General features: G+C 35.1%; 2 protein-coding genes, 1 long non-coding RNA gene and 1 pseudogene across 3 annotated transcripts in view; 2 read left to right on the forward strand and 2 right to left on the reverse strand.

Annotated features, from left to right (window-relative positions):
• The window catches only part of LOC126693176 (uncharacterized), a 60,084-nt gene extending 57,860 nt beyond the window's left edge, over positions 1 to 2,224 (reverse strand). The window contains exon 1 of the long non-coding RNA XR_007645226.1: positions 2,019 to 2,224. This is a non-coding gene — a long non-coding RNA (uncharacterized LOC126693176). The remainder of the gene's footprint in view (positions 1 to 2,018) is intronic.
• A 29,676-nt stretch (positions 2,225 to 31,900) lies between these two features.
• LOC126693178 (borneol dehydrogenase, mitochondrial-like) lies at positions 31,901 to 33,418 on the forward strand. Its single transcript, XM_050389068.1, has 2 exons — positions 31,901 to 32,032; positions 32,268 to 33,418. The coding sequence occupies exons 1-2, from the start codon at positions 31,995 to 31,997 to the stop codon at positions 33,040 to 33,042; spliced, it is 813 nt and encodes a 270-aa protein (XP_050245025.1). The 5' UTR covers positions 31,901 to 31,994; the 3' UTR covers positions 33,043 to 33,418.
• Positions 33,419 to 33,799: 381 nt separating this feature from the next.
• On the forward strand, positions 33,800 to 37,232 carry LOC126691284 (receptor-like protein 46; annotated as a pseudogene).
• Positions 37,233 to 51,906: 14,674 nt separating this feature from the next.
• LOC126693179 (V-type proton ATPase subunit c''2-like) lies at positions 51,907 to 56,674 on the reverse strand. Its single transcript, XM_050389069.1, has 4 exons — positions 56,417 to 56,674; positions 56,233 to 56,310; positions 52,465 to 52,635; positions 51,907 to 52,348 (listed from the first exon to the last, which is right to left on the reverse strand). The coding sequence occupies exons 1-4, from the start codon at positions 56,536 to 56,538 to the stop codon at positions 52,180 to 52,182; spliced, it is 540 nt and encodes a 179-aa protein (XP_050245026.1). The 5' UTR covers positions 56,539 to 56,674; the 3' UTR covers positions 51,907 to 52,179.
• Positions 56,675 to 63,116: the final 6,442 nt, after the last annotated feature.

Raw genomic sequence — 63,116 nt, forward strand, 5'->3', positions numbered from 1 at the left:
GAAACAAACAACCCACGTAAAACAACACACTTGGTAAATGGCTAATAACCTGGTAAATGGTTAAGGAAATGGTCAAACTCTACCTACATGTCCTAAATAATAGGATTTATTAATTGAATGAACTTTTGACAACTTCAACTATACCTCTAACAACCCCAACAAAATGAGATACTTTTCAGTAGGAGGCCAATTTTTCAATTTAAAATAAAAAGAATTTTCTCTAAAATTTTTAAATTTAAAAGAATTTATTAGTTTTGGGGGATATGCAAATCACCTATTAAGTAAGGGGGATATTGCTCAACTTTAAATTCTAGGAAGGAGAGTGAAGTGAAATGAATAATAATTAAGGGGAAAATGTGTAATCAACCCAAGAACTTATTAAGTTTATTCTCACCAAGTTCTAGTATGAATGGGCTCTTTAAGAAGAAAAATTAAATTAGAAAATAGGAAAAAGTTTATTTTAATAAAAATTATTGTTGTTGGTATTTGTATTGTTATTGTTATTGTTATTTTTTTTGTTTGTGGTATTGGTATTGGTATTGGCATTATTATTTATAGCCCCATTAAGAGGATACCACACTTTGTTGTCCACTTTTTGGATGTTTAAAAATAACCTTACTTACTAGTGATGGCTGCATGTGACCACCCTGACTTACAAAAAAAATGTGTGTGTGTGTGTGTGTAAACTTGTAAAAAAAATTATATACTAAACTATCCTATTGTGACCATCTTAAAAAAATGTTGAACACATTGGCTTGAGAATCACAATAATTTTTTATCCACAAAATAAGAGAAATGCAACTACATTTACAACATATTTACAATAATATCACCCAAAAAAAACTTGGTGTAAGTTGGCCTAATACTAACATCAATTTTGTATCCACTATTAATAGCTCGTAGCAAAGAATTTGGTGTAAGTTGTGACATGTGAAAATGTTGTGGTAATAGCATTTCTCCTAAAATAATTATGTCCCCCTAATATATTATTCTTAACCCCTCAAACAAACCTAATAAAAAAATAAATAAAAAAACCCTCAAACAAACAAAAAAAAAATGCTAAAATAACAATAATAAAAATTAACCCAAATAACAACAAAGTTAACTCAAACAAAAATAAGACTAGACCAAACAACAACAAGTGTTAAATATAATACATAGAAGTATTAGGCCAAACACAAGCCCCTTTAATATTAAAATAGAAAAAATATCTAAGCAGCCTTCTTCTGCTTTTCTTTTCACTTTTCTCTTTTTTTTCCCCCACATATGTTGGTAGCATCATCTTGAATTATTAATCACGTAATTCCCTTTATCTATTTATTTTTATTTTCGATAAACATGTAATTTCCTCTTTCGTAGAGATATTGCACGCTTGGGGATATTTACTATCGTTTATGGGCCCCTACGAGTATCAATATTTGTCATGAAATGAATAACCACATTAAAAATGATCAATTATGTAGTAGAAGATGGGAGTTACACACATGATACATCTAAAGGAATAATTACATTAAAATTCAATAAACAAAGAAAAAATTATTGCACATAAACATAGTGTGTAGATACACACCGTATTTTATAACTGAAATCATGATTTGAAACCACAATTTTCAATTTGAAAATGTGAATTCAAGTCATAGTTTTAGTTATAAAGAAAAGTGTGATATACACACTATGTGCAACCAACACGGCCAAAAAAAAACAATGTAGCTAAGCTTTTCAAACCCTCCACTTTTAATTTGAGTTATTTGCTTTAACCTAAGGGGCGGAGGTACTCCCCTTGGGCATAGAGGAAGACGGAGGACTCTTCTTCATGGACCCTAGAAAAGGAGGAGCAGTATTGTGACTTGTTTTAGGAGGAATATGGGTGCGTGAATTAGGCCTAGATGGAGTGACAACACCCATGCCTAGCAATCGGCGTAGCAAAGGAGAGACATCAATAGTGTGATGTCTATGCCCAAATAAGGCCTTTTGTCTCATCATTGAACTCGGATTGAGCACATATGGAGGGGCTTGACCTTGCTGTATTGCCCCAATCAACTTGTCCTTGCAATTGTTCATCATGTTTTGGTTTTGGTTTTGGTTCTGTCCATGAGAAATTGTCCTGCCTCATGTGCCGATATGATTGTAAGAAAAAGCACCGGTACCACTATGATTATAACAATCACATTTAGAACCTTCATTCTTTTTTGAATGTAGAGACTACACGAGAAACTAATGAAGAATGTCGTCAGTCTTAAGTTAACATAGTTATTTATAATACACATTGGATATAGAGAAAGCCCAGGAACTTTTGCCGCATTACCCTGGAAATTACTTTGAAATAGAGGAGAGCCCAGGAACTTTCGACGCATTACCATGGAAATTACTATGAAACAGCACTAGCTTTACGTGCCCATATACAATTTGATTGATGATGCATGCCTGCATTTTTCTATGAGGTGACCAGGATGCGTAGACCAAGTTTCTTTGTTAAGAAGCCTTAAATGACAAATTTTATGTATATGTTTAGAGCGTTCGCATTAGCTTATGCAAAAAATTCTATCTGTTTTAGTATAAAAACCTATTTTTTCTACTCTACATACTCATTTTTTAAGACACTCGGCATCAAATTATCTATTTTATACTCTATTAATTTCATTAAAATATTAATTTTTTTATTAAAAAAAATTGTTTTTATTTCTTCATACATAACAACCGTTAATTCTCTTCCTTCATCCTTAAGACACATAAAGAAAGAATAAAAAAAAACTAAATGCAAAATGAATATTGCCAATATAAATTTACACGGTTATTATAACAACCATATTTTTTTTTCATAACTTTGCATAGTCTGATGTTAGTAAATTTTGGACTTTACGGATTAAAATGTGGTATTTTTCTATTTGGCACGATACTAAAAGCTAAATAAGAGTAAAAGAATAAAATGAAAGAAGATTAAAGATTTACTTAACTAATTATATAGACTCTTACTTCAATGAATTTTTCACTAATATAGTTATCAGCTTCTCTCCCCAAGTTCTTGCTACTCCTACAGGAATAAAAAATATCTATCCCATTTACTTTATATGTTTCACCAGTTACCAATCAAAATGGGATTGGAAATTTTTATTGGCTTCGTTAGTGTAAACATTGAGGTGTACCATAAATGAATCTATGCCCTATACATATAACCTTGATGCCATGAGATTTTTTTTTTTAATTTTCCTTTTTTGATGGATAGTACAGTGTCACTAAGCAAACTATATATTACCATAATGCAAGAACCATTAAAAAAAAAATCAATTAAATTTTACCCAAAAAAAAAACTACTAATATGGTATCATGGTCTATCTATCATCTAACACGCTAGTCAAAACCCTTTGTTTTTTTCTTCTTATTTATTTATTTATTTGTTATTATTATTTGTAGTGTGGCCAGTTCAAAGGCTAATATATTTCAACCTAATGATTGGTTTAAGATTGTGCTTTATTTGAATTAATTTGTTTTGAAGGAAATATTACTTATCTTTGTACCTTGTATTATAAGGCCAAAAATGCAAAAGGCATAACAAATGCCAGACGCAACACGGTCCTCTACTTCCTCTCTTCTTACCATCCTAATCTTTTTTTGTCTTTTATTACCTTTTTCAATATAAGTTGGAGAATGGAAGTTGGAAGCCATGTTTCTAATTTTCTTAATCACATAAGCCATTTGATCCTTGGAAGAAATTGCGTTGGAATATTTACGTCCATAAAGGATCTGCACGCGGTTTCAACGAAGATGATAAAGACTAATATGCATCTAGCCACCGCTACGGATTTGCCCATTCGCCGTGTCTAGTAGACAATAAAATACAATAAGACAATTAGTGTTCTTGCAAAGGTGCTTCTTAATTTCTTTTCTTTGTCCTTAAGAAATAAAAATTTAGTATGACACAACTTTGAAGATTGATCAATATGGTTAGAAAGGAAAGATTAAATTTAAACCCAATTCTCATAATTTATAAGTATCTAATTACAGCTGTAAAACCTTGATCTTGCTGTTAAATTAACAATTATTCCGAAAATTTAAATTATTAGAATATAATAAATTTAATTATTTAATCATATACTTCTAACATTTGCATGTAAGTTAAATATTAGTAGTTGCAAACAAGATACAGTGGAATTAATTCATAAATTTACCCTAATATTTAGAAGACATTTTTGGCCCCAAATTTTTTTTTTTTTTTTTGGGGTATTTTGCTTCGGAAAGCATATTAAAAATAATAATTTAATATCTCATAAAGGAATTTACAAACTTACACGGTTTAAAGTCAGGTTTTGTAGCTTTGGGGGTCTAAATTTTAATATACATATGAATTTGCTCCAGTTTTGGCGAAAAATATAATACTTTCTAAGAAAGCACTCAACTAATTAATACCAATAAAACAAAAGATGTTTACAAGTGTCCGATTAGAGATACCGAGAAACGTCATCAATTTGAAATCAATTTCTAGGGATATTGTATATAGGGAGGGATTGGCATGAACAAGAGTTGAAGCTCTTGCAAGTTGCAACTCGTTACACGTAGTCAATACTTTGAGGAAAAAACATACATACCGACATAATACTGTACGTACAAAGGTGCGAAGATGGTGGGAAGATCGTTATAATATCTTACTGATAATAGAATTCGATCGAAATTACATGGTAATGTTACTCTCCATTTTGCCAATAACATTTTATTTCTGTAATTTAAGAGTCCAAATATAGTATATGTTACATTATTTAAAATATTAAATAATATAATATGAATATATTTTTAATTTGTAATTATTTAATCTAAATGATGAAATGGATATATTTAAAAGGGACAAGAGCTTTTTATGATAAATTGTGACTAAAGTTAACAAACTTTGGGTTCTTAACAAACATATTCAAATGAAATTAACTTGAATAATTAATTAATTGATTTGCTAAAGGAGTCAATACATTTTTGGCCTATCAACCACTACGCAAACATGATCTTGTGAATTTTGGTGCAGCCCCAGGTTACACAGTTGAGGGAGTTTAAGCGATTAGTTGTTGCATGTTTCTCCTCCTTATGGTCAGTGCACGTAGGGTTATGTTATGGCAAAACTTGCATGTATTCAACGTGGTGATGGGTTTGGATTGTAGTTGATTCTCTTCCTTTCAATGAAAGTATGGTCCAATAAGATTGAATGTATTTTCCTCATTACCTCTTTAATGGAAATTTCTAACTTTCTACGTCTCTAAAAAAAAACACATTTTTGTTAGTGGCCAACATTCTAGTCAAATAATGTATTATAATATGGTTCAATTATTCATTAATTACCAAAAAAAGGTAGGGGTGGCAATTCGTGTTTGTGTGTTGTGTTAGGACATATGTGATTCACTTGTTAGGAACATATGTCACTATTTTATGTAATTGGCTAATCTTTTGACAAAACGCACTTTACTTGTATTTGGGTAAATCTATGATGTGTTAATGCTTCAAGAAACCTCGTTTCAAGTTCAAGTATTAAAACCATGCAAGTCTGTCCAAGATTCAAGTGCAGAAAGTGCTATTCATTAAAGCTCGACAGCTAGTCATCTATCGAGCCATGAAGAGCTGTTCTAGCCCGTGGCTCGACAGCATCTCAACAGATAGGCATCTATTGAGGTTTATGAAAAATAGATTTTCAAGTCTTTTTTGACTCCAATCCGTGATTGTATGTTTGGGCTTTCTTTTCTCACAACCCTAGACATATAAAAGGATTATTTTAAGGGTCGTCAAAGGTGGAGCAAGTTGCACAAGTATTGAGCAAAGTTTGTTTAAGCAAATTGTGACTGGAGACAGAATTTTCCCTAGTTCATCTTTCTTGTGAAGAAGCTGTTATGTTTGTGCACCGTAGGGTTTTGTAACCAAAGAGTTTCTTGATCTTCATCATGTGATGAACTGAAGAACTTTGCAGCCAACAACCTTCTCTAGTTGGTGATTGAAGTCGCGTACTGGGATCCACACAATTGGTTAGTCACATACTAGGAGCCGTGCATTACAAGGAAAGATTGTCACTACAGAACAAGTCCAATTAGGTATTGGGGTAAGGGTTCAACTGTATATTGGTATAAGGTACTAGGATTCCTTTACTTGTAATTACTTGTTTTGATAATAGTGGATTCTCAGGAGTGGTAACCTTAAAATCACCCGGTGGGGTTTTTGCCGTGTTAGTTTTCCTCATTCGTAAACAAATCACCGTGTCAATTTATTTTCCGCTGCATACTTAGTTTATTCGTGATTTGTTTGTGCTACCACACGTTTGCATGTTAATTTGATTAATTAATAAACTTGGCTAATTAATCAATTAATTTATCATAAGGGGTCAATTCGTTTTTGGCCTATCATGTTGGATTTGTATCGTGTCAACTCATGCGTATCCGACTATATAGGTCAACACTAACCTGACCTATGTATTAAATAGGTCAAGATTCTTCAACCCTAACACGACCCATTTATTAAACGGGTCAGTTGTGTTGACCTGATTATCTGATTTTATCAAAATGAAGAAAAAATTATGAAAAAACAAGCAAATAAATATTTTAAATATAAAATTCAGAACCAATGAGTAACTGCATCACAAATAATAATTCAAAACTAAAACATATCTCAATATCATAAATAATCAATCACAATATGTTCAAGAAAATAAACCACTACAACTAATAAGTTTATATACCTAGGGTTTAAATGGTATATTGGTAAAATTTCATTTAATTAAACGGGTCAGACGAGTCAAACGGATTTCATAAGTTGAACACTAACCCAACCTGTTTATCAAACGGGACCATTGTGTCAACCTGAATATAACACAAACCCATTAAGCCTCAACCCATAACCTGCTAATTTCATGTCGTATTAGGTTTGCAGGTCGTGTCCAATTTTGCCACCCCTAAAAACAGGGATAAGTTTCAATCGGTTGATCGTAATGATGATTAACGTAGTGTTTTCTTTTAGGGTTAAATAATTCATTCTAATCTATAGGCTAATATCTAGATAAATTATGCAGTTGTCTTCTTTATTTGGTATATGTATCCTATCCATTTTCTTTACATTACTAGCTAGGTATACTAAAGTTCTTCAGAGTTGAGACCTTATTAGTAAATAATTGAATAAAAAGTTCTTTTTATTTCTACACAATCTACACAGAAAAAAAAGAACTTTTCTATATATTAAAAGTGATAGGCCAAGAATGTATTGACCCCTTGTGATAAATTAACTAATTAATTAGCCAAGTTAATTAATTAAATTAATTAACATGCAACATGCGTAGTAAAAGAAAATAAAAGCAAATATAAAATTCATGCAAATTGTTCTCTCTCGTCATACCATTTCATTGTGGTTTTTATTCCTTTCTTTTTATTTTTTATTGTTTTTATTTTATTTTTTTGGCTAGAAGAAATATATAAAAAGCTCAATCATTGTGCAAATGTGTAGATTGTAATTATTGCTTTCATCACAACTTGTAAGAAAGAATGAGTAACTAGTTCTAGTAGGCTGCATCCGTAGCAGATGTTGCAAAAATTATGCCATTTTACCACACCAAAGGCCTACTTTATTATTTTATCACATCATGTAAGGTTGAATTTATTCAACCATCTAATTGGCTTTATTCCGTGCCAAATTTGCTTGTAATTCAGCATTTAGTAACCCTGTATTTAGGTGGGATTGTTGTAAGGGTAGTGAGTGAGATAGTGTGAAGATTGCTCAAGAGTGTGCAAGAAAACAGAGTGTCGCGGCTGGGACTCGCGGCTGGACTCGCGGCTTCAACCCGCCAGAAGATGCACACGTGCCAAGCATGCTGGAAGATGAACAGTCATGCTAGCTGGAGCACTACAGGACAAAACAGGACAACTGGCCATACGGTTAACTCGCGACTGGAACTCGCGACTTAGTCAAGCCGTGAGCCACCCCTGTTTTGGAAAAACCTGACGTTTCGCATTCCACTCCACTTCAGTATAAATACCCTTTTAACCCACGATTGAAAGAGAGCTTCCAGAGAGAATTTTGAGAGAGAAACCCTAAAGAAAAACCAGATTGTTTCACCCACAATCTCTACCTTAGAGTCTCATCAAAATCCCTCACTCTCTTCCTCTCCATTGTCAAATCCTTGAGAGGCTTTATACCAAACCTGGTTCTCACCATTATCATCCCTGTGAGACAGACGTTTGGAGTTCTGGGAAGCAGTTAGGAAGGAGCCAATATTCATTGGTTGATGCTACGGTGTAGTAGCGGAATCCGGAAAGCTAGAAAAGAAAAAGGTTCGGCGCAACCTCATTGGAGCAAGAAGCTTGGAGGGCTTAGGTGCATTGGGTAGATTAGGCTTGGAGGGTCTATTGCTGTCCTTGTATCCCAACTGTATTTTCTAGTGGATTGATTACCGCTTGGAGGGCGGCGGAGAGGTTTTTCGCCGAGGTCTTCGGTTTCCTCTTCGATAACATATCTGGTGTTATTGCTGTGTTTGCATCTTCTTTCCTCTCTATCTCTGCCTTTACATTATCTGCTGTGGTTTATTTTGTTGTGGCTTAGATAGTTGTTTAATCAATTCCATATTATAGCATATGTTAAGTTTCCGCACACTAGTTGTTTGACATATTGCTTGGGTTGGTTAAGTTTGTTTTTGGGGGTCTAAACGTTCAAAAGTGTTTTTGTACACGTTTTTGAACTTTCACATCATTTTACAACATCCCATTTATCAGATGTTTTATAATTCAATCCTATACATTAAAATAATATTTACTACATATTAAAATAATATATTATCCCATCCCCATTATCATCAACAACAACCCACAACAACCCAAACTGCCACAGCCCACAACCACCGGCCACCCCCACAGATCAACCACCGATCACCAATTTCAGCCACTACTACCCAAAAAAAAAAAAAAAAAAAAAAAAAACTCAAACAAACACTACAACCAATATCAGCCCCTACACCAAAAATTAAAACAAACAACCACCAAAAAAGAGAGAGAGATCGGCGAGATCGGAGCAGCGAGACAATCGATGATGACGATGGCGATAATCGGAGTGGCCTCACCCATGCCGCTTGTGCCAAAATACCCATGAACACCAACCAATCTTAACACCGATTCAGCCCAAGCCAAATACCCATCACCCGCAACCGATTCAACCCAAGCCCCAACCGATTCAAACCACGGCTCCACCACTGAAACACCAACTACCACCGAAACTAAAATCCAAACGATTGAAGAGGGAGAGACAACTAAAATCCAAAACCGATCGCAAATACAATCTCCACAGTGACCCATACCCAAAATCAATCTCCACCGTGACCCAAACCCGATAGCCCCATAGCCCACCACCACTACCATTGTCACCGCCTATAGCCCACAGCCCACCACCACCATCAAATCAACCCAAATTGCAGCCAAAAAAAAAAAAAAAAAAAAAACAACAACAACAACAACAACAACAACCACCACCACCGGCCATTAGCCCCACAGCCCACCACCACTGCCACTGTCACCGCCCATAGTCCACAGCCCACCACCACCACCATCAAATCAACCCAAATTGCAGCAAAAAAAAAAAAAAAAAAAAAAAAAAAAACCCATAACTAGAGAGCGTGGTGGAGTGCGTTGTCGTCATCGGAGCTGCCGGTGAACATCTCAGACTGGTCAGAGAGAGAAGGAACCGATACAGGGAGAAGAGAAAGGGAATCGAAGAGTGAGAGAGAAGAGAAAAGAAAAAATGAAGAGAGAGGAGAGAGAAAAGAGAATATAAAACAATAAAATTTTTGCAACATTTGTCCGTATTGTTGCAAATTTACAACAGTACTGTAGCCATGTTGTATAATTTTTGAGATTTGACACATCTCATAAAGCATCATTTTTGTGTTTGGTGTGGCAAATGTGCCAAACACCTGTTATGGATGCTCTTATAGGACTAACACACTACCATTTCATCTTCGAGAGAAGGGCTTTAAGCTGAAATATCAAATAGCCGGAGTCTCAAGACTGTGCTATATTATTCCACCACAGTTGTATTAAATAATGAGATTGTTGTCAAGTTGGAAGTCATCATAAGGCTTTTGATATCAGACCTAAAGGCCTCAAGCAGCGAATTAGGGAAGGAATCTAAGAAGATCCATCAAAACGACTGGGATTTTGATTCATTGAAGCCCATTAGGGATGTTCATGTGCAGACCCATTCATCGAAATAGATGGACTTTTTTTTTTCTTTTTTGGAGAAGAAAATAGATTGAATTTTAAATGTGCTTTGTGGTCTCACATTATCAATTATTTACCTTATTTTTTTAATAGATTCAATAGAATTTTAATTTATTCCGCCCGCTCACTTATGAATGTCCCCTACCATTTATCCCGCAGCCCACTCCTCCTCCTCCCAACTCAATTTTCATATTAAAGTTTTCTTTTTCTTTAGTTATTAAAGTTTGGGTTATTTTCATTTTAGTCTCTTATGTTATAAAATTTTCATTTCGGCCTTAAATGTTTGATTTTGTTTTCATATTGATCTTGTCATCAATGTATAGGACACTTAATAGTCAGATTACTAATAGAAATAGCCGATAGAGTTAGATGAAAACATAATCAAGCACGAAGGGTCAAATGAAAATTTTGAAATGTAAAAATAAAAAATGAAAACAACTTCAAACTTTAAGGGCAAAAAATATACTATAGTCTAATTTTTATAACCATCCAACAAAGAACAAAGAAACACAACAATGGAAAAACTCAAATCCATTCGTCCCAACTTAAAATGGATGAAATTGAAACGATGAGAAATATGTAAGGAATGACCAAAATTATAGTATGGTCATATAAATACTAAGTAGAATAAGTCCAGTGACACAACTTCTTTTACAACTTTTTGAATTGATAGGTTGTGAGTCGTGGAAGATAAAAGTGGTGTTTGTGATAGGCAAGAGCTGTCCAACACGTAGGCCACCTAGGCCTAAGCCTAAAAACCCCACTACAAAGGGAAAGGTTTTGCTACATAATGGGTTATGTGGCAGCAAAAATGACCCTTAAACACTTGTTACTTTCTTTTTGTTGTCACATAACCCATTATGTAGCAATTGTTGCATACAATACAAGTACGCAACAAAAACTTTCCCCACTACAAAATCCCTCACTCCCTTTATAAAAAAGATCCCATCCCATTATTAAAAGGCCCAAATTTAATGATAATAATTGTCTTTTTTAAATTAAAAAAAAATGATATGCTATTTTCCCACCTCTAACAAGGCCTCCAACGTATTAGATCAATAAAAACCTAAAACAATTGAACCCTATTTTTATTTATTTATTTATGTGTAGTAAATTTGTCAAATCATTAATGATCATTAATCTTTTCTAAAAATTTGAGAATTTAATTTTGGTAAACCAACCATTTTCCTTGCTTACATAGCAGATTGTCAACATTCCTTGCTTAATTGGCATTTTGGTTTTTCGAAAAAGGTTTTGTAAAAACAATATATATTTAACGTAGCATGTGAATATTTATTTCAAATAATTATTTACAAACAAAGCATGTGAAATATATATACATAGCATGTGAGAAGCATTTTACCACATTGCAAGAAATAATATATACAATAGCATGTGAATATTTATATACTATATATTTAGCATGTCAATATTTACAACATAAAAGAAAAAGATGGAAAGTAAAAAGATAGCACCTTGTTTTCCTTCACCATATTTTTCTCATTTTTCTTGCAACAACAAAATAGGATAAAACATTAGTGCCAAAAAGGGGGGAATCATGTTAGCTTGATTGGTGCCTATTGGTTAAATGAAATTGAACCATATGCACAAATCTCTAAAATATGCAATTCTAAGAAAAAGATTTAAAACAACAATGCTTTTTTTTTTTTTTTTTGAGAAACCAGATCGGAGACCTGGGGACTTTATTTCATCAACCCAAAACTAGTGCACATCATGCAAAACTAAAGGGACAATATCAGTTGGCAAATCATGCAGCCACACCTGAGCCCTAACGTTTGACTTAGCTTTCTTAGCGAGAGCATCAGCCACTGAATTACAATTACAACTAACGTGAACAAATTCCACGAACTGAAAAACAGATGAATGTAAACGAATATCGTCCAAAATGTTTCCAAAACTAGCCAGTTCACCCGCGCCGTGAAGAAAAGCAATGATGATGACTACATAATTTCCTTCAAACATAACTCGGGTGAGGCCAATTTCCAATGCAAATTGTACAGCCTTCAAGCATGCTAAGGCTTCTAAATCCGCCACGGATTGGGCCATTGGAATGGGCGAGGACAGAGCACCGACAGCTTCCCCATCATGATTACGGGCAATGACCCCAATGTCTGCCAAGTTTGAGTGACGAACCAACGCGGCATTGAAATTTACTTTGAAACACTGAGAGTCCGGAGGTCGCCACTGCTGCATGGGAGGAGGATGGGGAGGGTCAGGTGCATCGTTCTGAGCTTGAAGAAACTCCTGCAAATAACTACCCGCAAAACTGCAAATGCTAGCCACTGGAAGAGGAGGGTGACTAAACTAGACTACATTACACCTATTCCACAGTAACCACACCATGATCACAAAAATCTCTACCCTAACTCCTTTCTGTTGAATAGAAAACTAGAAAGTAGCTCAGTGAAGGAAGTGGGATGTGGCGATACAGTTTGGTGAAACCATTCCAATGTAGACCAGACACCTGAAATGGCTTCACAATACCAAACCTAATGAAGAGAGCCTTCAGGAAGAACATTACACAGAGCACAGCACGCACTAGGTACAATCTGACGCCGATGAAGGTTCACCATTATTGGCAGAGCATTGTTACAAATTCTCCACACAAAGTGCCTGATTTTGTTTGGGACCCGGAGCTGCCAAATGCCCTTCCAAAATTTTTCTGGGCTTCAAGATTAGAACCACCTGCACTAGAAGATGCATCGCATGAAATCAATAGTTTATAAGCACTACAAGTAGTGAACGTACCAGACAGCGTGTGCACCCAAATAATGCGATCAACGGGGCATAAAATGCTCAAAGGAATACCTAAAATAATTTCAACTTCATGAGGCAAAAACAGTTGCTGCACAGCCTCTGTTTTCCAAGCAACGGTGTCTTGATCTATCAAGGTACTAACTTTCACATCCGGATCCAAAGAAGGAAGGGGTGAAATGACTGAACAATTTGCACGTCCAGGCAGCCACCTATCCTCCTTAATTCGTAAAGCCTCTCCCGTCCCAATGCACCAAACCATCCCTTTGCATGTCACATCTCTTGCTCCAATAATACTCTTCCATGCATAGGACCTTGACTTGGACTGTTTGGCATCTAAAATGGAGCAATCCAGGAAAAACCGAGCCTTAAACACTCAATGACAAAGAGATACAAAATTATTAATCATTCTCCACACTTGTTTAGCCAATAAAGCATCACTAAATTTTTCGATTTCTTTGAACCCCCATGCCACCAACTTCTTTAGCTTCACATAATTGCTCCCATTTAACCCAATGAGTTTTCCGATGCTCTCTTCTATATCCCCACCAAAATTTGTGAATCATACCCTCTAGTTCTCTAACAAGCCCCTTAGGGAGTTTAAAGCAACTCATGGTATAGGTTGGTATCGCCTATATCACTGCCTTGATCAGCACTTCCCTACCTGCTTGAGACAGGAGTTTTTCTTTCCACCTTTGAAGCTTTTTCCACACCCTTTCTTTAATGTAGATGAAACTATGTTTTTTTGCTCTACCCACCAATGCCGGCAAACCCAAATACTTTTCAAAGTGGCGAATAGCAGGGGCACCCAAAACCTGTTGAATCCAGACCTGAACCTCATAAGGGGTGTTAGAGCTAAAAAATATATTAGTCTTCTCACGATTAATTTTCTGGCCTGAACCCCTCTCATAGATTGCTAGGATATCAAGAATCTTTTGGCACTCTTCTTCTTTAGCACTGCAGAATAACACACTATCATCTATAAAAAATAAATGTGAGACTTTTGGTCCATTTCTATAGATAGCCACTCCCCGGATGTGCCCCTCCATTTTTGCTTTATTTAAAAAACTTTGTAATCCCATGGCACACGTAAGGAAAAGGTAAGGTGACAGAGGATCACCTTGGCGAAGACCACGACTAGGTTTGATATTACCAACAAGTTGCCCATTAAGAAGAACAGAATAGGAAACCAAACTAATGCAAGACATAATAAGCCCTACCATTCGTTCTCCAAGCCCAAGATACCTAATTGCTCGTTCCAAAAACTCCCATTCAACCTTGTCATAGGCCTTACTCATATCAAGCTTGAGCGCCATTTGACCCACCTTCCCATTTGTTTTCCTTTTAAGATAATGCAGAGTTTCAAAGGCCACAAGTACATTATCTGAAATAAGCCTACCCGATAAAAATGCACTTTGAGATTCCGAAATAGCACTGGCTAGAAACTTTTTCAATCGGTTCACCAAAACCTTAGAGATCAACTTATAGACCACATTACACAAACTAATGGGGCAAAAATCAGCAACTCTTTTTGGGTGTTTAACTTTTGGAATTAGAGCAATAAAAGTGGTATTTAGTGACTTTGGGACCACACCAGAATTAAGAGCATTAAGCACCACTGACGTTACATCTCCACCCACAATATGCCAAAAAGACTTATAAAAAATTGGGGATATACCATCAGGTCCAGGGGCAGTAAGAGGAGCCATCTAATCAAGAGCCAACCTAACTTCATTGGCATGGAAGTCACGACCAATCAACCCAGCATCCTCCTCTGATATAGCCAGGTGAATGCCATTCAAGATCTCATCAAAACCTGAAGGATTAGATGTGGTGTAGATGTCTCTAAAATAATTCTCAATGATGCTACCCATTTGGCCTTCATCTTCCCTCCACACCCCATCATCATCCTCCAAACTAGCAATGAAATTACAGCGATTCCTTCGGTTTGCCCCACAATGGAAAAACCGAGAGTTACTATCTCCTTCCTTAAGCCAAGTATTCCAGGAACGCTGCTTCCACATGCATTCTTCCCTATTTTTCAACCTTTGGATCTCTTCCCTCAGCATATTGATTCTCCTCCGGTTAGTTCTATAACTACCACCTTCTTCAGCTTCCTGCAACTCTTTAAGCTTCCTGTTTAAGGAATTATGAACATGCCCGAAACAATTTTTATTCCACACCTTCAAATTAAGCTGACAAGCCACAATCTTCTGTTGAAAGCCCCACATCGATTCAAACACAACTTGTTCACCCCAAGAATCTTTAATCATTGCTTCACAAGAATCGGAATGGTTTGCCTCTCCTGTAAAACCGCTTGAATTCAGAGTCTGAATAGAGCAGTAGCAGTTTATGATCAGAGTGAAAGGCATATAAATGATGAATACAGGAGGTAGGAAACCACAAAATCCAATCAATAGTGGCCACACCTCTGTCCAACCGAACCCATGTATTTTGATCACCCGGTCTACAATTACACCAAGTAAAAGGGTACCCATTAAAACCAAGATCTTTCAGTCTACAATAATCCAAAGCATCCCTGAAACTCTGCATTTGTCGCTTTGGTCTATCCAACCATCCCAATTTCTCCTCTACAAATAAAATTTCATTAAAATGCCCCATACAAATCCAAGGCAAAGATGAATGTTGACTCAAATCTTAAAGTAAAGACCAGGAGTTTTCCTGGCTGGCAGTATCAGGGTCTTCATAGAAACCTGTGAACCGCCAGGCGTCATCCACTCCTTGGTTGATAAAAGCATCAATGTGGCGATTGGAAAAAGACTGAACATTAACATCAAAATTCGATTTCTGATACAAAGCAAGGCCGCCACCTATATTGACACGAGGAACAAAGAACAAGTTAGTAAAATGTATTCTTCTACCAACTCTTTCTAAAGTAGGTTTATCAGCTTTTGTTTCCATTAAGAAAACCAGTTTGGGATCTTTTGTAGTTACTAGGGCAACTACTTCGTCCTCTGTCTGTGGGTTCCCAAGCCCACGACAGTTTCAGCTAAGGCAACTCATTGTGACTGGTGGTGCTGGGACCCAGCAACCACCTTTGAAATTTGATCATCCCCCTAGCTACCATAGCCCATGCATTGCTTTTTCCCCTCTATTTGTACATCTATCTCCATGCACATACCTTGCTTCCCAAAGTCATTTTTCTCCCCCTCAGAATCAGGTCCACTACACCCTTTAGTTCATTGATCAATATTCCCCACCTCACGTGCTAATCTCTTCCACCCCCTTGTAGATTGCGGTGTGGGTTTTGAAATGGCTGAATCAACATCCAGTGGCCTCGAGTGTTCAGCATTCAGTCCATGTAAGCCCGTGGCAGCAAGCTTATCCATTGGAGCTTGGTAACCCGTGGACTCATCAATAGACAGTTTAATGATATTCTTCTCCAACCTTGCTGCTTGAGGCTCCAAACATACCCTACAATCACTAGTCGCCATACTTTCACTTTCTGAAGTACAACCACGACCTACCTCATCATTTGTGGATGCCATTGGTTTGAACACTACCACATGCTTCGTACTAGTGCAGTCCCTCTGTTTGTCAAACCCCGAGCCTGTCCTAGAGTTTGATTAAGAAGACATCCCACCCGTTGCACCATGATCATGAGATCTACATTGCTTCTGTTTCAGCCAAGGAGCTTGGTTTCGAGCCACGCCTGAAATCACAGCCACTGTCTTTCTTGTTGTTCGAAAAGTGTCAGCCCTTAACCAATCACCGTATTGTTGATCCTCCCTTCTCAACCAGCCCATACTTCGCAGCCAAACCTCACATTCTCTGTCCCCATGACCAACTCTCCCACACCAATAACAAAAATTTGGGAGTCTTTCAAATTTTAATCCCACCCATCCCACAAGTTTACCTGCATTCCAGAGCTTACAACAGCGAGGCAGACGTCGATGAATATCAAGCTTAAGTCGCACCCTTAAGAACTCACCACCCGTTCCGTCGTCTTCCGGGTCCACCACCTACACCACTGTACCGAACGTGCTTCCTATAGACTCACCAGTTTCCTGAGTAACAAGGTCAGGTGGTATATTGTGTATTAGCATCCAAAAGGTAGTGAAAGAGTAATCCAGCAAAGGCGCCGACTCGGCATCAATGGCCTTTTGAAACACCACCAAGTGTTTGTCATACAACCAAGGTTCAAATTCAAGAACCCATTCCAGATCAAGAATATCTTCAAACTGAAACAGCAGAATGTTGTCCCCAACGTCCCGAATCTTAAGCTCTCTAATCAGTTTCCACAAGGGTTAAAACGTGCGAGCCACGGCATCGACGTTCAACACCCGCTTTGTGAGGAACTTACCTGCCAACCTATGGACAATCAACGCCCTCTGTTGTGATACTTCTGCCCACGTTCTTCTTCCTCCGACAAAGAAAACCTCACCCACATCTCATCTAACCTAACCATGAATCCTTGCCCAACCAAAAAAACACAGCCACACCACGTACCAGACTCACAAGACCCACCGTCCTATCAGACTCTAAAGAGGCTGAAGGGTGATAAAAAACCTAGACTAGGCTAGGTACAAAATTCTACTGGCGGCTTGGTAGAGAAAAACCCTAAACCCTAGCCGACCAGAGAAACTTGATAATTATTCCTATTAGTTACTCTACATTTTAACAATGCTTGAATGTGTAAAGATGAAAACTTTAAAAACTTACCTAAGAGGAAATGAACAAATTATTTTGAAAAAAGCTCATTTTCTCCCTAATTGAGAGGTATTGCCGTATTAACACAATCTTTTCGTGCGCCCCTGTAAGTGACAGTGCAACAAAAAAAACTTTTCTCCAGTAAAAGGAAATAGAAATGGAGTATGAGACAAACAATGCATTTTTATCATGCTGGAATGATTATATCAAAATAATATCCTAGTGAATTTAATTGAGTCATGATGGATTGATTGTAACTACACGATAAACTTTACCATTTTATAAGGTTAATGGAAAGAAAGTTTTATTAAAATAATATGATAGTGGAGGTTCCTATCACAAAAAATAGGGAAAAAAAAAAAGTTTGACAGTGGAGGAACCACCAAAATATGCGTGTTATTATTTGGGGTCAGGGAAAGAGAAAAAGCCTAAAGAAATTGTTACACTCTAATTTTACATGAATTAGACCAGTGGCGTATCTAAGGAGGTTATTGATATTTGATACACTCTAATTTTTCATGTATTAAACCTATGGCAGTTTGGCAGATCTAAAGAGGGGCTAGGGGACCATGGGTCCCTCCCTTCTAGGATGGCAAAATCGGATACTATTACGTATAAAATGTAAATTGCCCTTTTTTTTTCTTTATTGTGAAGCACTTTTTTTTTTTTTACAATTCATTCATTTTAGACTTTTTGGTTTTTGTACTTAATAACTTACTTAGATGAATATTTATGATGTGATCCCACATTTGATTCTAAAATTAAAAAATAAAACTCTTTAAAAATAAATAATTTAGGACATGTGGCGCAAAATTGGAACTCTAATTTGAATTTCAGTCAGTTTCACCTATTATTATATATATAGATATATATATATTATCTTATTATAGGCTTTTTTTAATATTATATTATATAATTACATTAGATCAAGTAGCATGTAATATCATTCAATTTAATGAGACATATGGTTTTGTTTAACTGCACACCAATAGAAAGCTTTAAAAAATAAAAAAAAATTAGAAGCATCTATCGACCATGGGGATTCTAACAACCATCTGACAGTCCACTATAACTTCACGTGTTTTTTTATCCAAACTGGGATAAATTCAGTAAGTTTAGTGTCACAATAATTTTTACTATTTTAGTCACAAGTTGTCTATGTGGCGAGTTGCAGGCAATGAAAATGAAATGATGGGTTTATCTGAGTCTATGATTCTACTATTCACAAGTCGTCATGTGACAAAATTATGATAAAGTTGTAGAATTAGTTATGATACTAGACTTACTCGATAAATTTAATAGTTAGTACTTAGTACAGCATGTGGCCTAGTTTAACTATTCTACCTAACTTGCTGTGGGTCCAGGGTAAATACTAAATTGTGCTTGATTATGACATACTTGGAATACCGGGTTTGACATCTTAGCTATATTACAAGAGAGATTAACAAAGAAAATTAGTGGATGGTATTTGGGTTTCATTTTCATTTTCCAACACATATTCTAACTCCTTCGACCATGGGAAGTTTCTCATTACTCTCGGCTGCAACAAGAAGGTACGCAATTTTTTTTAGCTATCTTGCCTCAATATGTTTAATTTGTTAATAAAGAACAATCCTCTATTAAAAAAAAAAAAAAAAAAAAAAAAAAAAAAAAAAAAAAAAAAAAAAAAAAAAAAAAACCTCTCTCTCCTTTGACCAAAATGGGCATTTGCCCCTTTCACCCAAAATAAGTAGCAAAATGCTCCTGTTTTGAAACTCGATTTTTAAAAAACTTGAATTAATGAAAATCGAGTTACTTGCAAAATGTTATATGGAACTCGAGTTCCATGTAATTTTTTTTTTTTTTAAGTTTTTTTGCCTATAACTTGATTTTCTAAAAATTGAGTTTTTTTTTTTAAATTTTTTTATTGAAACTCGATTTTTAGAAAATTGAGTTTAAAACAGGGGCATATGTCTAAATAGTTTCAAAACAGTGACATTTTGCTACTTGTTTTGGGCGAAAGAGGCAAATGCCCATTTTGGCCCTCTCTCGATAAATACTTTTTCTATTTGTTTTGTTAGACACTGCATCCATTAACCATGGACTGTAGCAAATATTTTGTGCAATTATGCCATCTAAAATATGATGAATAATATAAGTGAGGGATAACATTTTGTGAAAATGTGACAGGCTTGAAGGAAAAGTGGCACTAATCACTGGTGGGTCTAGCGGCATTGGTGAGTCCACTGCAAGACTCTTCTCCAAACCTGGAGCAAAAGTTGTAATTGCTGACATCCAAAATGAATTGGGTCACTCTGTATACAAAGAACTAAATCCTCAATCTAAATCCTTTGTCCATTGTGATGTTACTAAAGAAACAGATGTAGAAAATGCAGTTAATCATGCTATTTCCAAGTATGGTAAGTTAGAAATTATGTACAACAATGCTGGTATAGTTGGAGTAGCCAAACCCAACATCCTTGACAACACCAAGGCTGAATTTGAGCAAGTGGTTAGTGTCAACCTTACTAAATATCTCGAAGATATAAATAAAGGATTCCTCTTCCACGTGAATCAGTCTCTACTAGGCAATATAAAAAAGAAATATATCTCATATATATAGTCTAGCATCTTTTTATGATCTATATTATCTTATTTTATTTTTAAAATTGATAATTGTGGCTAGTTATTGTTTATTTGATAATTATTCCTATTAGTTACTCTCAATTTTAACAATGCTTGAATGTGTAAAGATGAAAAGTTTAAAAACTTACCAAAGAGGAAATGAACAAATTATTTTGAAAAAAGCTCATTTTCTCCCTAATTGAGAGGTATTGCCGTATTTAACACAATCTTTTCGTGCGCCCCTGTAAGTGGCAGTGCAACACAAAAAACTTTTCTCCAGTAAAAGGAAATAGAAATGGAGTATGAGACAAACAATGCATTTTTATCATGCTGGAATGATTATATTAAAATAATATCCTAGTGAATTTAATTGAGTCATGATGGATTGATTGTAACTACACGATAAACTTTACCATTTTATAAGGTTAATGTAAAGAAAGTTTTATTAAAATAATATGATAGTGGAGGTTCCTATCACAAAAAATAGGGAAAAAAAAAATAAGTTTGACAGTGGAGGAACCACCAAAATATGCGTGTTGTCATTTGGGGTCAGGGAAAGAGAAAAAGCCTAAGGAAATTGTTACACTCTAATTTTTCATGTATTAAACCTATGGCAGTTTGGCAGATCTAAAGAGGGGCTAGGGGACCATGGGTCCCTCCCTTCTAGGATGGCAAAATCAGATACTATTACGTATAAAATGTAAATTGCCCATTCTTTTTATTTATTGTGAAGCACTTTTTTTTTTTTTAACAATTCATTCATTTTAGACTTTTTGGTTTTTGTACTTAATAACTCACTTAGATGAATATTTATGATGTGGTCCCACATTTGATTCTAAAATTAAAAAATAAAACTCTTTAAAAATAAATAATTTAGGACATGTAGCGCAAAATTGGAACTCTAATTTGAATTTCTGTCAGTTTCACCTATTATTATATATATAGATATATATATATATATATATATTATCTTATTATAGGCTTTTTTTAATATTATATTATATAATTACATTAGATCAAGTAGCATGTAATATCATTCAATTTAATGAGACATATGGTTTTGTTTAACTGCACACCAATAGAAAGCTTTAAAAAATAAAAAAATTTAGAAGCATCTGTCAACCATGGTGATTCTAACAACCATCTGACAGTCCACTATAACTTCACGTGTTTTTTTATCCAAACCAAGATAAATTCAGTAAGTTTAGTGTCACAATAATTTTTACTATTTTAGTCACAAGTTGTCTATGTGGCAAGTTGCAGGCGGTGAAAATGAAATGATGGGTTTATCTGAGTCTATGATTCTACTATTCACAAGTCGTCATGTGACAAAATTATGATAAAGTTGTAGAATTAGTTATGATACTAGACTTACTCGATAAATTTAATAGTTAGTACTTAGTACAGCATGTGGCCTAGTTTAACTATTCTACCTAACTTGTTGTGGGTCCAAGGTAAATACTAAATTGTGCTTGATTATGACATACTTGGAATACCAGGTTTGACATCATAGCTATATTACAAGAGAGATTAACAAAGCAAATTAGTGGATGGTACTTGAGTTTCATTTTCATTTTCCAACACATATTCTAACTCCTTCGACCGTGGGAAGTTTCTCATTACTCTAAATTGCAGCAAGAAGGTACGCAATTTTTTTTAGCTATCTTGCCTCAATATGTTTAATTTGTTAATAAAGAACAATCCTCTATTAAAAAAATAATTAAAAAAAAAAAAACCTCTCTCTCCTTTGATCAAAATGGGCGTTTGCCCCTTTCACCCAAAATAAGTAGCAAAATTCCCATGTTCTGAAACTATCTAGCAAAATGCCCCTGTTTTGAAACTCGATTTTTAAAAAACTCGAATTAATGAAAATCGAGTTACTTGCAAAATGTTATATGGAACTCGAGTTCCATGTATTTTTTTTTTTTTTTTAAGTTTTTTTTGCCTATAACTCGATTTTTAGAAAATCAAGTTTAAAACAGGGGCATATGTCTACATAGTTTTAGAACAGGGACATTTTGCTACTTGTTTTGGGCGAAAGAGGCAAATGCCCATTTTGGCCCTCTCCCGGTAAATACTTTTTCTATTTGTTTTGTTAGACACAGCATCCATTAACCATGGACTATAGCAAATATTTTGTGCAATTATGCCATCTAAAATATGATGAATAATAAAAGTGAGAGATAACATTTTGTGAAAATGTGACAGGTTTGAAGGAAAAGTGGCACTAATCACTGGTGGGTCCAGCGGCATTGGTGAGTCCACTACATGACTCTTCTCTAAACATGGAGCAAAAGTTGTAATTGCTGACGTCCAAGATGAATTGGGTCACTCTGTATACGAAGAACTAAATCCTCAATCTAAATCCTTTGTCCATTGTGATGTTACTAAAGAAACAGATGTAGAAAAAGTTTCTCACGTTGGCTAGGGTTTTCTCTCTAAGCCGCACGTAGAATATTGTCCCTAACCTAGTTTAGGGTTTTTGTTCCCTTCACGTCTACGAACGGATAGGACGGTGAGTGTAATCTTAGTTGTAGGATACAGTTTATTCCTGTTCCACTGCTAAACATTATATGGCTGGCTTGGAAGATCTGTGGGCTAAGTTTTCTCTCACAGAGGATGAAGAAGGTGGTGCTGATGTGCCGAACCAGGAGGCAGTGGGGGTGCATCATTTGGCCGGGAAGTTTTTCATGAAGAGAGTTTTGAATATCGAAGCAATGTCTCGTACATTCAAACCATTGTGGAGACCAGTCAGTGAGTTGAAGATTCGCGATTCAGGGGACAACATGCTGGTTTTTGAGTTTGAAGATGTGATTGGACCTCGAGAGGGCACTAGAGTATGAGCCTTGGTCATATGATGAAAGCTTAATAGCTTTCCAGAGGGTTTTCGATGTAGAACAGATTCCGCACTTGGTGTATAATCAGGTGACATTCTGGGTGCAGTTACACAACATCCCATTGAATAATTTGAATCGTGAAACTGGTGAAGCTATAGCCCGAGCAATTGGAACGGTGATCCAGGTTGCCGATCCGGAGGACGACGGCGCAGGCGGTGAGTTCTTGAGAGCTCGTGTAGCAATGGATATATCTAAGCCTCTACTACATGTATCGAAACTGAAGTCAGGTGGTAAACAGATTGGGTTGCTGGGATTAAAATATGAACGCCTTCCTAATTTTTGTTATTGGTGCGGTAGAGTCACTCATGGCGAACAGGACTACGAAGTGTGGTTGAAAGGCCGGGGGAAGTTAAGCAGGGATGATCAACAGTATGGGGAGTGGTTGCGAGCGGAACCGGTTCGCCAAAGCAAGAAGACCGTGGCTGTAATTTCAGGCGAGAAGCGAAACCAGCCACCTTGGTGGAGGAAAGGCCAACCGGGTCAAGGGAATGAGTCCTCAATTCCACGCCGGGATAAGGAGAATTATGGCTCTCATTCGGCGATGGAAGCTGAACAATATATGGACAATTTTGGCACGATCGAGTTGGCGCCTAAGCAAGTGGTTGGTGATCAGGGTGATGCTTAGAGCAGTGCTTTCTCCAGAGTGCAAGTTTTGAAACAAGGAAAGTCAATCCAAGTGGAGAGGTTGGAGGAACAGGTTGTTGGGCTATCTCTTTAGGAACATGATACTCCACCTTGCAGAGCTAAGCCCATTGATTCTCCACGGCAGTCCCAAGTACAATCAAGGCCGGTTCTTAATCCTATCCCACTCCAAGATTGTACTAACACAGTTACTAAGACAAACTCCCATGCATCAGTCAGAACTTGGAAGAAGTTAGCCCGCGAAACAGGTATTACAGTTCCAAACTCTTCCTCTATGACTGTTGATAGAAGACGTAGTATTGATGTAGTAGATAGAGGGAAAGGAAAAAATTTTGCATGGTTGGTGGTAGTTCCCATGACAAAGAAAATATGAAGGTGGTGGCTGGTCCCCAGCACCATCGAGCCCAATGAGTTGCCTTAGCTGGAACTATCGTGGGCTTGGGAACCCACAGACAGAAGAGGAGTTAGTTACGTTGGTACATAACAAAGGTCCCATGCTGATTTTCTTAATGGAAACGAAGGTTAAGAAATCAGTTTTAGTCAGAATTGGTAGAAAGATGCAATATAATAATTGTTTTGAGGTTCCTCGCCATAATACTGGGGGTGGTTTGGCTTTATTTTGGGCTACTGATTCTAATGTAGATGTTCAGTCTTTTTCAGATAATCACATTGATGCCATTATTGACCATGGAGTTGATGACGCTTGGCGGTTCACAGGTTTCTACGGAGACCCTAAGACCGCCAACTAGGAAAACTCCTGGTCCATGCTCAGAAGATTGAGTACCCGGTTCACTCTCCCTTGGGTGTGTATTGTTGATTTTAACGAAATCTTGTATGCAGATGAGAAATAGGGTTGGCTGGATAGACCAGAAAGACAAATGCTAGGCTTTCGTGATGCTCTTGATTTTTGCAGGTTGAAGGACTTGGGCTACACTGGCTATCCATTTACTTGGTGTAACCGACGCCCTGGTAATTAGAATGTGTGGATTCGATTAGATAGAGGGGTAGCTACTATTGACTGGATTCTAAAATTCCCGTCTTCCAGAATACATCATCTAGATGCTTTCCACTCTGATCACAAACCTATTCTTCTAAGCCCCGACATAGAAGCTAATAGGTTTTATAAAAAGGGGCACCCATTCCGGTTTGAAGCCATGTGATTGAAGGATAGATCATGTGAAGAGGTCATCCGTGTCTCCTGGGGAGTTGAAATGACACAACCCACGGCTTGGGGATTCAATAGCAAAGTTTTGGCTTGTCAGTCAAATCTCAGAGAGTGGAACAAAAAAACCTTTGGCCATGTGAGAAATTCTTTGAAGAAAAAATTAGCAGAGTTGAAATCTGAAGAGGAAAGTGGGGGATACAGAAATAATCCTTTAAGAATCCAAGGGTTAAGAGAGGAGACTCAGAAGTTACAAGCCAAGGAAGAATGTATGTGGAAGCAAAGATCCAGAAACAGATGGCTTAAAGAAGGGGACCGGAACACAAGCTACTTCCATTGTAGAGCTAATCAAAGAAACCGGAGAAATTTGATGACAGGCCTAGAAGATGACAATGGCACTTGGATTGAGGATGAGGCCGGTATGGGGAAAGTGGTGGCGGGGTATTTTGAGCAAATTTTCACTAGCTCAAACCCGAGTGGTTTTGATCATATTCTGAGTGGAATTCAAAGTATTGGTGAGGTAGACTTGATTGAGCAGTTGGAAGGAGATTTCCAGGCATGTGAGGTTAAAGAAGTTCTCAACCAAATGGCCCCCCTCACTACTCCAGGCCCGGATGGTATATTCCCTATTTTCTATAAGTCTTTCTGGCATATTATAGGGGAAGATGTGTCTACTGTTGCTCTTCGTGCACTGAACTCAGGTATTCTCCCAGATTCCATAAATACTACCTTCATCACCCTCATACCAAAAATAAAAAATCCCAGGAAAGTTTCTGACTTCAGACCCATAAGTTTATGTAATGTTTTTTATAAATTTATTGCTAAAGTTGTGGCTAACCAGTTGAAAAAGTTTCTAGCTAACGCTGTTCCAGATTCTCAGAGTGCATTCCTTTCAGGTAGATTGATCTCAGATAATATACTAGTGGCTTTTGAGACCCTCCATTATTTGAAGAGAAAAACACAAGGCAAAATGGTGTATATGGCTCTTAAGTTGGATATGAGCAAAGCTTACGACAGGATGGAGTGGGATTTTTTGGAGGTACTTATGCAGCATTTAGGGCTTGGTGAGAAAATGAGGAAACTTATTATGTCATGCCTGAGGTCTGTGTCTTATTCTATCCTCCTAAATGGTCAGCCTGTGGACTGTATCAAGCCCTCTAGGGGGCTGCGCCAGGGTGATCTGCTATCACCATACTTGTTTCTCTTGTGTGCAATGGGGTTACAAGGCTTAGTGCAAAAAGCTGAGATGGAGTGGAGTTTAAAGGGTGTAGCAATCTGTAGACATGGCCCTCGAGTATCACACTTATTCTTTGCAAATGATAGTGTCCTCTTTTGTCGTGCCATTGAATGCCAAAGGGTTTTGGATATTTTGGCTGTCTATGAAAGGGGAACGGGTCAAAAAATTAATAGAGAGAACACAAATATCTTCTTTAGCTCAAATACTAGTCACCAAACCCAAACTCGCATCCAGCAGTTATTGGGAATCCCGGCAATCAGACAATATGAAAAATATCTGGGCTTGCCTGCACTAGTGGGGAGGGCAAAAAAGAGAAGCTTTATTTATATAAAAGAGAGGGTGTGGAAGAAACTAAAGGGGTGGAAAGAAAAACTTCTATCTGTTGCGGGCAAGGAGGTTCTTATAAAAGCTGTTATTCAAGCCATTCCAACCTACACTATGAGCTACTTCAAGCTTCCAAAAGGGCTAATAAAAGAACTAGAAGTCCTTATAAGAAAATTTTGGTGGGGCTACACGATGATTCAAGGAAGGTTCATTGGGTAAGTTGGGAAAGGTTAAGTGAAGCTAAAGAAGTTGGTGGCATGGGTTTCAAAGAAATCGAGAAATTTAATGACGCCCTACTCGCCAAACAAGTTTGGAGGATGCTGCATAATCCGGACTCATTGTGCTTTCGAGTCTTCAAAGCCTGTTTCTTTCCTAATTGCTCTATTCTAGATGCAAAAGAATCCAATTCCGGGTCCTATGCATGGAAGAGTATCCTTGGTGCTAGAGATGTGATAAAAAAGGGTATGGTTTGGCGCATTGGGAATGGTCAAACAGCTCGGATTAAGGAGGATAAGTGGCTGCCGGTGAAACCTAGTAGAGTAGTCCTTTCCCCCCTCCCTTCTGTGGTGGCTGAATCAAAGGTTAGCTCTCTTATTAATCATGAGTTGAGTGTGTGGAAATCTAAGGAGGTGAACCGTGTTTTTCTACCCCATGAAGCTTCTATGATCCTGGCCATCCCACTAAGCCGGAGACAACCCCCTAATTGTGTCTCTTGGTCATGCACCTGATCTGGAAATTTTAGCACCAGTAGCGCTTACAAATTGCTGGCTGCATTGGCTTCATCAGATCGTGCTAGTTCAAGCAACCAGGCTAGTCAAAGTGGTTTTTGGAAAAGGTTATGGAAGATGCAGGTGCCCAACAAAATCAAACACTTTGTTTGGAGGGTGTGTAACAATGCCCCTCCCACAAAATGTAATTTGAAGCGAAGGCATATAGCTGATTCGGATGTTTGCGACCTGTGCAATGATGCTCTGGAAGATGCTTTCCATGCTCTCTGTTTTTACAGTCAAGTTGCTCCTGTATGGCTAACCCACCATTGGTTCCAATCCATGATTTCCCCCCCCCCCCCCCCCCCCTCCCCTAAGTTTTAGAGATTTACTTAACAAGTTTATGCAGGTTGATGATGAGTTCAGACCGGAGATGTTCTCAATAATCTCTTGGAGCCTATGGAATAGACGGAATGCCCTCTGTTTTGGACGTGAAGCTCTTCCTATTGCAAAAGTCAGTTCTGCCGCTTGCACTCTGCTCCACGATTTCATCAACAGTCAAATACCAGATGCTCCACCTGTTCGGCCTGTTGTGCAACACCAGCGACGTCCTCCAGAACAAGACTTAGTGAAGGTGAACTTCGACGCTGCCCTTTTCAAACACCAGAACTCAACTGGAATCGGTGCTATTGTGCGAGATTGGCGAGGCACAAACCTGGGTGCTCTGTCCATGCCGGTTTCGCTTTCTTCAACAATTGCGAAAATGGAAGCTCTTGCTTGTCTCGGAGCTGTTCAATTTTCTGCTGATCTTGGTCTTCAATGCGTGATATTTGAAGGTGATTCGACCACTATAATCTTTGCAGTTTCCCAAGGATCTTCAGTGTTGGCATCGTTTGGTAATATCATAGATGATGTAAGGCACTTGCTGCCCAGTTTTTCTGTTGTTAGTTTTACTCATGTTCACCACTCGGGCAATGTAGTTGCAGATGCGCTTGCAAAAAAAGCCTCTTCCATGGGTGGCTATCACATTTGGATGGACACTCTGTCCTTAGATATTGTCGAGTTGGTCAATTTTGATGTTCATTAACATTCTGCTTCAATAAAGTCCCAGACTTGGAGTCTGGTTTCTCAAAAAAAAAAAAAAGAAACAGATGTAGAAAATGCAGTTAATCATGCTATTTCCAAGTATGGAAAGTTAGAAATTATGTGCAACAATGCTGGTATAGTTGGAGTAGCCAAACCCAACATCCTTGACAACACCAAGGCTGAATTTGAGCAAGTGGTTAGTGTCAACCTTACTAAATATCTCGAAGATATAAATAAAGGATTTCTCTTCCACGTGAATCAGTCTCTACTAGGCAATATAAAAAAGAAATATATCTCATATATATAGTCTAGCATCTTTTTATGATCTATATTATCTTATTTTATTTTTAAAATTGATAATTGTGGCTAGTTATTGTTTATTTGATAATTATTCCTATTAGTTACTCTCAATTTTAACAATGCTTGAATGTGTAAAGATGAAAAGTTTAAAAACTTACCTAAGAGGAAATGAACAAATTATTTTGAAAAAAGCTCATTTTCTCCCTAATTGAGAGGTATTCCCGTATTTAACACAATCTTTTCGTGCGCCCCTGTAATTGGCAGTGCAACAAAAAAAACTTTTCTCCAGTAAAAGGAAATAGAAATGGAGTATGAGACAAACAATGCATTTTTATCATGCTGGAATGATTATATTAAAATAATATCCTAGTGAATTTAATTGAGTCATGATGGATTGATTGTAACTACACGATAAACTTTACCATTTTATAAGGTTAATGGAAAGAAAGTTTTATTAAAACAATATGATAGTGGAGGTTCCTATCACAAAAAATAGTGAAAAAAAAAAGTTTGACAGCGGAGGAACCACCAAAATATGCGTGTTATCATTTGGGGTCAGGGAAAGAGAAAAAGCCTAAGGAAATTGTTACACTCTAATTTTACATGTATTAGACCAGTGGCGTATCTAAGGAGGTTATTGATATTTGATACACTCTAATTTTTCATGTATTAAACCTATGGCAGTTTAGCAGATCTAAAGAGGGGTTAGGGGACCATGGGTCCCTCCCTTCTAGGATGGCATTACGTATAAAATGTAAATTGTCCCTTTTTTTTATTTATTGTGAAGCATTTTTTTTTTTTTTTTACAATTCATTCATTTTAGACTTTTTGGTTTTTATACTTAATAACTCACTTAGATGAATATTTATGATGTGGTCCCACGTTTGATTCTAAAATTAAAAAATAAAACTCTTTAAAAATAAATAATTTAGGACATGTGGCGCAAAATTGGAACTCTAATTTGAAATTCTAATTTGAATTTCTATCAGTTTCACCTATTATCTATATATATATATAAAACCGAAGCCTCTGCTAGCACCACAATTTTCCACGTCAGCACAATATTTAAAAAATAAAAAATAAAAATAAAAACATTATAACACCTCAAAACCCTAGCAACCTTACCCTCAAAACCCTAGCCACCTTACCTCTCTCTCAAGTTAAGAAATATAAAGCCACAGTTTCTGCAAACTCTCCCTCTCCAAACGTAAATATCAAATCCAACCATTTTAATTTCTCTTTATATTTTTGAGGCTTCTATAGAGTTATAGTGAGTTATGCTGATTTTGTTTTGTGTGTGTGTATAGATGGTCATAATACTCCGGTATTCCAAGAGAAGTTTGTGTTTTCGTTAATTGAAGGCCTTAGAGAGATAAGTGTTGCAGTTTGGAACAGCAATACAAAAGACAATTTCATTGGTAGCGGAAAGTAATTACTTTGTCTCATATTTTTGTTTTTTGAATTGATTTTGTGTGCTTTTTAGACCCTTTTGGATCAATTTTGTTAATTGGATGTGTTTTTTTTTTTGTTTTTTTTTTTTTTTTTTAGGGTCCAATTGGGGAAGGTTCTTTCAAAGGGTTACGACGACCGCACTTGGTGTCTGTATACTAATAGTGGGGGGTAAGTGCTATAAATTACTAACCCTTTTAAGTGTATAATATGTTTTTAAAATTATCTATAATATTTTTTCCTCCGAAAATTTTATCTCTTTAATTTTATTATATTATGTTTCTTAAGCTATTGACAGATTTTCTTTATTTCTTATTTTCAATAATAAATCATTTTATTGCAATACCAGTAATTGTTTGAGAAATCCAATATGTTCATATCTCTATAGAATAGAGAATACTAGAAGCCAATTTTATTACAACTACTTAAATTGAGTTGACTTAATTTCGTACAATTACAAAGTATAGCATGAAAGATAATGGAATTAATTGTTGTAATTTTTATTTTCTTTCCATGTTTTGAATTTCCATGTTTTTATTATTGATGAGAAATTAAGGCTCAGTTATACAATATGTGTAAATTCTTCAGAAGGCTACTTTAAATAGTAAGTCAATGCGTCTCTTACATTTGGGTATTAGTTAGAATTATTTTCAAATGATTGTACCAATAAAAGTAAATGTGTATAAGTTTTGTTTAACTATTCCGTGCATCGCACGGGTTAGCGACTAGTTATTATATATATATATAGATATATAGATTATCTTATTATATGCTTTTTAAAAATATTATATTATATAATTACATTAGATCAAGTAGCATGTAATATCATTCAATTTAATGAGACATGTGGTTTTGTTTAACTGCACACCAATAGAAAGCTATAAAAAATAAAAAATTTAAAAGCATCTATTGACCATGGGGATTCAAACAGCCAGATCCACCATGCGGATTCTAACAACCATCTGACAGTCCACTATAATTTCACGTGTTTTTTTATCCAAATCGGGATAAATTTAGGAATAAAGTTTCTCTCCAAACTAGTTTGGAGAGAAACTCTTCAAACTTCTCATACATTTCTTTTTTAGTTTGGGGAGAAACTCTTCAAACTTCTCATACATTTCTTTTTTGGGCGTGAATTTTGAAAATCTAACCGTTAAATTTCATGTTCCTTATGTTCTTAACATACGTATCAAATTTCGTTCAAATTGGATGTTATTTATTATTTGATCAATAAACTTATTTTTTATATACAACTTTAGATCATAAAAACTTGAAATTATAACATTTATTTGATGACATAGCAATTGATCTTTAATCTTCTTGAAATTTTGTAAGCATTAAGAATGTAATAAAAACATGCAATCTAATGGTAAGATTTTCAAAATTCACACTCAATATAAAGATATATGATGAGTTTGTAGGTTTTCTCTCCAAACTAGTTTGGAGAGAAACTTTGTTAAACTTTGTTCTAAATTTAGTAAGTCTAGTGTCACAGCAATTTTTACCATTTTGGCCACAATTTTTCTATGTAGTGAGTTGTAGATGGTGAAAATGAAACAATGAGTCCATCTGGGTCTATGATTTCACTATTCACATAACATTATGTGACAAAAATTGTGATAAAATTGTAAAATTAGTTATGATACCAGACTTACTCGTTAAATTTAGTAGGAAGTACTTAGTACGGCATGTGGCCCAGTTTAACTATTCTACCTAACTTGCTGTGGGTCTAGGGTATATACTATTCTACCTAACTTGCTGTGGGTCTAGGGTATATACTATTCTACCTAACTTGATTATGACATACTTGGAATACTGGATTTGACATCTCAGCTATATTACAAGAGAGATAACAAAGCAAATTGGTGATGGTATTTGGGTTTCATTTTCATTTTTCCAACACATATTCTAACTCCTTCGACCATGGGAAGTTTCTCATTACTCTCGGCTGCAGCAAGAAGGTATGAACTTTTTTTTAGCTATCTTGCCTCAATATGTTTAATTTGTTGAAGAACAATACTCTATGGGAAAAAAAAAAAAAAAATCCTCTCTCTCCTGGTAAATACTTTTTCTATTTGTTTTGTTGGACACTGCATCCATTAACCATGGACTGTAGCAAATATTTTCTGCAATTATGCCATCTAAAATATGCTGAATAATAAAAGTGAGAGATAATATCTTGTAAAAATGTGACAGGCTTGAAGGAAAAGTGGCGCTAATCACTGGTGGGTCTAGCGGCATTGGTGAGTCCACTGCAAGACTCTTCTCTAAACATGGAGCAAAAGTTGTAATTGCTGACATCCAAGATGAATTGGGTCACTCTGTATGCGAAGATTTAAATCCTCAATCTACATCCTTTGTCCATTGTGATGTTACTAAAGAAACAGATGTAGAAAATGCAGTTAACCATGCTGTTTCCAAGTATGGTAAGTTAGACATTATGTACAACAATGCTGGTATAGCTGGGGTACCCAAACCCAACATCCTTGACAACACCAAGGCTGAATTTGAGCAAGTGGTTAGTGTCAACCTTGTAGGTGCTTTCCTTGGCACCAAACATGCAGCCCGTGTGATGATTCCAGCTAAAAAAGGTAGTATAATCAATACTGCTAGTGTATGTTCAATCATAGGAGGAGTTGCAACTCATGGCTACACAAGCTCAAAACATGGTTTGGTTGGATTAATGAGAAATACAGCAGTGGAGCTTGGACAGTTTGGAATTCGTGTGAATTGCGTGTCACCTTATGTGGTTGTTACACCTTTGGCAAAGGATTTCTTGAAGCTAGATGATGATGGAGTTAATCGTGTTTATTCCAACCTCAAGGGTGTAGTTCCCCAGCCAGAGGATATAGCCGAGGCTGTTCTCTATCTCGGAAGTGATGAGTCAAAATATGTGAGTGGACATAACATTGTCATAGATGGAGGCTTCACCATTGTAAATATAGGCCTTTGTATGTTTGCACAGTCTTAATAAATAAAAGGAAAATTATTAGTTTACATTGAGCTATCAATGTAAGATTTACATTGTACACTAAACAAATGTGTACACTACTATACATTTTTTTGCATATGTGTACAATATTGTACGTCTTTTGCAAATATGTATAATGTTGTACACTTTTATTTAGTGTACAATGTAAATCTTACGTTAATAGTACAATATAAACCAATAAATGTCCTAATAAAATGGGGAGTCTAAATAATAAATTTACATGCTCTTTTCTTTTTGTATTGCGATGGGGGCCAAGTGGAATGAACGTTTGTTAGGCTTTGTAAAATTTTTGTTGTATTGTTGATGCGTGTAGCATGACTCTAAATAAATTATAAAAATGGACAAATTTTATTAAGGGACTGTTAAAACAACTGGTAGCCATTAAGAATGGTGTTGGTGCATTTTTTGTGCTTTTGGGTCAAGGTTTCTATAGATAGGGGTGGAGAGTTGGGCCTGGTTCTCTTTGCATGATACACCTAGGAACCAATCTGGGCACAAAATAATAATAATAATCCTCAAAATTCAAATATATATATATATATATATATTCATAGATATATATATATAGCAAAATAATGATTAGTTCAAAATGAAACTTACAGTACATAATTACAGAAAGTAACAAAAGTTTCAATAGACGTAATTAAGAGAAATAGTGTTCTCAATAGGATGTTGACTAAAAATATCTCAACCGCAACTGACACAACCTTATTACCAAATAAGACTATAAAGTTATATGGTTTGGAGCAGGAGCGGAGGTATGTATAAGGGTGGGGGGCCATATACCCCAAAATTTTGAAATTTTTTTAAATATATATACAATTATTATAATGTTTTCAAAATTTAGTCTACAAAAATAAGAGTTGGCCCCCCCAAATATTTGAATTAGTCCAATAATGTTCTAAAAAAAATAATAGGTCTAATAGTTATGAGATATAACTTTATTTTTCACGATTCTATTTTTTATTGTAAAATATGCTCTTAAATCTGTTAAATATTTGATAAAGTTTGGTGTCAAACATGTTCGAATCTATCTTTTTCAACCCATTATGCGACGATTAACAAGTCATACTCATTAAAAAAAATTAAATTTTGTCACCAAAACTACACATTAAATGTGTCTTTAGTTGCCACATAGTGGATTAAAGCAAGGTAGCTTTAAATATGTTTGGAGCCTAACAAGTCATTTTCATTAATTATGATTAGGCTCACAAGCAAACTCTAACTCACCCAACACTCACATATCCAACTAATAACCATTAAGTTACAGAACTAAACTACAGTAAGCAGTGAATGAAGCAGGAGATAAAGGACAAGTCGTTTACTCATTCAAAACATCAAAATGCTCTTCACGTTTTGCTCTCTTTATTCTTTGGTAAACTCACTCCATGAAAAGAGACACCAGACTAGCCAAAATGCCTTCCACTTCCAGTCTCTCTTTTCTCCACCACCGATTTTCAAAAAACTACTGCTACGTGCTCATTGAGTTAGACTTTATGTACACCGTGATTAGTGGTGAAGAATGAGAACCTCTTTTTATAACACTCCTCCAAACTTTTTATAATTATCCAACAAAGAAGAAAGAAACACAACAATAATGGCCAGCGCTGAGCGCCCTCAGCCTGCTACTAACACTTCTCATTTTTTTCATCCCTTCTCTTTGTTGTCCTGAAGATCAAAAACAAGCCCTTCTCCAGCTTAAATCCTCACTCATCAAAACTACTAGTTCTCTTTCATTAGAAAGCCGACTGATTGACTTAGAGTCATGGAATTCCAGCTCAGATTGTTGCAACTGGGACAGGGTCATTTGTAGTACTCGTTTTCATTCAAGGACTGTGATTGCTCTATATCTTGACAACCTTCTCTCTATGCAATCTATAGAGACCATAGTGGTGACTTCCACCATCTTGACACCACTCTTTCACATTAGAAGCTCGATGCTTCTTGACATGGCAGGGAATCAAATACAAGGTGAATTACCAGGCTTTGCCAATTTAAGCAAATTGGTTGATCTTGATATGAGTAGTAATTCATTCCATGGTATTCTTACCAGGGAAGTGGGCTTCCTTCAAAACTTGCGGGTATTGAACCTGGAAGATAACTCTCTTGGTGGAAATATCCCTAAGGAGATAGGGAACATGACAAAGTTGCGGCAGTTGTACCTTCGCAGCAACAATTTTTTTGGCAAAATTCCATCAGCATTTTCGTATTTGAAGGAGTTGGAAGTATTGGAGTTGAGGGATAATTCCTTGTCAAAGAAGATTCCTAATTTTATTAGCAATCTATCCAACATAACTAGTTTGTCCTTGAGCAACAAGTACACTGGGAGTATTCCATCATCCATGCAGAAATTGGTGAGGTTGGAAACACTTCAATTGGAAAACAATTTGCTCAGTGGAAAAATTCCGTCTTGGTTGTTCAATATAAAGGGCATGACGCATCTTTTTCTTGGAGGAAATAATCTGATTTGGAATAGTGATGCAAAGATAGAGCCGACGCGTATTTTATCTCAATTGTGCATGAAATCTTGTGGTCTTGCTGGAGAAATCCCATATTGGATTTCTAAACTGAAGACTCTTGACTTTTGGACTTCAGTGAGAACAAGCTGGAAGGAATTTTCCCACAATGGCTTGCTGAAATGAAAGTTGGAAGTATAATTATGTCAGATAACAGTCTTACAGGTTCTCTTCCACCCTGTCTCTTCAACTCTAAAAGTTTTTCAATTCTTTCCCTTTCCCGAAATAATTTTTTTGGAGAACTACCAAACAACATTGGTAATACAACTGAAATCTTGATTCTCATGTTGGCTGAAAATAACTTTTCAGGGAAAGCTCCTCACTCTATCTCTAATATATATCGCCTCCAATTACTAGATTTGTCAAGCAATTTATTTTTTGGCAACTTACCAGATTTTAGCTCCAATGTATTCCTCGGGTACATTGACATTTCTTCTAATGAATTCTCAGGTGAAATTCCAACAAAATTTTACCAGGAAATTGAAATTCTTGATTTGGGAAAAAATAGGTTTACTGGCAACTTTCCTAGAAACCTGAGTAATATGAGCCATCTTGAACACCTAGATATCCATGACAACAAAATCAGTGGCGAATTGCCAGAGTTTATTAGCCAAATATCCACCCTTCAAGTCCTAAATTTACGAAACACCACCCTCCAAGGTTCCATCCCTGATGGTATTTCCAATCTTAGTTGCCTTCGAATCCTTGACCTCTCAAGCAATCATCTTGTTGGCAACATTCCTGCAAAGTTTGGAAATCTTCTTGGTATGATTGAAAAACCAAACAAATCATTTTCATCACTCTATAATATTTTCACCATCTCGCTAAAGTATAATGATTTGATAGTGAATAGGAAGAAATCGAAACAAGGTCTGTCAAGCCATAACCTTGAACTCTACTCTTTTGTTAGACTTGTCAATGAACCAACTTTTTGGTGAGATCCCAGCATCATTAGGCAAATTGAATGGTCTAAAACTTCTCAACATCTCACATAACATCCTCCATGGGAATGTACCGATAAGTCTTGGTGACTTAAAGAGGCTAGAGAGTTTGGACTTGTCACATAACAAATTATCAGGCTTAATTCCACAATCACTAGCAAAGTTGCAACAATTGTCTATTTTGGATGTGAGTAACAACAAGCTCACTAGTAAGATTCCAGTTGGTGGTCAAATGGACACCATGAATGATCCAAACTTTTTTGCCAACAATAGTTGTGTGGAATGCAGATTTGAGTTCCATGTCCAAAAGAGCTATCACCAACAAAACCTTTAATGGATGGGAATAAGGAGAGATGGTTCTTATGGGAGGGAGTAGTGATTGGATACTCATTTGGCTTCATCATAGCAGTGGGAATCCTAGATCATACAGGGTATTTTGTTCCTTAACCACTTCCTAAAATCATAGCAGCCAACGAAATGGGCTAGAGGTTCAAATTTCTAGTCTCACACAAGTTATGTTGTTTGTTTTATAGTCAAATATCTAATTCCCGACTTGTAAAGGCTTTCAATTAAGGGTGAAGCTATTGTGTCTAATGTATTTTTGCATTAATTGAACACAATATGATTCGAACACGTGTCCAGTCTTGGACACATGTTTGCATCATATCATGTGCAGAGCAAAAATGCACTAGACACAAACTGTATCCTTCAACTAGACATTGTAACAAATAGCCCTTCATAAGTATCAATAAATTATTTGTGCAATTGAAACATAAATGAAAGTGAGAGGGCAACTACACAGAAATATAACATTATAAATGCAAATATAAAATCGAGGTAAATTGTTCTCTCTCGTCATACCATTTCCTTTTAGTTTTTGTTCCTTTCCTCTCTTTTTTTTTTTTAATTTTAATTTTTTTTTGGCTAAAAGAAAATATATAAAAAGCTCAATCATTGTGTGAATGTGTAGATTGCAATTATTGTCTTCATCACAACTTCTAAGAAGGAATGAATAGCTAGTTCCATAAAGCTTTGTTATAGAACTAACACACTGAAAATTGTTTGGTAAGGTGTTTTAAGCAACAATTTTCAGTGTTTAAACAACATTACACATATTTTTATACACTTTTTTACCCATATATATTTCTAAAAAAATAAATAATATTACTAGAACAGCATTACCAAACAACCTTTTCATCTTTGGGAGAATGGGCTTTAAGCTGAAATATCAAGTAGCCGGACCCACAAGACTGTGCTATAAAATTCCACCACGTATAGTTGTAGTAAATGATGGAATTGTTGTCTAGTTGGCACTTGGCAATCATCATAAGGCTATTGATATTGGATCTAACGGACTTAAGGAGCCCATCAGGGAAGGAATTTGAGGAGATTCATCGAAACGACTGGGATTTTAAAGCCCGTTAGGGAAAATTCATGAGCAGACCCATTCAAATACCACAAGCGTATACCCACTTAAATTTAAACCCACATCACATCCAAATGTCATGGAGATGCTAGTGCTTCTCCATACTTTTCTTTTCTTCTGTATTTTTAATTTTTAATTTTAAGAATCACGCTTTTCCCTTTAAACTTTAATGTTGTCAAAATTTGATGAAGGGAAATAGATAGAATTTTAAATGTTCCCTCGAGTCTCACATCATCAATTATTTACTATTTTTTTAATAGGTTTCATAGAATTTTAATTTATAGTGTCCTCTACCATTAGGCTAAGGTACCAAATGATTTTTGGTATAAACGAGTTCAAACCCCCAATTTCTTATTTGATAACAATAAACTTTATTTGATGATAATAAACTTTTGTAGTTGAGTTAACTGGAACCCACAATTATTTACTTTATTTGACTAAATCATGATTTTTAATGCAATAGGTGAAACTTTATTTATCCTGCAGCCCACTCCTCCCAACTTAATTTTTATATTTAATATTTTAAATATATATATATATATATATATATATTTTTTTTTTTTTTTTTTGGTTTTTGTTTTTAGTTATTCAAGTTTGGGTTGTTTTCATTTTACCCTTTTATGTTTTAAAATTTTTATTTTGGCCCTAAATGTTTGATTGTTTTCAAATTGGTCATTTTGTCCATTTTCATTATTGATCTAATTGTCCATAATGTCTTTTTTTTTTTTCTTACAACAATGAAATTCTTGCATTCCACAACATTTTAAAGCTAATATTTCATTAAATAATAAAACATGTAGGGCAGTTAACGGTCTGATTACTAATAGAAATGGTCAATAAAGCTAATATGAAAACATTATCAAATATGAAAGGTCAAAAGAAAATTTTGAAATATAAAAGCCGAAATGAAAATAACTCAAAACTTTATGGGCCAAAAGTATATTTTACTCTAATTTTTATAACCATCCAACAAAGAACAAAGAACCACAACATTTGAAAAATCTCTAGCCTACTCCTCCCAACTTTTAGTGGACGAAATTGACATGGTGAGAATTACATAAGGAGTGACAAAAATTATAGTTTGGTCATATAAATACTAATTAGAATAAGTCCAACTACACAACTTCTTTTACAAATTGTTGAATTTATAGGTTACGAATCATGAAATAAAAGTGGAGTTGATGAAAAGTAGGCTAACGCAACAATGTAGGCCAACTAGGCGTCTAAGTCCCCCACTACAAAAACCCCTTTCTCCCTTTATAGAAAAGACCCAAATTCTATGATAATAATTTCCTTTAAAAAAATGATATACTATTTTCCCACCTCTAGGTCTCTAACAAGGCCTCCAACATATTAGATAAATAAAAACCTAACTCAATCGAAACCCTAAACGGTTTTTTTTTTTTTTATATTTAAAATGTTGTAAATGTATAAATCATTAATGATAATTAATTTCTCCTAACAATCTAAGAATGTAAACCAATTTCTTACATAGTAAATTGTCAACATTCAGTGATAAACAAAAGGGGGGGTCATGAACCCTCCCAATGACTTTTCAAAAATAATCTCTCCCCCACTATTTTATTATTAAAATCTAAAAACCATGAGTGGCTTTTTGGTAATGACACCCTCCAATTTATTTTTATTCTTGAAAAAAGTAAACACTCATTTAAACTAACATTCACTCCTCCCTATATAACTCATTAATTTGAGATCATATAAAGCATATATTTATAAAAATATAAGTAAATTTCTTTAGTAAAGGTTGTTTTTCTTTTTCAAAAACAAACTCATGTTCATTTGCATTAAGAGAATAAAGGATATAGGAATCCCCCCACCCCACCCCACCCCAAAAGAAGAGAAGATATCATGATTCTATGGTTAAAAGTTTGGGATATAATTTACTTTGTCATTTATAAAAGAAAAAAATATTTATTTATTTATTATCACTATTAAATATATATTTTTATATTACACAGTACACTTTATTCAAATGAAACTCACATTTATTATTTAATTTATATAAATTTATTAATTTGCATCAATTTTATCATTTTTGAAATTATTGTTATCTCAAATGCATTAGTTTTAATTTATTAACCAAAAAAAAATTTTGATTTAAATTTTTTTTTAAATCAATAAAAATATTTTATTAAAAAATAAAGCTTTGTTTTATATATATATATACACACACACATACTCGAAAAACAAGCAAATTTAATTAAACAAATACTCACACATGCTAACAGTCACATATCCAATCAAAAGAAGACATGCATATTAATGAACCATGAGCACTGCATGTGAAGGAAACAAATATCACTGCACGAATTACATCATCTTCCAACAATTAAGTGTCCGTTTGAGAACAGCTTATTTAGCTGAAATTAAAAAAAAAAAATTTGAAAGTAATATAGATAAAGCTAAAACCTAACTGAAACAGTACAGTGAGACCTATGAATAATAGAAAAAATAAGCTGAATAGTAGTAAAAATAAGTTAAATAATAAAAAAAAGCTGGCTTTTTCAGTCAATGTCAAATGCAACCTAAGTTATAGAACTAATTCCTTCTCAAAAAAAAAAAATGATAGAATGAAAAAGCCAATATAGAAGAAAAATTGATCGAATAAAAATTGACCGTTTGATACAGAGGAAAAATGCCCCTTATTGTATCAAGCGGTCATATGTCCCCAAGCCGGGTACTTCTTCTCTAATTCTTATCCAAAAATCTTCCATTTTTAGACTTGGAAATAGTTGGGACTTTTATTTGGGCAATATTGCTGCTATTGCATAAGATTGTATTTATGTTTCTAGAATTTCTAGACATATACTCAAACCAAGAACTTTTTTTTTTTTTTTTTAGAGGAAACGATAGTAAACTTTATTAATAGAGAAACATGATATACAACGGTAAAGAGAAAAAGGGACATGTGACCCCCTCTCTTTTGCAACACTAGCATACGCTAGAGTAACATGATTACATCATAAAGAAAGAAAAAAAAAAAAAAAAAAAAAAAAAAAAAAAAAACTTCAGAATCCAAACTATAGTAAGAAAAGCGAATATTCACTTGGATGCCCAGAAAACCAAAAAAAATGTCAAACGACACCTTCTTAATTTACATGGACATCAAAGTGATGAGTTTTTTTTTTTTTTTTTTTTTGTTTCCATCTTAGGAGTGTCTTCATGCTCAGCATGGTTGCCCTGTAACCTCCGCCAATCCCATAATTGACACAACATCTTGCTCATTCTCCAAAATTCTATGTTTCTTTTCTCCCTTAACAGTCGTAGCCTCCTTATTCATGTTTTCTACTTGGTTCCTTTTTTTCCCAGATTCCACGTCAACAATTGAGGAATTAATAAGAGTCTGAGATCTTGTGGTAAGCCTTTTCCAATTCATCATTGCTTTCGGACTTCCAATTGTAGATTTCTCTCTCTCTCTCTCTCTCTCTCTCTCTCTCTCTCTCTCTCATATGAGAGTTGGGACTTGAAAACCAAAAAATAAATAAAATAGTGTAAGATGTATTGTAAAGTAGTGTGTTAAAATAGATAAAATAATTTTTTTTAATTTGTAAAAATAGCTTCTTTTTTTCCTTTTTTTTTTTTTTTTTAAGATTGTCTGATGTTAGTGCTCTTACAAGAAAATTTAATTGGGCTATTTCATTTTCATGACAAGGTTTATACTTTATAACAACATTATAATTATTATATATTTATCAAAATACACCAACACAATATTTAGTCGTGCTTGATTAGTACAATGTTCAAGCTATTCATCATCACAAGCATTAAGTTCACATGATTAATTCAACACAAGAAAAAGATGTTGCTGGTAGAACTGCAATGTATTGGACTCTAATCCTCCTATAATCATGTTTCAAATTTGCAGAGTGATCAACTGGTCCACTATTAGGCTGTTGACAATTAAACAATCCACAAAGCCATGTACAGAATCTACAGACATATATGGTCAAATTACTTTGTTATTCCCTCAAAATTTCTTGTCATAGATTTCAAAAGAATGCACATTTTCAAAAATATCAGAGCATAATCAATCATCAAAACTATAATTCATTTCAATAATTCAAAAAAGCAATTAAAAAAAAAGTTCTAAAAATGAACAGCATAGATATACAAGGTAGAGCATACTTCAGCAAATTAGGGTGAGCCAGATCAATTATTAGGCTATTCATGTTAATAAAGCACATATACTTAAATAAACAAGCTGAAACAAATTAGTTAATAGGTTATTTAAAACAATAAGGTTGGACTAATATCAGCTTGAAACAAGTTCTGAGTACCCTCTTTAGACATCCTTTTTATGGATTTAGCAAGGCTGAGTTTCCATATTAGCCTCATTCATAACTACTATGCATTGACATTGATTCAAGACCCATGCTTTTTATGAAAGGGCAACATTACAACTTCAAAGTTTACTCTTCACCATACCACTAAATCTTTTATGAAAGGGCAACATTCCAAGTTCATTCACCATACTTATCTATGTTACCTCTCGAGAGTTTCTTTAGCATGTTTCTCAAAAGTGGAAACAAAACATAAGCACAACCCTACATAGCAAGTTGACAAAAAGAATGTGATGTGATTCCAAAAGCACGTAGAAATCAGGTGCTCATATGATACCACCATACCATCCGCATCTTTTCTATACTTCATCAACTACTCAAGAACTTGACCAGAACCAGAGAGTAATGTGCACCTAATTCATATTTCCTCCATACCGAATATAATACCTTGTAGTAAAACTAGCTGAGCATTAAACAGCAAATGGAACGTTCAATGCAAATGATATTCAAATGCATGCTGAGAATAAATCTCTGTTACACTGCCAATAGGAAATCAATCCTTAAGAGACAGAACTCCAAAGTCCCAAAGGCAATCTGTGAAAGCAGCACCCATCAACATAATCAAGCTATGTCAAAGTTAAAAGTTAACTATATCACTAGTAGCTTACTACCACATGTCTTTACAATGGAGTTGTCAACTGTTGACGCACACACACACCAACTTCGCATTAGCTTGACAAGTTAAAGCAAATAAACAATTTTACACTATACAAACTAACCCAAAATTACATTCTTTGTGTTCTAATTTGCATCATGTGTATTAAGTATTAACAAGGCCACAAAATTATCTTACTCTCTCACCTGTGATTTCCGAGTCCAACATAACCACCACCAACTCAAAACTAAATGCTACACTAGGTGGAGCACCAAGATGGCTTAACCAAGCTGAAAAACAAGATATGTCTGTACACGCAAACACAAATCCAACATCACAAATCATCAGAAGAAGAAGGCATTGACACTTGGCACTGTGAGAGCCTTTCTTCAGCAAGCTCAAGCTCTATTTTTGCCATACACAAATGATAATTCAGCTTCTCAATAACTCAACTTGGCAAAGTGAACAAATCGAGAATCTAAAATCCCAAACAACTACACTAAAAACATATAAACACAAATAAAGTCAAAGATAAAAGTAGAATGATGAAGACCATCAATGCATGCAAATGGTGAAAGGAACCAACGAAACAGAAAAGAGCAATTAACACTATAACCCCATTCAAGATAATGCTTTTAATTCAACAATTAAGCAACAATGCAGTTCAAAACAAGTCAACACAAAGCATTCCCGTGCCATTATTACATTTAGATTGAGTCAGTATCAACACGCAATCCGCAATCAAAACTTTCCACTTGCAATTATAGTAAAAGTAAGGCAATATTACCAAACAAATACACTATATAGTAGCAATATGATTCAAAAGAAGTCGACAGTCTTCCCATGCTAGCATTACATTCGAATGAGTCAGCATCAACACAAAATAATGCAATACGCAATCAAAACCTTTATACTTGCAATTATAGTAAAATTAAGACAGCATTATTAAACTAATACACTATATAGTAACAATATGATTCAAAACAAGTCAACGCAATTTGCAATCATAAGCCTTTCTACTTGCAATTATAGTAAAATTTAATCAAAATTACCAAACTAATAGACCATTTATCAAACACAAGCAAGTTGTCCCAAATTCTAATTGAGAATTAATTGTAAAATCAGGGCATCAATAAGAACCACAAAAACTCAAAATAATCATTGGATCTGCGATTATAGATCTAGAATTGGATAAATTTATTATTGATTTGAGTTCTATCTAACTATTTTTTTTTTTTTCACATAATTGAACAAAGTAGAAACAACTACATATAGAACCCTCTCTACAACATGAAAAATCTTTGACTAAGAATCGAAGTAATCCATTTCAGTGAGCGAGGAGAATGTCATTACTGAGCGAATCGGGCGAGTCCTGGACCGAGTTAGGGATCGGGTTGAGGAAAAGCACAGACTTGGCCGCCACGAGCTTCTTCCTCTGGGGACAGCGCGGGCCGTAGATCCTGCCGGAGAAGCAGGGGATACCGTCGGTGAAGGCGTTGACCGGAGTTTGTTGAGCGGCAGCGTTGGAGGACAGTGGAGATGACGTGCGGTGGAGAGAGATGGAGGAGGAGGAGGAGAGGAGGTAGAGCGAGTTGAGTCGGTGGGCGGTGATTCGGGAGTCGCGGATTTGGGCTAGGGCGCCGGGTTTAAGGTACTTGTGGAAGTGGAAAGGCTCGGATCTGGTTGGTGAGGAAGAGGATAAGGGTTTGGTAGATGCTCTGATTCTACGGTTCATGGTGAATGAAGAGAGAGAGAGAAAATGGAGTAGTGAAAGTGAAGGGGTTTTTATTTTAAAGTGAAGAAGGGGCAGAGGCGGGAAAGAAATGGAGGGAGGGAGGGAGGGATAGAAGAACGTGGGGGTTTTGAAAGGGAGAGCGGTCCTTACTAGCACTTGTTTTTTTTTTCTTTTCTTCAGGAGACCCTCCTCCAAAAAACAACCAATAGGAGTTTTTTTTTTTTTTTTTCCAATTTTTAACTTTTATTCGAAGCAACATGAATTTTTGTGAGTTAATATAAATAACAGGCCAACACACTTTAAAATGATTAATAAAAAGGTCATTTGGTGTTGATATAGTTAACTCGCAATTAACCTAATTAATATAAATTAGTCGCTATCTTGTGCGATGCACGAGATAGTTAAATAAAAGGATAATTAACGAACCTCACATTATAAAATAAATAAATAAAAGCTAAAAGAATTAGTAAGAGATTGATTTGCCCACCAAGAATTTAAAAGAAAAAAGATTGAGAAAGAAAAAGAAAATGTAATATTACATTAAAAGTGTAATGTTGGAAACTAAAACAACATTAAAAACAATGGGGGAAACTGTTTGCAAAGAAGATTGCAACCTTTGTATGTTTACTGGGCTCAAGGCCAAAATTCAAATTCAATTTTGCAACAAAAAAAAAAAAAAAAACATACAACAGCCTCACTACACAAATCCACTTTTTGCTCTAATTTATTTTGCAAATCATACACTATCAATAATTTCAATAAACATACTGCTAAATCTGCTGTTTATTGAAACAAACTTGCTGTAAAGCCAAACATTAGGCTTTCTAGTGGTTCAACAAATACATTCTTAGCATTATGAAAAGATGATTGAGCAATAACTTTTGAAACTTGAACATTTTTTTTTATAAAGAATATGTACAAATTGTGAATGTTTTTCATGTATATAGCCAGTTTAAGAAGAAAAAAAAATGTGTGAACAATCAAATTTTTATTAAGTAATTGTTTGTATTTGTAAGGGGGTGGGCTGTGCTAGTGGTGTTGGACTGCCTCCTACTGCACTAAACCCAAGTTTTCTGGATAAGAGAGTTGGGACCGGCCCAGCTTCAGCTTAAGTTGGTCCAGCTTGTGCGCAAACTAGGCCAAGTCTGCCAGGGACGCGTTCACGGCAAGCGAAACTGTTTCAGACAAATAGTGGCATGCAGACATAATAATAATAAAATAAACAGAAAATATCTAGCCACTTAATGGGGAATTGTCCAAATAGCCCCTAAAATCAATTACAACAGCAATACTAATTGTTTTCTTTTTTACGGAAGAGAAAAAGCATAACAGAGGACATCAAATGTTAATACGCATGGGTTAGTCAGAATATTAGGGAAAATTAGTCAAAAATCCAATCCGCAGGAGCACAGCCACAAAGGGAAGAACGTTCCTTCTCAATGCGGTCAATCTCTCAGGAAAGAGTCCTACCATGGAGATTAACTGCTCTGAGGGAAACGGATCTGAGTGGTTTTTCTGCGTAGATACTCTCGAGGTTTTCACAGAGGGTCGAATTTCATGAGGGAGAGAAGGGACCAATCTACCGGTGCATGCCCACCGTTCTAATTCTCACTATTTCTTTCTTTCTTCTCACTCGTTTTCTTTTGCTATTTCTTTTAAGTTTTCTATTTCTTAGTCAAAGTTCCCCTTTGTTCCTCCTCCCTTGTTCACGGCAAGACCCTCCTTTTATAGTGCCTGCCGTGACTAGATTTTATTGTTTTAGCCCTTAATTCCCTTTGTTTGGTCTGGGTGTACTGGCCGACCATTACTGTTCCGTCTGTGTGTCATCTTCCCATCGCCAAATAAGGAAGAGTATTTTGTTTGCTAGTCTGCCGTGGCACTCTTTCCTACTACAGTCTGGGTTATTTCTCTCTCCCTATCTCTCATGGCATGCACCTATTGGTTCCAACTCAGCTTGCCTCTTTTGGGTAGTAAGTCATCCCAGCAGGACACCTCCCCGAAAGAGCCTAAGCCGGAACCTTCAAAATAGATTTTTCCCCTCTCCCCACCACCAAACCATGCCCTCTGATTCTCTGACCCCCCGACCTCACCATGCTCTGTATTGGCTGGGTAGAGGCTGGTGGTGTCTGGGCCTTGCGCGTGCCTTCATTCCATATGTGTCCAAAACTTGCTTGCTGCCCATTCGTCTGTCGTGGTCTAGAGGCTCGCCGTCTGTGTTTTTTGACCTCTTATGTGGGCTGCTTTCTGTTTTCCCGCTCCTCTCAGGAACTGGGCTTTATTTGATAATGGGTCTTACATTTTTTTTGGCCCATTCCTTGGTTCCCCTTATTTCTTGCAATGTCGTTCTGTTATTCCTGCTGTAGTGATTTAATCCTGCTAGGCCTTCTTTTAGGCCAGCCGTTTATTCCTTCTCCCAGTGACTTGGCATGGTCACTGGTTTGCTTTTATTTATGGGCTCCTATGTTCCTTTTGGCTTTCCCTTGGGCATCCTTGGCCCATTTGCTTTCTTTGGGCTTCCTCGGCCCTTTTGCTAACTCTGCATTCTCATGTGCTTTTTACTAACTTCATTGGGCTATTCCGGCCCAATAACCTTATTCTCATCCTTGGGGTTTATGGGCCTGCCATAAATCCCTTACTTTCTTATTTTGCATTACTTTGGGCCTGCAACGGCCCTTTCTCTCTTTTCCACCTCATACACTGCCCATAGGATGCTATTTCTCTCTTTCCGGGCTTCTTCAAGCCCACTTGCTTCTTCAAGACTCATTTGTTTATTTCTTGGGCCTGTGATCCATTATTCTTGCCGCTTGGACCTAATGGTTTTGCTGTTTGCTTTGCCAATTCTTTGCTGCCCTTATTATTGGGCTTTCTTTCTTTCCACCTGGATTCTCACAAATGGCCCTTAACAGTATTTATCTCAAAAGTCATACCCTTGTATAAATACTTTTTTTTTTTGAGAAATATAAATACATTAACTATTTTATATATACATAGATATATATATATATATATATATTATAGCCTATTATATACTTTATTAGATTATATATAACATTCTTTCTCTCAACAACAAGGTAAAACTTTTCACACTCTCAAAAAAAAAAAAAAAAAAAAAAAAAGGTAAAACTTAAAAAAAAAAAAAAAAAACACAGTAAAACTTTAAACTTAACAACCACAAGTTTTATTTTTATTTTTTTTTAATGAAATCAATAGACTGCCACACATTTAGAATTCAAGGAACTTTAATTGTTGAAGTAGAGTAGTAAGTTTATACAGCACACGATTTCTCAAAAGTCAAAAGAAAGACAACAAAAGCAGTAAACCACTTAATGGTAACTAAACAAAGCGCGAGAGAGATATATACCAATGGTGCTGGCTTGGACTAGAGCTGGAGTTGAAAGGACGACCACAGACCTGCAGTGAGCAACTAGCAGTGCAAGTGCATAGCACAGACACAGTAATGTAGTTTAATTTGTTTGTTTGTTTTTTTATTTTTTAAATAATGATCTAGGAGGATTTAGAATGTATTCTCTGGGGTTTTTCGTGTTAGCATTTAGAGGGCCACAAATTGAAAGATTTATCAAATATATTGGGGTTTTTCTAAAACTATCATGTTGAAGTTAAATAGAGAGAGTGGCAAAGATACAAACTTGATGGCTATGGTGGCTAAAAGTGACGGCAACGGACAATGGTGGCTATGTCATGGGTGGGAAAGAGAGAAGAAAATTGGGGAGGGTGTTTGGTGTAATGTTTGCTAGAAGGCTTTGAAAAAACCACCTAGAAACCGACTGCCTAAACCCCCATTTTCCCTTCAAATCACCTATCCCCAAACTAAAAAGCAGATTGTCCATTCCTAAAAAAATTAGATCCCTTATTTTAAGAAGCTTAAAGGCCTTTGAATTTTTGCAATTGTCTTCAAATTTGCACAAGATTTTTCTCTTCCATTTGAAGAAGTTCATGAGTTCTAGAAAGCTCATCAAGGCAAATAACTTGGTTCAAGCTTCCTTAAACTCACTTAGCTCTAGCTAAGAAGCCAAATAATTGTATTTCAATTCATGTCATGGTTAGTGTTGTAAATAAGTCAAGTTGAGTCGAGTTGAGTATAAAAGTTCAAATTGATTCATTTAATTCTATTTTAAACATGAGTGGAGTTTGAGTTCATTGCCAAACTAGATTTTACATTCAAACTTAGTTCATTTTCTTGTTGAACAAGTTTGAGTTTGTTTATGAGTTACTTGATTAACTTATTGTTCTCCTATATATAGTAAAAATCACAACTATTTCATTTCCACTTCACAAATCTATGCTAATAATAAATAGCTAAATTATAATTGCAATTTTATTATTTGAGTTAATTAGTAGAATGATTTTTCATTTATGAAAATGAGATTTCTTACCATCATATCATCAAAAATAATTTACAATTTATAATATATATTTATATTATCAATAAATTACAAATAATAAATAACAGTAATATAGTGTGGGTACATGAGCACCTCACACCGCAAGAGATTTGTCCGCTTTGGGGAGCCAGTCCCTCACGGTTTTGTCCTCGTCCCCGAGTGTGGTTGGGGGATTTTTGCCATGAAGTGATTGACACCTAGGCTCACCTTTGTCCCACATCGGTTAGAGAACCCTCCCACTCAAGGTTTATAAGCTTCTGGAGCGACCAAGAGTGTACCACTACTACACATGTGTAGTAGTGGTACACTCTTGGTCGCTCCAGAAGCTTATAAACCTTGAGTGGGAGGGTTCTCTAACCGATGTGGGACAAAGGTGAGCCTAGGTGTCAATCACTTCATGGCAAAAATCCCCCAACCACACTCGGGGACGAGGACAAAACCGTGAGGGACTGGCTCCCCAAAGCGGACAAATCTCTTGCGGTGTGAGGTGCTCATGTACCCACATATAGTATATAAGTATATAATTTTTTCACTTATACAATCTGATCTCATTTATGTTTAACTATATTTTTTTACATATCTATATCTAAGTATATAAGATTCTAATATATATATATATATATATATACACTCAAGTCAACTTTTATACTCATGAACTTCTTCACAAACATATTATTACGTTTGAGTTTGTCTCGTTCATAGTCAAACATAAACTTAGCTTGTTTACTAAATAAATGAATATAAGTAAGTTTTTTCAGTGCTAGGCTCTCTCTCTCTCTCTCTCTCTCTCTCTATATATATATATATATATAGAGAGAGAGAGAGAGAGAGAAAGAGATATATATATATATATATATATATAACCAAGTACCACTGTTAGCCAAAATTTGTACTGATCTACCACAATTTTGAAAATATTTAAGAATCTACTATTCTTTTTGGAACTTGAGTTTCGTAAAAATAACCATCGTGACACTCGTTGAGGTGGATTTTTTAAATTAAAAAAAAATATCCACGGTGAGCTTGAATTCCTTGTAAACAAAACCTGAGCTCTTCAAGCTCGAGTTCTTAAAAAATTTGAACAAAGCTTTAATGTCAACAATGCCTGGATATTAGGGAAAAGTGAGGACCTAGTGCTATAGGGGATTGAGTGTAAAAGTCTAACTTTGCCGTGTAAGTGTAAAAGTCTACCTACTTGTCTCAATAGTTTAGATTTCCATAAGCAAAGGTGGTGTACCTTTGGTGAATTAATTTTTTGTCAATAAAAGTGTTTTTGTTCACATGTTGTAGTCAACAATTAAAGCATAAGAAGAGACAAAACATATTTATCTGGGAGCATGTTGTATTTTCCTATAAAAACATTTATGTCAAATTTTGAAGAACTCAAGCTTCAAGAGCTTGAGTTTCATATTACAAGAACCCTCCTTTGGAGTTTCGTGTGACATTTTTTTATTAAAATAATCCATGTCAGTGGCATTTTTTATTTATAAAACTTGAGTTTTTGAAACTCGAGTTTCATGTCTTACTAGAGTTTCACAAACTCAGATTTAAAAATGGTGATAGATTGTTGAATATTTCTCAAATAGTAGGAAAACACTACATATTTTAGCCAACAGTGATGTTTGGTCATTTTGGCCGCTGACCACTAACAATTGTGATGTGTAGTCAGAAAGCATTCTTCTAAAAAGCAGAGGTCAACGTGGTGTTAGAGATCCAACGACTGATGAACACCCTTATCTATATTCATACCCATCTTATGAGAAATAACATGTTTAACCAGTAAACTAATCTATAAAGGGAAAAAAGGGTCGGCATGGTGAGGGGTTCAACACAATACCCACAATAAGTCAAGATTATGAAGTTTTGTTGGGGACATTAGCAATGGCAGAGTCAGGAATTTATCTTTGAGGGGGCCATATATATATATGAGTTGAGTTAAAGTTACACCTGGTGTAACTTTAAGCAAAGTTACATCACTCAATAATTTTTAATTGGATTCAAATATTGACAAATCCACCGTTAGATTACCTTATCTTCATATATTCTCTATGCTTGCAAAATTTTAAGGTGATCAAAGATTAATAGCTATGTCATCAATCAATTGTTAAAATTCAAGTTTCTGTAATTTAAAATAATGCATAAAAGATGAGTTTATGGATCAAATGATAAATAACATCCAATTAATATGAAAATTGACATACATATTAAAAACATATAGAACATATAATTCAATGGCTGGATTTTCAAAATATTAATTCAATAACAAGTTATTGGATAGTGTAACATTGCTTAGGATTACACCAGATGTAACTTGAATCCAACCCTATATATATATATATATATATATTTTTTTTTTTTTGGTGTATGAAAAGTAAAATAGTAATATATAATACTTCATAACTCAATTTTTCCCTTTAATTAGTTGATATAATTGTTAAAATACCTATGTGTTGATTTTAAAGATAATGAATATTTAATTATTATAGTTTGTTGACATATATATATATATATATATATATAGATTGTATTTTACTTAAATGAAAATTATGTTTCTTTTTAGATTTTCTTAAATATGTATGTATATTATTACGTATGGGGAGCAAAAATGAAAGAAAAAAATTTAAAAATTATCAAATTACTTAAGATATTTTCAAAAAATAAATTGTTTTTTTTCAAAAATTTTGGAGGGGCCTAGGCCCTCTTAGTCATCAAGTGGCTCCGTGTCACTAGACATTCGGGTGATGGTCTCAATATATTTGAACTTTGAAGGACCTGTAAAGTTGGTCCATGGAGTTCTGTGTTTCATGGTTACAAAGTGAAATACTAAAGTTGGGCACCACTTTGTATAAAAAAAGAGGGGGGAAAAAAAAAGTCAACAGAATGATACACATTCCTAAAATTTCTTCTGCTTCCGCTGGAATGCAGCCCAACATTACAATAAGGCAAATGAATCTCCATACCAACCTTAACATGCTAACAAATTCATTTCCATCAACAGAAATGAATTTCTATCTCCACACCAACTTTTATGATGCCTATTAATAACGGCTGAAAGAACAAGATACAAAGTCCATTTACAATACATAATACACTGCACTCTGTCATAACCTCTTCATAGTGTTCCAATGAGAACAGCAAATTACGCTTTTGCCGGCCATGTTGCTTGAGCTGACATGATAATTCCCACAATCACTCCAAACAACCCAAGTGCACTACCAAAGATTTCGATCACAAGTATCTTCACAAAAAGAGTGGAGTTTTGAGCATCAGATAAAGCACAGCTGCTTCCAATGATTCCAACACACACCCTGTTGTTAAAAGAAGAATTAGAAGGATTGTAAGAGCAAGGAAAGAAAATAATTCTGAGTTTTGATTAGGAGAATTCCAATGGAGTATGTAAGAGTAAAAGAGAGGAGATTTGAACCCGCAGACAAGGTTTGCAAAGCCCACGATAATCCCAGACGCGAAGATTGCATATCCTGCTCTAAGAGACTCGGGTTCATAGATCTGTGATTGTGGAACACTCTCTAGCTTTGTTTGTAGAATAATTGCCACAATGACACCATAAATAGCAACAGCTTCACAAAAGATAACACTGAAATAACAAAAGAACCGGAGAAATCATCACATAACGAGGTATCATAGGTTTATACCACAAAATAACAAGTAGTTGTGCATGAGAAGTTCAACAAGAAGAAGTGCTTTGCTGGTCCATTCAATGGGCTAAAAAAAGATTCAATTCAAGGTATCATTGAAGGTAAAAAATTGCAATTTCCATATCCAGACATTATATAATTTGCAACCATATGGCATTGTGTGCTTCTAAATCAAATTCTCTAAAGCTTGAACTTGCCTTGAATTTTAACATTGTGAGGATGATTGGAGCATGATATATGATACTTGAAAACAGAAACCTAGTTACCCATTTATAAAATAAAACCTCAAAATTGGGTTGAGCAACTTCATCCATTAATATATATACATATATATATATATATACATATATTTATATATATATATATATATATATCCAAGCTTGCTTGTACAGAAACATATTTAAGGCATTCATCAAATCCAACTCATGATGAGCCAGGAGAAGTCTATATACTATATAGTACCTTCTACATTGTATATGCTTGAAGACAATGTAAGTGAGAATTGTTTTCTATCATAGTTTGAAAGAATGCTATATCTCTAAATTAAAACAAAATGCTAGAATATTAGTGCTCCAACTACTTTTTTATAATTTCAAGTTTGATGTCGAACCAATGCTATTTCTTCTTTTTTGGGTAATAAATTTTTTTTTTTTTTTTTGATAAGTAAGAAAAGATTTACTAAAAAAAGACTACTTCATGAGAAAAGATCACAAGGCAGCCAAGAAGTACAAAGAAGAACAAAACAACTAAAAAAATGTTATTGGGAGGGAGCCACTAGATGTGAGTCCCCAAGCCTAAGACCAATCAAACAAAGAGTCCATAAATGAGGCAAGAAGCTGATTCCCCAAACCCTCCTCATCCTCAAATGTGTGATTATAATGCTCTCTTAAAATGCTCCACATCAAACACAACGGTGCCAAATTCCAAACATCAGACGAGCGCTAACCAATTCCTCCCATCCAAATAACAGATCTAATGCTACACCTAGATGTATAAAGATTATTTTGAAGGATATGAGACAATCTACAACCTAGGCTTAAAAATCATCACGGCAAGTGGCAAGTAAACACCTTCCCCCCCCCCCCCCCCCCCAAAAAAAAAGCACCCCCAAAACCCAAAATTATAAGCACATACACCTCAAGCAACCCATGGACATGAGAGAGATAACATCATTCTCATCATAATATTTACCAAATCGTCTTGATTGATCTGCTTAATGCCAAGTTAGAAAAATTTGACCAGATGCTCTAGAATCTAAAGGCTTTCAATTAAGTAGGACTAGAACAAAGTACATGGAATGTAAATTTAGTAGAAAAAGAAGCACAAACGAAGGGGTGGTAAGACTTGATGATCAAGGGATACTAAAGTAACAACTTTCGATATCTTAGATCAATAATTCATAAAGATGGAGAGATTGAAGAGGACGTGAATCATAGGATAAGAGTAGGGCGGATGATGTGGAGAAGCGCATCAAGAGTGTTGTGCAATCATAGAATACTAGAATACCTATTAAGTTAAAGGAAAAATTTTATGAGACTGCTATATGACCAACTATGCTCTATGATATCGAATGTTGGGTATTTAAGAAGCAGCACATTCATAAAATGAGAATGTTAAAATAGATAAGTGGAAATACATAGAAAGATAGAGTTCGAAATGAAGAAATTTTCTTAAAAATAAGGGTAGCCCTTATTGATGAAAAGATGAGGGAGAGTCGACTTAGGCAACAGTGAGAAAGAACAAGTTGATCAAAGTTGAAGGAATGGAAAAAAGGGCAGGAAGACCAAAAATCACATTAGTAGAAGTAAAAAAAAAAAAAATGATATGACAATTAAGGGTAATAGAGAGTATGACTATAGATAAAGTAGAATGGAGGAAACTATCCTATTGAGAATTCATAGCCGACCCCAAAATTTTGGAACTAAGGCTTTGTTTGTTGTTTATAGGTAAAGAGAACTTTATTAAAAGAAAATAGAAAAAGTACAAAATGCTCCCATGGGTACACAAGCCATGTACTAAAATCCAAAAGTGAAAGAATAATCCAATCAAACAAAGAAAGCAAAAAGAACTGTTTCAACTCAAGGATGGTTCTGTTCTCTCCAAATAGTCCCCATGAGACACAATAGAATCACCCCCCAAACAACTGCTATTTGACACTGACAAACAGCCCTATTCCAACAAGCTGGCAAGTTCACCACTTGCTTAGGCATCACCCATGAAACACCAAACAGGCTAAACACAAATGTCCATAAATTATATGCATAAGAACAGTGCAGGAGCAGGTGATCCACTGACTCCTAACTATTCTTACACATGCTGCATCTGTTAACAACACATGTTCCTCTTTCTTAATTGATCTTCTATATCATCTTTAACCTTTCCTCCTGTTTCCCATGAGGTTTTGTTGATTTTTAAGTTAATCCTATTAATGAGGATGCTGAATTGGGAAAGTAAGTTCACAGAATAAAGAATTTAGTGAAACAAACACCTATCTCCACAAAATATGATTCCCCTAAATACAACAATGATATCTAGCTCAAACAGCACCTGAAGCCATTAATTTCTCTGTTTTCCCTCTTTGTTAAAACTTCCAATGAAGCCTTCCTGTTACCTATTAGAACTCTAAGACCCCACATACTATTTCTATCAAATAATCATGAAACCAACCTTTGATTCCTAAACAAAACTGTAACCATTATTTTCTGACAACTTGTTTGTTTCAAGAAATAGTATATTGTCCTTTTTTCCCATCTTATCGACCTAACCCCTTCTTCTTAAACCATGAATCCCAAGTCCACAATTTTTCATAACTCTAAACCCACCACAAGCACGCTAGATAGGTTTCCACAATTTGTCCTACGTCGCCAAACCACTGAATACTAGGCTAAGGAGTGAGTTCATGTTCTGCATAATACACAAATGCAATGCACATTTACTTACAGATTTCAATTCCACCATTGTAGTCTAGGAAGCATGTATACTACACAGTATAAGCCGTATCTGTATCCAATCTGGATACTCATGGATACAGTGGCGTACTTGTTTAATTTTAATTATCTCTCCCTCTCTCTCAAACACACGCATTTTTGGCTTCCTTACATTTCTTAGTTATGTATTAAAAATAAAATTTACATAATATGCACTTAAAGATATTGATATTTATATATAAATTAATTAAAGTATTCATGTCATATTGTATCCTGAACTTTAAAAGACTTGAGGAAAATCATATCCTATTTTCTATGTGATAATCGCAACTTCTTCAGTGACTTCTGCATAGTTTATCAACTGCATAGATATGTATAATACTATTATATACTAAAACCTACTGAGCCAGCACCTCTTCTCTATGTAACATAGGGAAGGGAAGGGAAGGATCTCTTAATAATAATTATATAAAACGAGAACGAAAAAGCTAACCAACAAACTGTGAAGTTGAATCAATCAATGGCTAATTAGATTTAAAATTCAAATCAACAAATAAGACTGATTTTGTTTGTTTCGACTAAAATATAAAGAAATGATAAAATGAATACCTAATAAGATTTTTGGAAGTAATACGGGGAGCTTTGATCGCAGCGCCGATCAAACTGCTTCCGGTTATGTAAATACCCCTATCAACAACAACCACATAATTACAACATTAGGATTTTCATAAAAAAGAGAAAGAAAGATAATGATAGGAGGAAAGATATTAGAGAGTAGAGAAGTGAGAGAGACCAGGCGGCGCCGAGGACGGAGACGCCGATGGCGATGGCGATACCGATGGCGGAGAAGGTGTAGGGGGACACCTTTACGAGGGCGTGGGCCCACGTGCCCGGATATGCTCCTGTGCTTGACATGATCCAATCTGATCTGCTGCTCGCAAATGTGATTTTGATTTCTGAATCGCTCTCTCTCTCTCTCTCTCTCTCTTTCCCGGTGCTTTCCTATCTCCTCTTTGTGGGACAGCGTAGTTCTATTGGGCTCAATGTCCTACGTGCTGCTCATCCCTAACATAACTTCACCCCATTTTTTATTGGGCTTTTTTTCTTTCAGAAGAAAAAAAGCCCAAAGCCACTGTGAGCGAAAGAGAGAGAGCGAGAACCGAATTGGGCTATTGCTTAAATTTATTCTACATGAATGTTGGGCTTGGGCTTTAGTCTTTAGGTCATTAGTTCAGAGACAAAACCCCCTGGACACACTTCTCTCTCTCTCAGTTCCTTTTCTTTCTACGTAAATTATTTTCCCTGGAAATTTTTTTCCCGAGGAAAAAAAAAAAATTTATGCAAAGGTTATGCAGTGAGATTGAGTGAGGCTCAATAGATTATTATTTTTTTTAGGGGGGCATTTTGTAAATTTACTGCAACGCTCTGACAATAAAAAGCATATTGATTTATTATAAAGAAGCTACTGATTGTCCTCTTTTTTTTCTTTTTTTTTTGGTTGGCATTGTTTGTTTTAAATTTTTTAGAATTTGTTTAATGTTTTCTTAATACCTTTCTTATGTTAATGAACAAGAATAGCTTGGAAATACATACACAAAGTTGCATTTCTGTGGAAGATAGTATTCAAAATGGTGAAGATAGCATTTGCTGTGTTTTCTTGTCCACCTGTGGACATCCTTCCTTTTTATGTGGCTGATTTCCGTGGATTATTTGTAAATAGGCTTTGTACTATTCCTGTGTTTGCTCTTTAGTTTAACTAGTCGCTAACCCGTGCGATGCACGGGATAGTTAAACAAAATTTATACACATTCACTTTTATTGGTACAATCATTTGAAAATAATTCTAACTAATACCCAAATGTAAGAGACACATTGACTTACTATTTAAAATAGCCTTCTGAAGAATTTACACATATTGTGCAACTGAGCCTTAATTTCTCATCAACAATAAAAACATGGAAATTCAAAACATGGAAAGAAAATAAAAATTATAACAATTAATTTCATTATCTTTCATGGAAATTGGCTTCTACTATTCTTTATTCTATAGAGATATGAACATATTGGATTTCTCAAACAATTACCGGTATTGCAATAAAATGATTTATTATTGAAAATAAGAAACAAAGAAAATCTGTCTATAGCTTAAGAAACACAATATAATAAAATTAAAGAGATAAAATTTTCGGAGGACAAAATATTATAGATAATTTTAGAAACAGATTATACACTTAAAAGGGTTAGTAATTTATAGCACTTACCCCCCACTATTAGTATACAGATACCAAGTGCGGTCGTCGTAACCCTTTGAAAGAACCTTCCCCAATTGGACCTTATCAAAAAAAAAAAAAAAAAAAAAAACACCCAATTAACAAAATTGATCCAAAAGGGTCTAAAAAACACACAAAATCAATTCAAAAAACAAAAATATGAGACAAAGTAATTATTTTCCGCTGCCAATGAAATCGTCTTTTGTATTGATGTTCCAAACTACAACACTTATCTCTCTAAGGCTTTCAATTAACGAAAACACAAACTTTTCTTAGAATACCGGAGTATTATGACCATCTATACACACACAAAAAAAACAAAATCAGCATAACTCACTATAACTCTATAGAAGCCTCAAAAATATAAAGAGAAATTAAAGGGGTTGAATTTGATATTTACGTTTGGAGAGAGAGAGTTTACAGAAACTGTGGCTTTATATTTCTTAACTTGAGAGAGGGGTAAGGTTGCTAGGGTTTTGAGGGTAAGGTTGCTAGGGTTTTGAGATGTTATAATGCTTTTATTTTTATTTTTTATTTTTTAAATATTGTGTTGACGTGGAAAATTGTGGTGCCAGCAGAGGTTTCAGTTTTATATATATATATATATAGATGTTATATCCATTTCTACCCAAAAAAAAAAAAAAAAAAAAAAAAAAAATAATGTTATGCTTCTTTTGTTATTTGCATTTTGCTTACTTTCTCTAACACATTTTAGATGTCTAAGTAAAATATAGTGACATGATTGGAACAACATCACTTTCACTTGAGTTCATAGCTGACATGACTTTTATTACATATCAACCACAATAGGTTATGTCAGCAATTGTGAAAAAAGTTGTATCCCTAGGCTTTATGGTCACTGTATGTCACGGATATAGTGGCATACTTCTTTAATTTTATTTTTCTTTCCCTCTATCTTAAACACACACACATTTTAGGCTTCCTAACATTTCTTAGTTATCTATTAAAAATAAAATTTACATAATATGCACTTAAAGATATTCATGTCATATTGTATCCTAAACTTTAAAGACTTGAGGAAAACCATATCATATTTTCTATGTGATAATAGTGACTTCTGCATAGTTTATCAACTACATAGATATGTATTATACTATTATATACTAAAACCTACTAAGCCAGCACCTCTTCTCTATGACAGAGCGATGTAACATAGGGAAGGGAAGGATCTCTTAATTATATAAAACGAGAACGAAAAAGCTCACTGAATTGATCGTAGGGCTTATTGCATTTCAATTATAGAAAACACCAAGCAAGTGTGAGTTTTGTTATCAAGTTCGATTCAAATTTAACCGAAACTCAAAAGATAAAATTAACATGTACTAGTAGATACTTAACAGTTCCACAACCCCAGAAAACCACTTTGTAAACCAACAAACAGTGAAGTTGAATCAATCAATGGCTAATTAAATTTAAAATTCATATCAACAAAAAAGACTAATTTTGTTTAGACTAAAATATGAAGCAATGATGGAATACCTAATAAGATTTTTGGAAGTAATACGGGGAGCTTTGATTGCAGTGCCGATCAAACTGCTTCTGATTATGTAAATACCCCTATCAACAACCACATAATTATAACATTAGGATTTTCACAAATTTTAGAGAACAAAATTTTCATAAAAATGAAAGATATTAGAGAGTAGAGAATTGAAAGAGACCAGGCGATGGCGATACTGATGGCGAAGAAGGTGTAGGGGGACACCTTTACGAGGGCGTGGGCCCACATGCCTGGATATGCTCCTATGCTTGGCATTCTGATTTGATTTGATTTGATTTCATTTCATTTCATTCGATTTGATCTGTTGCTCTACACCAAAATTTGCTAATGCAATTTGATTTCTAAATCTCTTTGTCTCTGTCTTCTTCCTTCTTCCAGGTTTCCTATCTCCTCTTTGTGGGACAAACAGTGGAGGATTTTTTTTCCAATTAGTCTTAAATATCAAACATTTTCGTTAGTTGTCACATTTTAAAACAATATGATAAACTAGCATCTCAAGTTTTTAAAACTCGAGATCAGTTTACAACTCGAGCTTTTAGAACTCGAGTTTTAGTGTTTGTCATACCCTTACGTGGACAAATTTTCCATGTGAACCAAATTTAGCCACGTAGGAATTGAGTTTATAAGACTCGAAATCTACACAGTCTAAACTAAAAACACAGCCACTTTCAAACGCCTCTCTCGTCACTCTTACACTTCAAACTTAAAACACTCTCACTCAAACACCCAAATCACTCACCCTTAACCCCTTGGCGTGCAACAAAACTCACCCTCACACCTAAATCACTCACCCTTAACCCCTCGGCGTGCAACAAAACTCACCCTCACCTTGGAAATAGGTATCTTAATTGTGGCCACTAGATCCTTAATTTCATATTATCAAGTGAACTTGATGTTGCAATGATTAAATTGATTGGTCTTGGGCCTTAATCGAATCATTAAATTGAAAGTTATCATCAAATTGAGTTTTAATGGACGAGATACACTATCACAAATTGGTCTGATTATATGTGATTATGAACAATTAATTCTAATTGGTTATAATTATAATCAATTTGAAATTAATGACGTGTCATAATTTGATTGACTAGGACTACATCTTATAGTAAGGTTGCACACACTTGATTAATTAGATAATTAAATATTAATTATTTAATGAGTAATTTGTGTAATTGCCTTTTTTAATCGGGGTAAATTTGGGACTGATTAATTCTAAAATGAAAGTAATTAGGCCTATTAATGTTAATTGGAGACTAATTCGAGACCTATTAATGTTAATTATGCTGAAACTATTTTCCAACAAATGACCTCTGCTCACCATTTCGTTAATATCACTCAGAATATTTTGAATTTGTTAGTGAGGTTAACTTCACAAGAAATTAGACATTTGGGGCTTCAATTTGAGCACAAGAATGACGCTATTTCAATTAGAATTGAGAAATATATGATTTTTCGAAGTTAGCTCTGAAAGCTATTACAGGAGTTACTGGAACAACCGAGATTTTAGACATTTTTCTTGCTCATCAATCCCACCAACTACTAAATTTAATGCACCAAATTTTTCTAAATACTGAAATAGGATCTAGGTTCATGATTCTTTTTGATCCTTTGTCAACCCTAATTTAATGCCCTTCTATTTATATTTTCTCCACCACTACTATATAAACCTACCCCCCCCCCCCTTTTCCTCCATTATAGAACACACAGAAACGCCCTTTTTTTTCCCCTCTTGAGTTCTAGTGAAGTAGAGCTGTCTTGTCATATCTTGGTCTTTCTAAGACTCAAGGTATTGAGTGAAACTCGCTCTCCCTTTCTTAGTTCTTCTTTTCTACTTCACCCTTAAGACCTTTACCAAGAGCCTCCTTGTCCACCGTGTGGATCTTGCATGCAGGTATGATCCATTTCCCTAACTTGTTTTTTATATTGGTATGATGAGAATTTAATATTAAAGCATGCTAGTGATTATTTAAATTCCTTGAATATTTTTGAATGTTCTTGATATTCTTAAATATTCATATGTGTTCTTCATATGTTCTTGGTTGTTCATTACATGTACATGCACGACACTAGCTTTTATCTTAAATCCACATCCAAAATATGAAAAATATGTTATTTTCATAATTTTCTCAAATCCTTAAATCCAAGATATCACCATTCACACACATTCACAAGAATTTATTTTTCAATCCAAAAGTAATGATTAATAAATTGAATTAGGATTTATCACATGCACACACATTAAATTCAACATGCAAATTGACTGATAACATATTGGATGATATGATATGAATGTTTTGGCCACTATAGTCTAGAAGATCCATTTCATCGGGTAAGGTGGGTGTTTAACACCTTCTCACCTTGTAACATAGCCTCCAAACTTAAATCAAGGATTAATAGATTAATGCTTATCTATGTAATTTTTAATTTCTAGATTGTAACTAGGAAACAAAACCATGTACTTTATCTTAGATTGTATCTAGGACCAAAACCATGTAATTTCCTATGATCAATGTAAATTCAGTTTCAAATTAATAAAATGATGAAAATTTTCTATTATGATTTTCTTATTTTTTTCCAATAATTAAATAAGTGGCGATTCTATTGTAAAACCCTTAATATAAAGAGGAAAATATAATTAATTGAACCTCAATTTTGAAAGACAAATAACACTACTCCACTTATTCATGTGGGTTTGGCCCAATACCAAAATGGGCTGGGGCGTGGTCTCTCACAATTAACCAATAAAGCACAAACATTAATGTTGTTGTTGGTATCCTTTTTTATGACAATAAAATTCAATATATTCATTATTTGAATTTAATTAGAAAATCAAAAGTGAATCTCATTAGTTTCAAATCCTATGCTATCTATTACAAGAGAAGAAGAAGAAAACAACCTTATTATAGTTTCATGGAAGAACTCTCTCTCTCTCTCTCTCTCTCTCTCTCTCTCTCTCTCTCTCTCTCTCTCTCTCTCTCTCTCTCTCTCTCTCTCTCTCTCTCTCTCTCTCTCTCTCTCTCTCTCTCTCTCTCTCTCTCTCTCTCAAAATAGAGTTAGGCGAATTATGTTGCAAATCATAATTGTTGACATAAATTTCCCTTCTCATTCTGCTTTGTATTTTGCATGCATCTTTATCTTCTCTAAAGAGATATAGAGATCAAGTGGAAAAATTTCATTGCAAAAGTGGCAATATTTGATATGACTAATGTACTACATGAATTCAATGCACATATGTTCTTGCATATTAGTGTTTAATATAAATAGGTTCATGTTTACTTGCTAGTTTCTTGTTTGGGTGGGAGAGGAGGTCCTGTCAGCACACTAATGAAATGAAACAATCCTCTAATTTCCTAGAGATTTGGGTAAGACTCATTGCCACACGAGATGGGCCTGCAGGCCCATTATTTTGTGCTTCATAGGTTGGGCCCAAAAGCACAGTAAATGGGCCCCTGGCAAGGATGATTATTATTATTATTATCATTATTTTGGAAGCTACAGCACACCAAATGGGCTTATAAGTCCATAATCTCTCGCTTCACAAATTGGGTCCAAAGCCTAAACCTTTTCACTACATGGATCAAGTGACTTCACTCTGTCATAGGCTCGTATAGCCCAAACAAGCTATAAGATTTTTTTGACAAGAAGCTAGAGCCAGCTATAAGTTTTTTGTTTTTTGAGGATAAGGAAAAGAGTAATGCTTT

Source organism: Quercus robur, chromosome 7 (assembly GCF_932294415.1).
Source record: "Quercus robur chromosome 7, dhQueRobu3.1, whole genome shotgun sequence".
Lineage (NCBI taxonomy): Eukaryota > Viridiplantae > Streptophyta > Magnoliopsida > Fagales > Fagaceae > Quercus > Quercus robur.

Bases quoted from the DNA above. Each gene is read 5' to 3' on its own strand.
- LOC126693178 (XM_050389068.1), top strand. From the start codon at position 31,995: ATGGGAAGTTTCTCATTACTCTCGGCTGCAGCAAGAAG. The intron at 32,033-32,267 runs GTATGAACTTTT...AAAATGTGACAG, and splicing joins CTCTCGGCTGCAGCAAGAAG to GCTTGAAGGAAAAGTGGCGC.
- LOC126693179 (XM_050389069.1), bottom strand. From the start codon at position 56,538: ATGTCAAGCACAGGAGCATATCCGGGCACGTGGGCCCACGCCCTCGTA. The intron at 56,311-56,416 runs GTCTCTCTCACT...TGTTGTTGATAG, and splicing joins TCCGTCCTCGGCGCCGCCTG to GGGTATTTACATAACCGGAA. The intron at 52,636-56,232 runs GTATTCATTTTA...TTGTTATTTCAG, and splicing joins ACTTCCAAAAATCTTATTAG to TGTTATCTTTTGTGAAGCTG.